We start from the raw sequence: 72,089 nt of genomic DNA, 5'->3' as shown, positions 1-72,089 counted from the left end.
CAGGTGTTGGCACACTGCTAGTGAAAATATCCATATCGTGAGAGCAGGTGGTTGAAATACGCCAACTGCTCCATTTACACTGAATGAACCATGATCTTGAAATACTGGTATGAGTAATTTGACAGACACTGCAGGTGAATGACTAGGTCTAATATTTTTAAACATATAAATGAGTCCATATGAACTGAATGGCCTTTTAAAATCCATTTGGTGGCCATGGGATACTGGGGAAGGACATTGATTGGCTGGTGCCCTGCTGTGATGCTACAGAGGTGGCTTTTTATTGGAGGGTTTTTTGGGGGGAAGCAGGAAGTCCCTTTGGACGCTATAAAGCTTGCTCATATAAAGGGGTAATCCCCAGATAATTACAGGTTGCTCTGTACACGGTCTCAGACTGAGGGGGAGGTACCACAGTCCAAGGTCAATCCCCCCACCCAAACTTCCCTACCTCGAAGCATGGATGATAAAACACTAATAGGCTAAGGCCAACACACACTATACCAAGTAGTTTATTTCCTTACCATGGTGGTAGAGACTGAACTATAACAGGTGGATTCAAAGTGTTTTCATGAACTGTTATGAATTAAACGTCATCCTAACAAAGCACAGATGAAGCACCAGCACCAGAACAGGCGATGGAGGTTGGACAAAACTCAACTTTTTTGATTTATTCAGCAGCTTTCAGGGATTTGAAAAGACTTCATCTGTCTGTTGGACATTGACTTGATGCTTGTGGTTTGACCCAGAGGCTGTAGATATAACTTCCACAGCTAGTGGTTTAACCTCTTCCACTAATGGTAGTGTTTCTCCCACACTCTCTCATTCCAGACATGTTGACATGGTCATGGCTAGAATTACAAACCATCCTGCATAAAACATCACAGTGATCTGATAATTAAAGGAAAAAATGTTACATTACTTAGTAAATTAATACAGAATGCGGTTTATTTTGATCAAAATGAGAGAGAACCCAGTTTCATTGTGGATTTTCTCAAGCAGATCACTAAAGAAAATAACTCAAGTGAGTGGAAGACAGAGATGAAAAACAGACATGCTCTCCTGTTTGAACACACATCCAGTATGCACATTGAGCACGCACATATACAGTTTATGTGTAGATGTTTTATGTAAGTGTGTCCCTCCAGTGCTGGCTGCAGAAAGAGACAAACAGCAAGTAAATGCTCTCTGCAGCTATTTCAGTGCCACTGTTTCCACAATTACTGAAGTAAAAAAATCCTTACTGGTTAATAGGTTAAAGGCGAAGTGTGCCTCAATATAGCAGCACTTTAATTCACTTGGTTGTTAAATAATGTCTTCAAAGATTTACAATGTGCAAAATAACTACTGGACAGGAAGTGCATATGATTTCAAGTCCTCCTCTAGAACTACAGTATGTTTCTATTGCTCATCTACAGCAAGCGTATTGGACTTTTGAAATATTGGCTTTGGAAAACTGGCTCACAGTGTTTATTACATTATAGTCCCCAGAGATGACTTTCAAACATAACTGTACTGTTTTCATCTTTGAATTTTCTGATGTTTAAGATTCACTTCCTGTAGGTGGCGCTCTTTCCTGTAAGTAAGATATCGCTGGAGAAGCTGACTACTGAGTTCTTCTGTTTATTCTGAGGAAATCTTGTTTGCAGCTGCCAAAACTATAGAAAACATCACTTTCTGGAAGAGGATTTTCCCTGGGAAAGACTTACCCAACACTGTTGTTTTAGAATAAGAAACATTAAAGCTTTCCTTAACTGGCCACAGACAGTTCAGCTACAGCTACATTGTCTGTACAGAGTGGCAAAAATGGCAAAAAATAGTTTATTTAATAGTCATTTCAAACATATTTTATAGATTATTACTCTAAAGGCTCCCGCAGGCCCAACATTGTGAAGTATTCTATAGTCATAGTAGTTGTTAACTTAAACAACTTAATACAACTTAATCCTATAAACTGTTTTGGTGTAGGGGAACTTCCCAACCACATACTGTACGGCAGGGCAGAAAACACCCTTAGCTTTGGCACTCTCTAGTTTTCCACTCTTTGAAATGCAACTATACTGTATAGCTATGATTTAAGTACACTGTAGATTGAACAGTTTGAATTAAACAAAAGTAACAGAGATATTACAGTTTGCTTTTGTACATGAGCTTATTGGGAAACATATCAATGATAATCAAATGATTCTCTATTGTTGCATGGAAGGGGTTATTGGAAATTATTATTTTGGGTGCAAATGCATGTGGCAGGAGCATTTCTTTATGTCTGAAACTCGTACTTTTTTTATGTCACACTTTCTTTGGATATTTTTGAATATGTGAATCTGTTGGTATGTTCATGTCATTCGATCCTCAGGCAGATTTAAGGAAGAACTTGTGTATAGCATTGCCAGTTTGAATGATGGTGCAAACAGGATTCTCTCTGTGTCTTCAAACTGATTTATAGACAACAGCAGTGTCTGCACCAACAACTGCAACAATTCCTCAAGACACTCTTGTATACACTAACACAGAATTTTAGACAAATATGTGGCTTTACTGCTCCCCTAAGTATGCAGGTTATGTTACATAAAACATTTCATATAGCAGTTGCTGTATTTGCTGCCTGCCAGGTGGAATGTCTGACTGTGTTATCAGACAACACCTGATTCATATTTCCAAGCAGGTTTTGCTTATAATCTGATAAAGAAGTCTTTGACATGTACCTTTTGGCAAGTTCAGATGAAAACCAGCACGATGAGTCCAAACAGAGTAACTGAATGTTCAACTGACTGCACAACAACTGCTGCAATGAAACCTTTCAGAAAAGCCAAAAAATGCAATCAATCAACTTACTTTTGGAATAACAATATACGATATCAGGGGAGATATAATATTCAGTGAGTAGTATGTTCCATATGCAAAAAAAAAAAAAAAAAAAAACTGATGGGGGAGGAAGGGGCAGTTGTGGGAGCATGGTATTCCCTAAAAACACTGGAGGCCAAGTGAAATTGAGCCTAATTCCCTGGAATGCCGCTTCCGTCTGGACATGTCGATAAAAATAAAGCTTATTGTGATAGTGGGGGTTCAGCCCCCAGGTAGAGTAATGAAAAGAAAACTGGCAGAGCTCCCAATGGGAAAAGCTCACCTTCCACCCTGCTGGCCATAAGATAGACATTCATATTGATGCATACCTACAAGAAGGAAGTGTGTGTGAGCCCTTTTGTGTACGTAAATGACTGCGGTAACAAATTGTGTGTTTGTATGCATGTTTATGTGAGTGTAGGTTGTTCAGAATGTTAAGCTGTGCAGAAACATACACTTATCCGGTGTCAGGGGAAGGCAGAGCTACAGAGGGAAAGTGAATGAGGGGTTTGAAACCACAACAGGTATTTAAGTGAGTGTGCAGGTGTGTGTGTGTTGGTGAAAGGGGAAAGGAGCTGATTCACCAATGGGAATTTCTAAAGTGAACGCACACAGGAAACTGACTCATCATATCCCTTATAGAGAGTACATACTAACATTAGTTGAAGGGAAAACACTGCACAAGGCCACTACCAAAAAGTCAGCCGTGATAAGTTAGTTATGAAAGTGAGGGAGGTGTAACAGGCAGGGAACAGCCAGTCGGCCAGCAAGACAGGCAGACAGCTGCACAGGTCACTCCGGCTGGAGGCTTTACGAGCCAGCTCAGGTGTGCTTCTCTAAAGGGCCTTTACAAGCCTGTGGATGCGTTTAATGAGACTGGCTGGGTCTGACATATGCACATGCACACACGCATTTGAAAAAAAAAATCATCACTTTTTTTTATGAGAGCTGTCAAATAATAGATTTTTAAGTCACAGCTGATCACACAAACAAAAGTCCTAGTAACCATAATCACATTATTCCTCACATATTAGGAAACGTTATTCATTAAATACCTAAATCAACATCACTCAACATCAGAATAAAAACAATCTACCAAAGTTGGTATGATGATTCTGACATGGCTTTAAATACAGTGAAATCAGGATATGAATTTGAATAGATGAAACTGCTTATCACAAGTTAAAGCAGGGATCAATGAGAACAATATTCTCAAAGGATAAATGACTAATTATTAAATTTACTACAAGACAATGGCCTATTTGTAGCGTTCCCTCATTTAAGGAATATAGGAGCATTTTAACACATGCAGCTGCTGCAAAACATGGAAACTATGTAAGATAGGCTTGTGATTTCAATGTGTGAAAATACAAGATTATTTGAACAAAAACACATTCTGGATACTAGTTTACTCAGTCACAAATCCAAGAAAAAGAGTAGTTATGATAGTGATATAAAATCCAACCCAATCCATCAACATTATGATTTGAAAAATTTTGAAAGCATTACAAATCCCTAGTGTCCACATAACAAGTGAATAAGATCCTTCCCTGTTGATTTCAGTTTAGGCAAATGAAGGATTCCATGGAGAGCTTTGTTTGTTAAATGGGTCCAACATTCACTCAAGACTTAATTGAATGAAATTAAGTTTACAGTTTGAGCCAGAAAAAGCTCTGAGAAAAGCTGCAAGAAATGTTATTACTGGTGGGAATATAGTCGCATGGCAATGAACTCCTTTGTCAGTTTGTGTTTTTAGAGAGAGAGAGAGGTGTATGTGTATGTGTGGATTATACTAGTCTTGTTTAAGCACAGCAATCAAAACCAACACTGAAACCTTTAAAAAAAACGTTAAGACCAAAGTTACGAGAACTTTATGAGTACTCAGGTATTGTGGATGAGACTGAAAGTTCATTGTTGATGTTGGAACAGTGGCTGACAGAAAAATGTCACTACAAGGTCCATTTAGCAACAATTCAAGAGCTTTTAATCATATCACATGATCAACTTCACCAAATGAGTTAGCTCTTTACTGCGTGGTCTACACCTGTACTATCTTCTCACTTTCAACTTCATCTAACATTATGCTAACCTTACCACAATATTATATTAGCAATTCAACTGTCGGCAACTGATGCTAAGCAGACGGGCAGGCACATGGTTTGTATAGGAATGTGGACTTTCTGTGTGTTTGTACTACTGCAGCTGGGCTTGGCCGCAGGTATGTATGGGGCTGTGAGGTGGAATACTCAGTATGGGTGGAGGTCCATACCATCTGCAGCCTGACTGTGCACTCTACTGTGGGAGAAGAACTGAAGGGTAGAAACAGCAGCTAGCGCAATGGTGAAAAGATGTCAAGACAAATAGACAGAGGGACAGAATGAGGGGAATCCTCGTGATGGACCAAGGCTGGAAGGATGGAGGTGAAGAAGCAGCAGCCAATAGAAGAATTACATAAACTTGCTTCTCCATTTACACGAAAAGCTTAGTTCTTTGTTCATCTTGATAGGCACAAAAGGGATTTCTGGATCCTGAGTTCAGTGGTTCTTATTTAACAAAGTCACATGCCTTACATTAAGGATAAAAGATAGAATTTGCAAATAGTATTCTTCATTCATTTTGATAAATCCACATACTGTAAGTATGCAGGTGCAAACAGATAAAACCAGCCCAAAAAGAAGCTCTCTTCCTCACTGTCTATCAGCCATTATCCTTCTTTGAAAGAGCTCACCTCTCAGGTATAAAAGTGAGCACACACGCATGTAACTTTCCATCTTTTGAGGGGGTGGGGCGTGAAAAGAGGGTATCCAGGTGGCCCCTTAATTAAAACCACATGGCGGCAGTTAAAAATAGAATGAGAAAAATGAGAGGATGCATATATTATACTGAGAAATATGAAGAGAGTCAGCTTGACAATGGCACATGACTATATTGTATATTTAGATGATTATAATCTTTTGTTTTTGGGGAATCACAAGTGCACACCATTAAAAATGTGGAGAAGTCAATACAAAGAGCATGTTAAATCAAGGAGACTTAGCTTTTTAGCTAGGACAGGTCATTAGAAAAGAGAATAAGAAGAGCATGAAAGTCATTTCAAGATTAGTTTTAAATTCTAGTATTCCACTATTTAACACCAAGGGTTCCTAACGTGAATTTTGCCGTAAAACAAAGATGAATGTCAGATTGTCACTTTCTCAAATACTTCTCTAAATGTTCTCAACTCTTATTTCAGTTAGACCTTACAGCAAAACAAACACCCCTGTCAAAAAGATTTTTTTTTGACACATGCCACAAATCTGTTTCAAATTATCTTGCTACAAATAACCAATTGGGTACATATATTTCTGAGGTAAAAAGTGAATTGCTACAAGTCAGCATTAATTCACTCCAAAAAACTTGAGTCGATCAAACTCCACAGTAGGCTGTGCTAACCACCGCTGAAAAGTCATAACCACAGTGGTTATTGTAGGACTGGTGTTAGCCATATTGTAGCTCAACACCTTCTAATGACCGTCAGCCGATTGCAGCTCACTTTAGATGTGTAATGTGATACTGCTGTTCACACCACAAATCAACAGGTCTTTAGGGACTTTTGAAAATGTGTCTTGTAATTGACTCCCACTGAATGTTGGCCTTAACTCACTGACTGATTTGTTGAAAGATAAATAAGGAGGAAAGAGGAGTTCTGGTTGGAGAGTAAAGCAGGCAAGTACTGCCAGAGACCTATGGTGTTTTTGGCATAAAACAAACAAATTTTGCATTATGAAAGCAAGTTTGGCTTTGTGCTGTGTGCACTTAACTCTATTATGATTGCAAGCTTGGCAATTTGTGAAGGTCAAGTATGCTGTTTTAAACAGAGAGAACATAAACAAAATCCTTTTTTCGCTCGTTTGTGTTTTCATTCAATTCTCTTCTCCCATTTTAATTCCTAGTTTTTATTTTTATAATCAAATCGAGCTTCAGGAGTCTGTCACATTCCGGCAAGCTTACGAAGCCCTCTCACCTGGATGTTATTATGCATGCTTTTTGTGTGGTACGGCCACACTACTCCCTTTTCCCCAATAACCCTCTCCTCACCTCAGCCTTGAAATAATAAACATAACTTTGTCATGGCACCCTGGCACACATAGCCCCCTGCCCTCGCCTTGGCCAAGAGGCCCCAGAGCTCGCACCCCTAAAGATAACTGTCATTTGTAGGTTTCTTGCACTGCAGCATAAAGGGATAAAGCTGGATTCAGGAGTTAAGTGCTTCTTCATGATGCTACATTCAGGTCTGCTGTGGTTTTGATTATGCGCAAAGCTGCTTTATCTCTCTGAGAAATAGCCTGCTTGTCTCAGTGGGCTATGTAAACACCTGAGCTTTCATATATGAACATCAGTGTTGACTTTTGAAAGCATAGGCATGAGAGCAAATATATATAGATACGCAAGGTCACGTGAGAGTGCATGCTGGTTCAAGGAAATAGGAGAATTACTGAGTACAAAAAGAAGCTTCATTTTATAACAGTAATGTGATGTGGAGAAAGATGTATACTGATGTCCAACAATCTTTTGCAAAATAAGTGTACTAGGAAGGCCTCCAATCACATTACAGAAGAACCCAAAACACTAAGTAGCACATCTGTCGGTGTCTCAATCTGCCTTTTCCCCCAATCTGGAATAGCAGGGACAGGTGCACATTCAGGTGATCCTTGCTATTGCTCATTTCGGACAGTCTCATTTATCAGATAGGAACATCATTGCTTTTGTATTGTGCTGCATTCCATCTTTTTTCACCTAACTGTGAGGTGTAGGTGGTCCTCTGGCCAGTTACTTCAAAGCAAACATTTCAGATGTGTCACATTTCATAAAAAACATGAGCGAGGCTTCATGTTCCAAGTTTAACTTCCCCAGGACAAAATTCATCAGCAGCACAGTTTGGTAAAATTATCAAATATTAAACAATGTAAACTAAAGTAAAGACTCACTAACCATATTCAGGACTAAACACTTTAGTTCCTTTGTAATAAAGTGATTTAAACAGGTTCACTGGACACTTTGATGGAAATAATTGGTGTAAGGCAGTGCAGTCAGGCTTCCCGGATGTGAGGCTGAAGCCTCCCATATTTAAAAGAGGAAAGGTTTTAGGTGTCCTCATGCAGCCAGCAGTTATGAATGCTGGCCTATGGAGCTGGTATGGATCGTTTTTCCAGTCACTCATGTTTGCACGATGAGGTAGCCTACCTTTTCCTCCCCTGCAACGAGTGCTCGAAAATAACGATTTACCAACAAGCCGCACCATTCCAAAGCCCATCAACATTTTGCCAAGCATGACGCTTTCATTATGTCTTACATTGGGGGAAAAGGAAACAGCAGGGGATAATGCCAGGATGATTCTTGCCTGTGTCTGGAAAACCGTCTAGCATGTCATATGTGTTTTTGAGCAACTGGTCTCAGTCCGCATTGGTAATGCTTGCCTGAGGTTAGGGTGCCAAAGTAAATTGTGACGGCTCTCTTATTTTGTGGCCTAGTGCTACCACATGCAGCCACTGGTTGTGTTGCCCTGGTCGTAGCTTGGCTTCAGCCTTTACTGCTCAAGAAACAGAAGTAGAGGGCAGGAAGTATGGTTTCCTCTGGCTTTACTGCACTGTGGCAGGCCTTGGGTCCTCCATGGCCCTGCTCGACACTGAACTGTGACGATACTCAGAGGAATGTGCTTTTATGAAAAATGACTGATTATAGCCTCAAGTATATATTGTATGACTGTTTTGGTGACTGCTTATGTTGTTATTGCTGAATTATGTCATAAATGGCAATGCATGTTCTTCTACAGTCCAAAACACTTCATACCATTTAACGGTAATTTTTTTGCAAAAAGAATCTGAATACAGACACAATTTCACAAACAGACCCTCTATACCCGATCTAGCCTGACCATCTCACTAGTGAGGTGTTTTATTGGTCCGTGGGCGCGGCTGCCGAGTGGCATCTGTCATCAGAGCATGCCCTTGCTCTAAGCCAAGGTGAGTTTATTTAGTTTGATACGTGGTGTGCTGCCCATATTTTCACAGGTGCCTGTGTTGTTGAACCAAGAGCCTGATTCCTGCTTTCCCTGGCAAACACAAGGCCCTGGTTGTCCAGAACTTCCTCTGGTGTAGATGGGGAGGAAAGGTGCCCCTCTGCTCCCTTAGGAAGCATTCCCCTTCAAAATGTCCTCCCTCAAAATCTTACCAGCCCACCTACTCTAATTGATTATATGGACATGAGTTTATGGAACGTGATTTGTGTTCAAGAAGATCGTTATTTGGGTTCAGTGATACCACCTCTACAGTGTTGTTCTGGTGCCACAGTGCTTCATTCTGCCAGATACAGAAGTGCAGTTTGACACTGGTTTTTAATAGTTACAAAGTCTGTAAATGACTTTATTGGTCCTGTGAGTGATTGAATGTCTAGACTATTAAAAAGCAATAGACCCTTTGCTCTCTGGCTATTTTTACATATTATATGAACACATTTGAGATTGTGATGTGTCTCTGTATAACTGTCATTCTAGCAGAACCATTATCTTGGTGAACAGCCAACCTAGTATTTCATGAAATAGACACGAAAATTGAATCTATAGATTCATGGAGGAATTTTCCATTTTCTTTCATGATATTCAGCACAACTTTCAAGCTAATGTATTTCAGTTGGAAGTATACACTACATACGACGCCGTGAGCATCAGTCTGGTGGGTGGACTGGAGAACCTGCTGCCAGGAAGTATTTCCCTTTCTGTAAGTTCCCATTTTCAGGTTTTCTTTTAATGATATCTTCAACATTTCTTCATTCCTTAATAACTCAGTGATATGATAGGTTAATGTTATGGCCATCCATTTAAGTTATCTCTCCTTCAGTTCTGAGATATAAAGCTTTTTGGGGGTAATTTTTGGATAGCAGAAGGCTACATTACCCATGATCCTCAGTCAGTGTTGCTACGGAGATGAAAACAGTCCAATCTGTTACCCATTACAAAACTTGTATTTACTAAGATATCTACTATTTACTTTTAATTACTGAATTTATTCCGCAGAATTGGGTGTGTTCATGGAGTCCCCCCCCCCCTTCACGCATGACAGAGATAGTGGAGTTAAGATTTGGGTTGCAACCAACCAGCAGCAATGTGAAATGGAATGTAGCCCACCCACAGCAAATGACCCAAAACAGTAGTCAAACACAGCAAGCTTCCCACAACACAATGCCTTTCCCTAACCCTAAACTGCCTTTGAACCAAATTGTATCAAATCTTGTACCATGGCCTTATAAATGGGATAAAGACGGCATTATCAAACTGAACTTAACATTTACATTCTTCATTTAATTCGTACACTTGTCATTTTCATATATTTAATCAAATTGGACTTTGGACTACATTGTGCATTGCATTCAAGCTCCACTGTTACACAAATTAAATATTTATGCACATCACATCACATTTCATTTTTGCTCATCACCTTCATATATTTCATACACCTTATTCTTTTTTCTATAACACAGTCCATATTTCCTTTCTACAGTAACGTTGGCTGAGGATCATGGGTAATGTAGCCTTATGCTATACAAAACTGACAGAATCATAGGACATAGGGAAATAATTAAAATGGATGGCCTTAATATTAATATGTATATCACATTATTAAAAGCATCAGTTGGGTCTACCCTCTGGACTGATGCTCACAGCGTCATATGAAGTGCAGGTATGAACGATATTTCCAATTGAAATATATTTGTTTGAAACTCAAGTTGAGTGTCATGAAAAAAAGATTCCTTTCCATGTACATAAATCTATAGATCAAATTTCATGACTATATCACAAACTGGCGTGCTATTGGTTTGGAACAGCTCGGACCAAGTCACGCCAGGTGTCCTGCTAAAGTTGGGCTGAGGCTTTACGGGGGGCTGCTTGAGGGGAGATAAAAGTCCATCAAATGTATGATTTGCTGCGTTTCTATGGAAAAAGGCTCTTTGTCTCACCTTCTAGCATGGTCATTTGGAACAAGTATAAATACCTTTGCTATTAAATCTGGCTGGACGACACACATACCTCCCTTGAAAATCAAAAGGTAGCAGTAGAAGTAGAGGTGGTTGAAGCCAATATACTGTTCTTCTTTATTAATCAAAGTACAACTGCACAGCGCCAGTTCTCCACTTGTCCGACAGTCACAAACATAAAGATCACAATTCCCTCTGCCATGGAAAAACCTCAAGGTCTTTTTTCTTGAGAAGTGGACACAGAGAAAAAGACAAAAGTGGATTTAAAAACTCCAGCTAAACAGGACGTCTTTTTCACTGGGTGGTTGTCTTGGCCCTCAGACATCGAAGCGTGACAGGAAAGGTCCTGGGTGGGCAAGTGGAGCCAGATGACATCTCAGTCTGGACTCATCACTGTCTTCGTTATCCCTGGGGGGAAAGAGCCTTTCTCACCACCAAAACCACATAGGTCACTTTATTCTTACACATTTTATGAGCTGTCTTAACTGTTGCCCCTTTCTTACCATCTCGTCACCATGCTGTCATGTGTTCTCTATTCTTTATGTCATTCTCAAATCACTTTCTTTTCTCCTCTCAACCCTTTTTTTCTCCTTCTGACCCTGCTTGCCCTCGCTTGTGTTGACCTCTCCCCCTGCTCCGTCTCTCTGTGTCCGTCTTCACAGATAAGTAGACATCCCTCACCTTTCACATAACATCACATGGTAACAATCAGAGTGGGCTTTGGCAGACAAATTAGGGCAGTTAATGTAGACCGGAGATCAGTGCAGAGGCGGGGAAGTTGGTGCTAAATGCCAACAGATGGGGCCTGAAGTGGATCGGCCCAGCAAAGCGCAGTATGGTACAGTATGGCCTGGGGTGTAAAGCTGAAAGAGGGCCTGAGCCTAGAGGAAAGAGGAACATTCCTACTTAAACCTCATTTTTTATTAGTGAGAAATGAGAGAAAACTGTAAATAGAAAAGTTGACAAATTCAGACCAAAATTAAGTGCAAAAGAGATGGAAAACTAGTTTATATTTGTTTGAAAGAAGAGATGCATGCATTAGATTAAACTCTGCACAGGATCCAATTTTATTTTAGCCATATCATCAACATCATTCCTCCCTGGCGCTATAGGAGTCAGAGGCTAAACATGTTCCTCTCTCTCAATTTAGACAGGATCTATGTTTATGTATTCCAAAAACTGAGTCAGATTAATTTTAAACACGGCTTACTTCACTGAATTATGCATATTTCATCAAATGTTTGGCAGAGACAACCGATGTAACTCAATGCCAATCCAGCACATTTTCACCAATCTGTCTGTCGTCACTTGTAAAATATGAATGAATAATGCTCTATGAAATCTATTAATTCTGAATACACTTCTCCTATGAAATGTGGGACCCATCATATTCTGATCTGTGAGTATTTTTCCATGATTATTTCCAGTTAATCCAGCTTGATGAAGTGCATGTCCTGTATATGTGATTATTTAACACTTTACACCGGATCTAACCAATGAGTATAATGTCTTCTCCTTCTGTCCTCCAGTTCAACTACTTTATCTTTTGAAAAGTGTGAGGAGAAGAGATCTTTTTACCTTTCGCCTCTCCCAGGGTCTTGGCAATATCAAGCCAAGACTCCCTCTGATTTCTGCATCTAATCATTATCCCAAACCAAAATGCCTGCCCCGGGCTTGATACTGATGTAGCCCACCACACAATCCGATGGAACATTCTCAGCCAAACACAACACTGCAGCATATTGAAAGTGTTTTGATACATCATTAAAAGTATGTGAACACAATGAAGTGAAATTGCTCTATCCTGAAGGAAATACTTGAAGCATTTCTGTTAAAACGCATCGTAATAATAAGCAAGGTATCTGAAACAGGGTTTATGCAAAATTGATCTGTGTAATTTCTATTTGTCCATCTGCACACAATCCGCTTTTTGTGATCACCTTAATACACGGGCAGCACACACACACATGAACACAGAAATTCCTCTTATGTTACAGGCTTTGAAGAGGCAGACTCATCCCCATTTTCAACAGTACCCAATCAAACACAAAGCTGAGGGGCGGATTAGGAGAAGGCTTGTGCTGCACAATGCTCCTATCAGGGACCACACTGGTTTTAAATTACCCCCAATTCCTCACTCATTTTCAATCACTCACTGGCCCAATAAACTTTGTTTCTCCAATAAAAAAGGGCAACAAAGGAACACTGAATCGCAGTTTTGTGCAACAGCAGTCCCACATAATTCCTGACACTGTGTGTTTGTGTCTGGAAAATTGTCCTTGAGTATCATCAGTGTGACTTGTCCATTTGTGAGGATAAAATATTGGATGCATTGAAAGTGAGAAAAAGACATTTCCTTTGGAGGGGTGAAATGTGGTTTTCTTTTGTTAAACGGAAAAACAGAAAGATGGAAAGATGGAGAGATTGAAGGATGGCAGATGTGCGAGTGGAGGTGTGGTCATTGTCACGCATGTTGTCAGTTCCAGATGGAGTGGTGTCTCTTCAGACGACAGCTGGTTTCACTCAGAGAAAAGACAGAAAGAAAGAGATCAGACCTTCACCACTGAATATTTATGATCTTGGTCCATACAGATTTCTCGCCACATTTTTTGCGGTTTTCAGGGGAGTTAGTATGTGGTGACCCACACACTCACAGACAAGCATGAGTGTTCACAGATACATTTGAATGTTCACACATGCACCCACTGAAAAAAAGAAATTAAAAAAGGAAAGAAGAGAAAAAAAGGAACATCATTAGAATGGAAAGTTGTGAATGTGGAGAAAAGTAAAAGAAGAAGTACATTAGGTAAAAGAGAGGATTTAGGAAACAGACCTACACACACAGAGAGAGACCCCATGCTGGAAAATGCCGTTGTTGAGCTTTGAAGCACAGTGGTAATGAGGCTCCATTTAAAGCCAATGAAGCCGCTTTGGCAGCTTATGAAAGCACGATTGGTAAGCCCCCCTTGTCTGCCGCTGTGTGGTGTGTGTTTGTGTGGGTGAGTGCGTGTGTGTCAGTAGGGGGGAGGAGGGGGATGGGGGGTGGGGGAGACAGTATTTGGCCGGATCCGCTTTGCTCTTTTCCAGCAGTCAAAGATGCAGCTTTCTCCCAGAGCAGTCACTCTCCAGAGCTCAGATTTCTCTACAAACATCTGAAGTGCTTTCCCGAACACATTTGAATAATTGTAATGTTACACAGTTGTAGCAAAGGGATACAAATTAATGTATCTCATATAGTATCTTGATTAATGTCATTATATTTGACAATGACCCAAGGAGACGCCCTCAACTCTACAGTAAATACACATTCATCAAGATGGAGCCAGCTATTTTTTTGCTGGCAGGAACAGAAAGAGATCAAAAGAATACAAACAAATTAAATTATGAGAATGTTGGTGCAGGTCATGACATGGGAAGGGACAATAAGGTTGGTCATTGTGATATACTGTTGCAGAAAAATCCTCCCAACCATAGATTTTATCCAAAGATGGATGTAATGAAGTGTGACGTCACCCTTTGGTTTACTTTGGAGTTGGTTTGAGGCCCAGAATTCAGGGTGTTGCCTTTCACACTGTGGAAACATTTGGGCTAAGATTTGCTACTTTAAATAAATTGTGCTAATCAGGTCATATAATCAAGTAATAGTAAGCCTACCCAAATATTGCAGCAATATTCTGACCCGTTGTGAATTCGAGGTAGGACAGCAGGTGAGCACAACTGTCAATCAACACCCACACAGCAGACATCAAATCTGGTCTAAATCTTCAAATATTATTAAAAGGGCAATAATTTCCAAAGTGACCACCAACATACTTATTAGAGGGCTCAACTTTAGCGAATGAGACCATAATGACTGGATGAAAAAAAAAAGATGGTTTTATTATTTCTAGAGGGAGGTTTGCTGTTTTTGAATGGGAGTCAATTGGAGCATGAGGTTATTTGTAGCCAGTAGCAGGTGTTGTGGCATTGCACTTTAAGGTACTTCTGGATTGGCAGTTGTTGCTCTCTCTAATACATATGATAGAAGAAAACAATTGGTTTGAAAGGTTTTGAAGGAGGAAATAAAAAATTGCCTCAAGACTGTGCTGCAGAAGAGGACAGGTAAATGATGATGGCTCAATTGTTATTTGTAGGGTATCACTTACTAAACTATGGATACTCAGCCATGATAAGAGAGGCAACTGGCTTTATGCTACTTAAAAAAAGGCAAAGCTTCCAGTAAATCCTTGGTTACTTACCAATGTTTTACTCTTGTGACAAGCAGTAGCTGTGTCCTTAGGTAAGAGAGAAAGACAGATATACAGAGTGATGCAGTGAGTAGAGGGTCTCTGCTGATTTAAACAAAGGCAGATTTCAGTCAGTCTTGCTCTTCTGGTGTATCAAAACTATCAAGGGAAGTGGAGTCTCAATTAAACTCAGCCCTAGGGTTGGCTCTGTTCCTGTAGCTCAATCTCTCGTAGGACTATAAATCTGGATTTCCACTGTCCATTTGGTTGCAGGCCATTTAAACTGTTTTGGTGTAATGGGAACTGGATGGGAATGGCAAGTTGATGGGGGACAGGATGTCCAGAATGGATGTGCTTGATGCAGAGACATATGTCATGGTGTATGTGTGTGTATGTGTGTGTTCAGACAATCTCAGCAACCTTTATTCTCAAAGCCTTGATCGCCATGCCTGGGGAGAGTGATGATAAATGGTCGCTTTCCTGTAATTTACCTTTTGGAGGATGGATGGAGCTGGCCTGTTTGGTTAGAGGGTGGGGAGACGAGGAGAGAGGAGACTGTAGGTGCGAGAGAGGGGGAGAGGGGAAAAGAGAAAGAGTGTAAGGAGTTTCCTGCTTTGGACCAGACTATGAGTCGGGAGTTGGGTTTCCCCAGAGGTGAGGTATGCATTTGTGTGTATGTGCCTCAGTGTTTATTGACAGAGCTTTAGGTCTTGCTCTATTCATAGAGGAAGGGAGCTGCTCAGCTCGGTACGCTCCCCTTTCAAGCCTCAACCTATCCCCTGTGAGTGGAAACACACCAGAGCACTGCTCACTGTATATGAACATACTTTCTCATGGGAAACGGACACATATCAATTTGGTATAATTTCTGGAGCTTGGGCTAATGACTGCTATTAAAGAGACAGATGATCAACACAACACACAGCTCATTAACTAATAATTTATTTTTTATCATTTAGATTAAAAAGTCAGTGGTTCATTGCCTCCAAAGAAAATGTACAAGGAAGACTTTGATATAACAGAAGTGAAAAGCAGGGCTGAACTGAGGGAAAATTCCCTTTGTTCCCAATGAAGGGTAGGTGGACAATTTTATTGTGAGTGAACCATTATTTCCAGGATGTTAATGTAACAGCAATTGGTGATTGTTGTGTCAGTTCCCGTCTGTGCCTTTGTGGGAAAAGCAGAGGGTCCGATCAGCCCGTGTCACATTTTTACTCAATTCTCCTCAAAGTCATTAACATTTGAGCGCTTGTTGTCTGGAAACAACATAAAACCCGAAAGGAATACATTCTGAGTAATATCTGAACCACATCTTCTGGTCGTGATCACAAAAGCATATGTTTCTGGTTTCTACATCCATATAACATCATCTGGTTTGTACATCCATACACGTGAGTCATCCCAGGGCAAGTGACGCTTTACAAAAGACAACATAAATGGCAGTTCAGTACATATTTACAACATTAAAAACGTGTCAAGACTTATTAAAACAAGGCAAACGTGTAGATGGAAGTGAAACAAAAAGAAACAGGAATCAGACCAGGAAAATGTAAGTGATAATTCTTCATCATAGGCTGTTCAGACTCCTCTATGCAAACATTAAACAGTGGCAAAACTGAGAAGCTTTTTCCCCCCTCCTGAAAAGTCTGCCCTTCATATGAGAGCTCTCTTACCTCTCTGCACTTTCAGTTCATGTGCGTATCACTTGTTTACTCGGGTATACTTTTATTGAACACACACACACACACACACACACTCACACTCACTCACACACACACACCTGTGAATGCTATAAATGCTGCAAAAAGGGGGAAACAAAGCAAAGCAGTTATGGCCTCAGTTCCACTGCCAAGCTGCTGGGCTTGTTAACGTAAAACAACAGGACGGCTCTCCCTATGAGGCTCACTAAATAGCTTTCACAAGAGACTAAGGTCCCAACCCCTAACAACATCTGGCACACTTATTTCTTATCTTTATTTTAACATTCAGGGTGGGCACTTAAGAAAAAGAAAATGGAGAGCCGATAGTAAGTAAAGAAGAGTTTTTATGCAATTCAATGTGAAATCAAATTCCAGACCCAGACTGAACTGAGAAGGCGGCAGGGACACTGTTGCTCCTCGATGAGTGTGTTGGGCTCTTAAGGAGCTCAGCACCAGAGAGGCTCCATGGGCACGTAATTTGACCATCCATCATAATGTGTCGCGCCATACTCACATACCAGGGCAAGGAGACTAGTGCTACTGTAACACCACCTGTCTGACACACCACTGCAGCCAACAGCCATCACACAAATAATTGACTGTTTGGTTCTGCATTTTTGTGAAATTCCATCTGTAGGGATTGAGCACAGCGTATAGTGCTGTAAAGATTTCAATGCTTTTTCTTTTTGTCCTTTGCCTTTTTTTGACACACACACCAGAAATCATGGTGAGTGATTGCTAATTTTGGTTATGGGTTGTTTTTGGATTGGACAATTAAAATCTCATTATTACAGATGTCTGACTGTGAATATCCACAATCATTTGAACATCTAACCCAGTTTAGAGTTTATAATAGCATTGACCGTCATGCCGCCCACATTCTTAAGCTTGGTGACATATAGTTTCATAAACACTTACAATCAGACCATACACCTGTGTGAGTGTGTTCTTCACAGTTTGACATACATTCTTGGAAGAAGTGAAAACAAGATCTACAGTGCAGTACAGTACACCACTGAGGAGTTTTGGCAGCCTCGTTCTGTGCTGTCACTTATCTAAAGACACTGAATATACAACATGCAAAATGGGTTAAAAGGGAGTTTGGGCAGGGTGGTGGTTGACACACAGAAGAGAGCGGACACTTTTGGAGGAATGACAAACCAAACATACCGCCGCAGCCAGATGAGTGTAACCACTAGCTAGCATGACATGCCTGTCGGCACACTCACTGCTATGCTAACTTGATGTGCCCCTCAAAACTGTGTTTATCTTGTACTCTATTTAAATAAATTGTAATGTGCTTTACAAAATGAAATAACAGCAAATGGCAGATAAAAAGCTTGAGAGCAACCAGACAGGTCTCTCTGTGGTTTTCGTTGGTCCTGACTTCCATAGTCTCTTAATTGAATTTAAAAAATGACTATGCTTATTTGGCAAAGGATGACAGGGATTGTATTTGGGTAGGCAAGTAGGGGGAGATGACTTGGTAGGTTTTCCTTTGGATCTTGATGCTCATATTGGTTTAGTTCTTGCTCTGTTCACTGTAAGGTTTTGATGGACCAGCAAAAACCACAAACATGCAAACATAACAAAACACATGATGAATGAAATATGATACGCTCATGTCATAATACAATCAGTGAGCACTAAAAACTTTCCAGCCTCATTCAGTTTGTCAAAATATGCTAGAGAAAAACACAACTATGTTGTTTATCCAACTTTGTTTTCTTTTTACTGCATGAAAAGGAACTCTCGTTTCAATCTCTTATTTCGACAAACAAAAGCTTGCCAGTCAGCGAACACATCAGAAAAAAAAGAGTTCAGATATTTAAAGACAGATAAATGACATTGGCCACACAACATCTGGAAGGCCACTACCCAGCGGAAGACATTGTCCAAGTATCCTTGGAAATATTGGTATTGTCCTGAAATTCCAACCATTTGTCCACACTGCTTAATCTTTCTTCCAGAAAATGTGACAAGCAATGAGTCATGATGGTGATTCATGACTTTATAAACCACTCGAGAGGGACTGGTGGTGAAGAGGCACAGTCCCGGAGGCTTGGAATGTGACTCACACGCCAACAGGGTTTGTTCTGCTTAAAATAAAACAAAATGACACAAAAAAATATATGTTTAGGATATGAATGGATGAGATAACACCCCGCTAAGAATATAAACTCTATTATGATCAGTGGCATCAAATACTTGTAGATTTAAGAGCCTACATGAGTAGTTTATTCCATGAGGGCTGTCTAGTGGCAGCAGCAGTGTTGGTGAGACTGAGGTTTGCTGTGGAAAATGTCCCAACACAGGGAGCCCTTGGTTTCTCACGGGACAAGAGTGTTTATAGTTACAACGGATTGTGATCCGTAGAAGTTACTGCAGAGACCTGGAGAAAGTAGGCCCATTTTTGTGAACATTTTAACAGCAAATGTTGAAAGGTTGTCAGGTGGTCCAGCTTGTGCTGATCCAAGTTGAGTTTGTTTCGACAATGAAACATGAAGCACCCATGTTGAGGGTGTGCAGCTTGTCCTTAGACTGATTGTTGCTGTTGAATAAAATCCTCAGAGAAGAATGTGGTGGGAGCATTGGTAGTCTTATATGTGTGTACTGAAACAAAGTGGCAGAAGACAGTCAGTCTTGAAAGGAGGAGGTGGAGGAGGAGGAGGTGGCTGGGGGTCATACTGTAGTTGTGGGGGAAAAGTGGACATTTCCACTGTCGTTGTCGGGGGAGGGAATGGCGTCTGCTTTTGTCTACACTTCATACCCTTTTTAATGGTCCCTTTTTAAGGCAAACCAATTGGACAAAAAAGACAAGTGACATTACAAAGACACAACTTGAAAAATAAAAAGGAAAATAATTATACAATATACACAAAACGTGGTCCTTAAAACAGGTAGGGTACATGCAGTCTTTGTAATGTGCAGTGTTCCCGTGGTGGGGGGAGATAGAGGATTCAGGGAGAGGAGAGGGGGATCACCAGGTCAGGGTTCATAAAGGTGGGCCGTGGAGGGAGAGGTAGGGAATGATGCTGCTTTACCATCACGCTTTGCTGCACTTCCCCTTTTTCTCTTTGCGCTGGAACTTCCTCAGACGTCTCGTCCAAACGTCCCTCCACTGGATCACCAGGCTGTTCTTATCAGCCACCAGGCCCACGCGTTCTGCTCCTGGGTTGGTGGCTCCAGGCCCAGGTCCAACCCCCGGTCCCGTTCCTGTGCCTGTTCCCCCATCACTGCCACCCATCACCAGGAAGCGCTTGCTCATCTGAATCTTGGGACATTTGCAGGCTAGGTCCTTCATGTGCACCCATAGGATGTTGTCGCCACGCTTCAAGGGCTCGCCGCGGCTCTTGTACACGGACACCACACTAACCGAAAACTTGGCCCAGTCCCCCACCGTCTCCATGTCCAGCACGTTCACTTGGACCGCTGGAGACACATTCAGAAAAAACACAGTCAGGACAATACTTAAACCACCACACTTATTAATAATAGTAGATTTATATATGTCTACTCCTTACCATAATCCTTCTTGCAATATTTTTTCATGTTGATCTTCAGGTTGCCTTTCACTGGTTTGCAGTAGGACTCACAATCTATAAAATCAATGACAACCAACATTCAATGCTGTAATATAAACTGCAATTACACAGCACTCAAATTACACACATAATGGGACACTTACACACTTGAAATTTGAATTGTTACTATAAAGTTGCATTTTAGGATTATTTTCACACCGTTTTAGTCCATAAATATAGACTGGCACATCTGTAATGCAGAGTTAGTGGGACAAAGCATTGTAAACTGTTATGTACTGTGAAACCACCAATGAACAAACCCAAAAGCATAAACACATGAATCACTATGTTCCTACACACGCACACGAGACAAAGTTGTTATATAGTAACACATTGATATGCATGCATTGAGGTTATGTCTACCAAAGACTCAAAGGGAAACTGGAGCAGGTTGAATAATGTTGGGCTTGGTTTGGCTTTTGTGTGTGAAAATACAACTTCTGAAAATCGCACATCAAACCCCTGCAAAAACCGGTGCTGGGAGGCAAGTGAAACATACCAGAGGAGTAAAAGTGTTCAGTTTGACATGTTTTCTGGGTTCTTGAGAAAAGACAGAGCGTGGTGGAAGCAGGTCATGGTTGGATGGATGTGAGTAGGCCTTGGCTGCCAGCGTGACAACTGAGACCACACATTGGACAGATGACCTCTACTGACCATTCATAGGTGGAGCTACCAGTGATGATGTATCACAATTATGATTATGACAGTTAAAATGGAGCTCTTGGCTGTGTAGCCAGCCTTGAATCTTAAATCTGGGACTGTCTTGGTTTGGTTTAGTTGTCATGCTACATATCTATAAGCATCTTTTTCAATCCCTTTTTCAATTCTGCCCTGCAAGTCTCTATCTAAGACTTGAAACCTTCAGTAAGATGTATAATGCCATTTAGTTATAATGTGACATTTAAAATAGAACTGTATAACACTTATTATGGATTAAGAAAGTTGATGATTGAAATTCATTTTGATACAGAGGTATTCAAATGCATGAGCACACATGCATGTCATTATTTATCATGGTTTGTTTTCATCTGATCATGAAATATTAAAAGCAGAAGGAACTGGGAGCAAAGAAGATAAGCAAAATTACATGAACTATTAAAAACAGCTGAAAGTCCTCATGGCAAAGATTCTTGATAAAATTTAAAGCATTTTGCTGTATTTTTAAATCATGTCCATGGTAACTGGCACTGTGACAAGAAAAGAAAGAGACACTGTAGATCATTAGCAAGGCTCTACTGTACTTGACTGGATGCCACTGGATTTTATGAACCGTAGAATTTTGGATCCACTTATTTCAATTATGTAACTTTAGAAAAGGATACATAGTTAACAAAGATATAGGATAACGATGGACTGAAAAACAGAGAATGTCATAATAGCCAATTTTAAATATGGTCAGGCATCTTGAGGGGACATGAAAACCTGACCATGCTGCCCGCTTGGAATGTCAGTGCATGAAACTAAAAAAACACATGCTAACTGGACCGGTATCCGCGGTCAGGCCTCTCATTGCCTTCAAAAGGAAAACCATTCACTCACATTGCCTTCCAAAGCAAACCAAATAAAATTACTGGACATGAAATGTCCCAATTAGAAAAAAAAATGGTCGTGAGAGAGAGAAATTAAGCTTTCTGTGTTGCATGAGAGTGGGGGTGTTGCATCGTTCATTTTTGGGGGTAGAACGGATGGAGCAATGGAAGGAGTGCAGGAGGAGGAAGAAACAGGGGGCCAAGGAGCCCATAAAAATGTCCAGGAGGTTTGGCTGTATATCAGAGTGCTGGAGATTTTATTAGCCAGAGAGAGGAGAGAAAAAAGAGAGAAAGAGAGAGTAGACAGCAGCTTCCAATAACCTTGAGACAAGATGACGTTAAAAAAATGATGAACGTAAGTGTAGATTTGGATGGGTGTGTGTGTGTGTGTGTGTGTGGATGGATTTGTGTATTGTACATTATCCACAGACTTTAAATGAATGAAAATCATAGCTTGCTAAAGGTCTTTTTCATTACAAGCAAGCGTGCGGTTTCATGTGCAGATCATTATCATGTAAGTGTGCATGCAACTGTGACAGGCATGCATTTGTATGACATGTGCATGTATTTCATTAGATCGCTGGAATTGTCTGTGTGTGTATGTGTGTGTATGTGTGTGTGTGTGTGTCTGTGCTTGTGTGTTCGGTATACAGTGGCTGGCCTGGAGGTATCAGTGGTGAAACACTGGCTGGGGGACCCTGTGTGTTTTCCCATGAAGAGACACTTTCTTCTGGCTGTTCACCTGGAAAAGCTCTCTGTAAATCGCCCACTGACCCAGAAGACCGGCCCACTGAAAACCCACACAATTGGCTCCGGGGCTCTCGATGCCCTCATTCCCTTGAGTCCCTTTCACTGTGCCATGACAAGGACAAATTGCATCCACCGCCCCTTACACAAAAACATTTTGGGACTTTAAGTTTCTGATGGTGAAGCTTGTTCTATGGTAGTTTAGGAGGGAGAAAGATAGAGGAAAGACTAGAGTATTTCGTAGGGCCTGTGGTGAATTGGCAATTAACAACTCTTGTGTTAGGCACCGTAACATTTTCCCAGGGAAGTAGTAAACACAAAAAAAGGGTTGGACTTTGCTTTTTCTTCGAAAGTGCTCAAAGGCCTAAGCAATGGGAATTTCAGGGAGGAAACAGAATAAGAGGAACAAATGAGAAAAGAACCTGCAAATGTGGGAAAATTACAATCAATATGCATTTACCTTTAAAGCAATAGTCTGAGAGTGATGAGAGTAATGGGATGAGAAGATCATAATCTTGTCTGTGAGGTAAATATGAAGCTGGAGCCAGCAGCCACTTAGCTTATCTAAGCACAAAGACTGGAAATCAGCTTGCCTGGCTCCGTCCAAAAGATAACAAAATCCATCTACCAGCAACTCTGAAACTCACCAACACATACTCTATCTCCTTTGTTTAATCAATACAAAGCACAAAATGTAAGAACTACAATTTGCCATGGGTCATGTGAAAGAATACTTCTTGCTTATTTTCTGATTCCAGTATTTGTGCCAAAAATATATTATATATAGACATGAAACTGTTGTTGATCTTCTCCTCAAACCCACAAAATGTTAAACTAGTCCTTTGACTAAATCTTTAAAAATAATAATTTTATACCATTAGATTTAATAGAGTGCTTTTTCAAATATAGTTATGCAATGCTTATTGACTGTGTGACCTAGTTTGACCTTAAACATTACCTCAAACTTTTTAAACTGTGAAATATAAAAAGTCAAAAAGACAAAAGTGTGATTTGGAGTGAGTTTTCAAACAAAATATTTTATTTTAAAAGAAAAAGAAAATAGTGCAGTATCTGTGCCAAAGGAGGGGATGTGGTGGGGTGAGGGGTGTGCAGCCTGAGTGATGATACTGTTTAATAGTATAAACCCCCTAATGAATCAACATTTCCAAATCAATACCACTATTCAAATCAAACAGCTGCAGAATGAAAAATAAGGAGTAGGGTAATTGACCGGAGCCTAAATTGGAGGGTTAGAGGGAGAGACTGAACAAATTTCCCCCCAGTCAGTTGCCAAACACTCTTTTCACGCCTCAAAACTCTCCCTTCCACTACATCTCCCAGCTAAACTGTAACTAATCACCTCTGCTGCCTATCGGCTAGCCTTGGGGTTTAAGCTGTATTTTGAGCACAGCGAGACTCCACTAACTTGAGGCTAGTGGTTGGGAAAACCATGCCAAGGACACAGGTTTTTAAGACAATGGAAAAATTCTGCTGGCCCCAGTGCACTCGTTCTCTTTGCAGAACTTCAAAAGAGGAGACCCACCCTCTATTAATATTTATTCCACACCTTAAAACTCAAGCCCAGAAATATGAAAAAAGATGTTTTTGTTCTCATAAAGCAGTGGTTCTTAAGGGCGAGGTGCAGAGAGTGTACACTAACCTGCTGGTTCCTCTGTGCTGCTCACCACAGCCGTGGGATTGACCACTGGGATTTCTAAAAAGACACAAAAAAATACAGTCACTTCAAATGGTTAAATGTAAATCCTTACCTTTCAAGTATGGTGTAAGTGATTTGGCTGTGTGCCTGTTAATGCACATGTGTGGTCAAAGAAAAAAAGCATGTCTGAATTCATTTAAATTTGAGTGCGTGTGGGAAGGTTCTGAATACAAATTGAATATATTAATATACCCACAACAGAGCCTAATATGAAGGAGATGGGGGAGCCTCCCTGTTTGCCAACAGCAAGATTTCTCAATGACAGAAAATACCAGGGTTGTCATAAAGTAGGTTTTGGATTGTGACATATCTCAGCTATGGACATGAAAACACATGTGGCATTGCAGACAGACAAGCTAGATAAACACTGACAGACTGACAGGGATACTTATTGGTGGTGAGGGGGAAGACAGGCTCAAATAAACCATGCATTCCACGGACTAATGTGGTGGTTTTTCATGTTATGGAGTATAAGAGACAGTATAAGTGGAAGAAGTTGTTGAGGTCAGAAGATGAAATGTAAAGCTTCTAAACACTTGGATTAAAATCTCAACTTTTTATTGATAACATTAAATATGAATATCTAAACAAGCAATAATAATATTTGGACAAAACATCCTGTTATTTATTGGTTTAACCCTCAAAAACTGAGTTTGATCCAAATATCGATGTATTTAGATTGGTGGCCCAAAGCATGCAACATCACTTTTTTTCAACCGAGCCCTACAGACAAAAACACGAATCCTGAAGTAACAATAATTGTTTTAATTTTGTGTTGTAAAATCCCATTGTTTGTATTAAGAAGATAATTGAGTAAATAAGGTTTCAGGGCCTTTGGGGTTTGAGTCAAACTCAGTAGATGTGCCACAAATTCACACAGTAATCCACTTTGGAGAAGTCAGAAGTGCATTCAGAAGTCGGCACACTTGATACATCTAAGACCAAAGTTAATTCTTTGTGGCACACTGATTAAAAGGGAAAGGTGGCTACACTAGATTAGTGTTGTCCTCCCCTAACAGATGCAGGGTTAACACTGCTGTGTAATCTCCATGCAAGCATGTATAGACAGATGGACAGATGGCAAGGGGGCAATTTTAGTTGGATCGTCTTGAGACAGATGCAACCCTCCCTCATTGTGCCTGCTGGCTACACTAAAAAGTGCCTCATGGAATTCCTCCAGGACTTCTCATCTAATCGTATGCAACTTTCCAATACAAATGCTAATGCTAACAACAGGCCCTCTGCTTTTACCGTAAACAGAGTTACTGGAACACCGGCTTAGCATCCACCCAGAGGATCTGCTTTTGATTGGATTTGGAGGTTGAGGGTTTGAACCAAGTGAGTGGGAGTGTGTTGGCGGGGGATAGTGGGAGTTCTTGGAAAGCTGTTTTGAGGCAAAAGCAGCAGTTGTCTCTCTGAAATTATGGACACCCCGCCAACAAAAACAAACAAGGGCATTGAGCTTTGTCAAGGCAGGCGCAGCTGCTAGAAGCTACTTTGAGTCTGTGTGGCCTCATGGCCACATCTTGTGAAGACAGACAGATGATGAAAGGATCATTCAGATGAGGGTTGCTGCCATCATACTAATTGGCTGCTTAATGGTCTTGTCTTCTGTCTTGGGGTCTAGGAGCCTCAAAAGAGGTAAGATGCCCACCGTGACGCCATATTGACACACACACACACACACACACACACACACACGTTGTCATTCTCACTCTAATCGTAATGGTTCCAAATGTGCCTAAACACAGGCACAGACACACACAATTCCTCTTCTTCTCAATGGATGGTTCAGTGGCACTCCAATGAGTGGGGTCTGCCATCCATGACCACAGTTGTTTTCTCCTCCTCTCCCATTCGCCATCTGCTCTGAAGCTGCATGTGAGAGGAACAACACGGCACCATGTGGCACAGTGTGGCAGACTCAGTACGGCACTGGGCAGCACGGCACGGTTTGCTTTGGTGAGGGTTGTTTTGGCGAGTGTGTGCACGTACAGCCTGGTACACAGTATGGTGGAAAGCTGCCCTCTACTACACATGCCTACATGTGCTGGGCCACTGGCAAATTTCATAACCCACACACACACACGTGCACTTGTCACAAGAAATTAAAAACTAGATGTAGTCAACATGCAAAATACAGCAACTATAACTCACATAGACACTTATGGCTGACAGCAAGTAGAACAACAATAACCAAGTCTTTCACTCTCACACTATCAGCCCTCCACTGATTTGTACCAAAAATCAACACTCTTTAACTCTTCTACGTCCGTCCAACAGAGATCACATTTAAGTTTAACTTGACTTCACTTCTGGGCCCATGTTTGAACACATGTTTTGGGCTGTTCTCTATGAAAGTATCATTGCATTTTCAGTGGCCATGCAAAACCCACATAACACATGTACTGTATACACGCACAGCAGAGATCGGGTTGGGTATGCCTGTCAAAAGGCCAGAATTGCTTCAGGCTATGGAGAAGTGTGCTTTCAATTATGTTCTGTAATCTCCATGGTAAGAGTATGTGCTGCTTTTACTGTAGGTCACTACTATATTGTAACTATGATCCATTTTGTCACATTCAGTTCTTCACAATGGAGTTGTTTAGTTTTTGCAGTTTTATACACTGACTCACTGGAAAGCTGCTAAAATTACCAGGCTGAAGACAGTGTATGTGTTATAGCTGTGATATACAGTTACTTTGGGTGTGGGTGTGTGCATGTCTGTTTGAGTCACTCACTGATGCAGGGGGCCACAGGTGAGCGGCTCTGCTGGTAGCCCTTGGCACAACGGTTGCAGGTGATGCCGGTGACACCGTCCTTGCAGGGGCACTGGCCTGTGGTCTGGTTGCACGTCTTGCCTGCGGCGCCCACAGGGTGGCAGTCACAGGCTGAGGTGGGGGTCAGGGACAGGTGTGAAGGGGGGGGTTGTTGTATGAGATGAAAGAGAGAACATCCGTTAAATGATGATTCATTAAATTTGTTGCCAAGATAGTACAAGATACCAACTAAGTCCTTTTTACAGTGTCTAGACAGGGCACTGGGTCAAATCTAGTAAATTCTGTCTTTGCCAGCAAACAACATATATGCAGTAGTTTAAGTGTTCAACTCAGGATGGCAGGGAATGGCAGAGCTTTTCCTGTCCGCCTCTGTTTCCCTGTTGATTCCCTAATTACAGCAAGGTTGGTAAGCATGGCCTCCAAAAGCTGTATATGCATCTTTTTGTGTTAGAGAGAGATAGAATTTGTGTGTGAAAGTAGAAAACAGCAGGCGAAAGGTGAAACAATAGATGGCATGATAGTATGTAATGCATCACTGCCAAGAGAAATGAACACTGTGCCCTCCTATGCACTCTGCTGTGTAAAGTCTATTTCCTGCTTGGTGACACACGCACAGCTGTTTCATCACTTCCAGAAAGTTCAGTCAATGCCCAGCAAATGCCAACAGCAACTAGCATTGCTCCGGTCACCTCACTCGAACAAGACTTTTATGAGTTTTGCTGGTTCTAGGCAATTTCTTCGAGCCACCTAAAGCAACATGAGGCTTTTGTTGTTTTGGTTTAAAGAGCTGTTAAATACAGTACAATAGTTGGTGTGTCAATCCGAATCACCCAGGGAGAGCCTTACAAGATGTTAGTGGATCAGAAGGAGTTGGGGGAGACAACATACTAGAGAATAGGAAAGAGAGGATGGGAGTGAAAGAGGAGGAGTGTGAGAGAGACAGCGCTTCAGTATAGTCCAAACAGAGACTCTGGTGTGTTCAACAGCATAAACATCAGTGAATCTAACCAAACTGTGGTCACTTTGGCTTTGCTAAAAAAAACAGACATTTGTTATTTAAGTAATAAACACATACTTAACATTTCACGGCAATCCAGTCAGACAAACACATCATTCACATATAAAAACAAACATGTGCAGTGTTCAAGGGTGTGATTGATTAGTTTTGCTTCAAATTTTAAAATCTCTGTCCATAGAAAGTACAGACAAAAAAAGTTCCTATTTTATCTACTGACACATTGCCAAACGTACAACAAACAGACTCAAAATGGAAGGTAAATATTCTGCCTTTTCCACCTGATTTTCATTATGATTCTATGGAAAACAAGCGCAGGCTAGTGCAAAATTATTAACTTAGAGAGACTTGACTGTAACGCGATAGCTATAATTGTCCAAGCTTATCAAGAAAAGACAAGAAAGGCCAAAATTACACTTTGGGGAAAAACCCTGTAACCCAACAGTTTGTTACACTGTTTGCCAGAGAAAGGCAGCTGCTAACATGCCACGGTTTCTTTCCACCACTTGACAGAACTGTGAACGTGTTTATTTGCACCGGGCATTTTTTAGCTGCTACAACAGAAGAGAGACTGAGGGCCCACCTGTTGACTGGGGCGAAGGGAGGGTTTAAATGGCTGAAACTGACCCAAGAGTGATCATGTGTGTTTGGCAGCGGGGTGGGGAGGGATTAACTGCAGGCTCAGATCTTCAGAAATGTGTTTGCCTTTTCCGGCAAGGCCAACCGGTCCACAGGTGTCGAAGTGGCCGCGCTCTGTTTGAAGCTGTGCACGGAGATGTAAATTTGATGCTTCAGCGTCCGTGCAAAATCCCCACCATTTAGGTCATGCAGGCTCATAAGGGGAAACTCAAGCTTTGATAGCACTGAGTAAGAGTTTGTGACTAACCTAAGGGGGCGGGGGATTACATCAGCATATGGTGGGGCATGGCATGGAACTGAGCTGGATGTCAGAGGTCAAGTCAGTGACGGTTTCTGGACTGTCTGTCTGTCACTCTGTGCCAACCATATCCTCACTTCCATACCTTTACCCTCATTCATCAGCCAGAGCCAGAGCTTCTGCCAGCAATGCCAGGTGCTGCAGTGTCCACATACCATTTGGGAATTTCTGGCATTCCTGTTCTAGTTAATGTCAATGAGATCCAGCTGATTAATGCACTACTACAACAACATGGATCTAGATCAATAAAAGATAGAACAAATTATCAATGCCTGTTATGTTATGTCAGTATCTCTTGAAAATCTAAACTGATAATCACCTAGTAAACACATGGGTCATAAAATAATCCTAGACTGATTTGATTTGAGTTGTTTTTTTGTTTTGTTTTTTAAATCTGTCCGATGTCAAGTCACACGTGGCATAAACCCCCTGCTATCTGATCCGTCTGACACAAATCTGGTGTTAGTCTGTCGTGCCTGCCCGGACATGTGTCACAGCGGAGGGAACGAGGAGCCATTGTTTCCTGGCTGATCACTGAACAGCAAAAGCTAGCCACTCATCATTTGGTCAGGTCGGCATGATCGAGAATGTGAGTCACATTAGATGTTCTCACTTCCCTTCTAAACAATCATGGGCTGTTAAGATGTTAAGATGTCAGAGTTTATTGCAGATGTTGTTGTTGCTCAGTAAACAACCAGCAACATCCAGATCTGAATGGGCTATAAGGGGCAGGATGGTGATGGGGGGAGTGTTGTCAATCTACCCCCTCACCCTCCTCCAACCTCCCCCTAACCCAAGCTCTCCTCCTCTGTTTTTCTGAAGTTTTATGTGCATGGGCTCAGGCCAGTTAAGAAGCAGTAAAACGTCCTCAGATGTTGATGACTTTTCAAGCCTGTGCGACTACAGACGTGACAGGCACAGAGCTGGGATTTGTAGTCCTTTGACAGGCGTTTGCTTAGTTTAACTGATTAGTGTTGCTCTTTGCTCTTGTGTGTGTGTGTGTGTGTGTGTGTGTGTCAGAGAGTGTGTGTGAGAGTGTGTCTGTGCATAGGTACTTGCTTGATACTGTTCTTTCTGCTGTTATTGGCAGTTGGCACATTTGCAAAAGCTGGTGTTATTTGCACCATTAGTTATGTTCTTTAGCCTATTTGATGATGAAAATATAAAAATATTGAAATACATGCATTTCAAAAGGCAAGGTGGATTGCTTTTCAAAAGATATTCACATTATTTTGGTGTTTGAAGAGATACTGATTTATTGAAAGACTAATTAGCAGAAGCTGTCAATTGAACAGCTCCAACCTTCACATCTCAGTGTTACTTGGCTCATGCTCAAAGGTACTGATTAAAGTTCATTTTTCCACAAAAGAAACAAGATCTATGTTATTTATCTAATATAATGAATAAGAATGCACAACACTCTTTTCAACACTCTTTTCTGACAGCAAATATCTTCATGCCCTGTGTCAGTCATTATGATATTTGAGACACAAGGCCAATGCGGTTTATATTGGCCAGCGTTGCTTCGAATGCAGCATGGCCTCATTTTTAATGCCTTTTATCAATGTTCCTTGTGGTCAACGGACACCAGCTGTACGGCAAACGCTTGGATTCACATAAAAACCTTGCATTTTGAAGACCTCGTATACTGCAGCCAGGCCATGTGGTGACTGCCATGTTTCTTTCATTTTGCTGGCTGTTTTAATACTTGTGACACTGTTAAAGGGCTTGTGGAGAAACTGTTGCTTAGCATGCAAACGGGGAGAGCTGGAGTCCAACAGAATTCACTTTGGTGCTAAACGAGGAAGGCTGAGTGTGTGTATTGTGTACGTGGGAGGTAAGTGGTGGTGATGGAGGCAGGAGTGGGATGGTTGGGAGGTTAATACTCCTCCTCATACACTCCTCAGATTGTGTACAGACACCCAGTTACTGAGCAGGTCTGATTAGAAACAGATACGGCCTATTTGTCCTCTTGGAGCCTGCACTTCCCCCTAGCCCTCCCCACTCCTGTCTCCCCTTTAGAAAACACCTGTATTTTATTGCCGTAACTCCATTTCAGATGTGACGCCCCCCCCTCCCCTGCTTCAGCCATTCAGCACCTCTAACCTCTATGTTGACCCAGACACATGGAGATAAAGCATGGGAGGTGAGCTGAAATTAAAATCAGGGAAGCCACAGTAATAGGAAAAGAGAAAGACAGAGGTTTTAAAAAGCCTGTAGTGACTCATGGTGATTGAAGTCAGAAGTTGGGGAAATGCTGGAGATGGTGGTTATAAACAATCATGGGAGAAGGAAAAGACGGAGATGAAAAAAATGAGCAAGGGCTCCAGCAAAGGAAAATGACAGCCCCTAGAAAGCTGCGGAATTGCTCTGATCAATCATGGGGTCAGCCGTTCAGTAGAGGCTTTTTAGATGTTAACTTTAATTTCCGTTCCATCTGGGGCCTGTGTGAGAGAGGGTGATAAACTATTTACCATCTGATTACTTTGCTTTGATACAGACAAACTGTAGTGTCAGGGGGCCACTTGTGTGTGTGTTTGTGTGTATATGTGTGTGTGTGTGAGAGAGAGAGTGTCACTTAAAGCCAGGTATTGCAGGAAATGAAAGATGAGGGAACAATTTGCACAGAGGGACACATCTCAGAGCTGATCTCCTGTCAGGAATCAGGCAGATCTCTTTCTGTCAGTGTTTCGGTGCAGTAACAGGTCAAATGACTTAAGTTTCAAGATATGTGACCAAGTCGCTGTGGAATTTTTTTGTCATTATTTGATGAATGGCCCGACATCTCGGCGAAGCTAACATGGGCAACTGCGGCATGATATCACGCCATTTCAAACCTCTCAGTGTTCAGTTACAGCTTTGGTCAGCTGCAGAAGGAAAACTGAGCGGAAGCCAGTGAGAGATTCTCACCACAAAATTTTAACCAAAAGATCTTCATGACTATGAGCATTGGCAGCATTTATCAATGATGTTCTTTGGGATTTTTTTCTGGTAGTTATCCCTTGCCTTCATCAGAATCAACAGGATTAAAAAAATACTCCCTCCGTGCTATTGATTTGAATATTTTCCTGAGCAACAAGTACAGGAAACTGGTGTTATTTTTGCAAAGCGTCCAGCATAATATCAGGCTGAAAAATATTCACTGCAAATGTGAAATAATAAAGGGTTTAAAATACATTCTTCCATGAGAAATGCCTCGGTCAAGTGATAATATTACGTGGTGTGTGGTGGGGAAAAATTTGGCTGGATGGCCAGAAAAGCTTCAAGCATAGTATTAATTCATTTCTCTCTATGGCATGTGTGGCAAGTCAGACATGCCGATAGTTCTTTTTCAAAGTCACCATGACCATGTATATTTCCAATCAATATTGCTCCTTACACGTTTTCTCAGAAATGACATGATTGCACAAGTATTAGTAGGGTTAGAACATCTGAATCAGATTTTGTTTGAAAAGTTTGTAAACATTTAATGCAGCAAATTCCAAATGAAGTCAAACTGAGTTTAGACTAATAATCCCTGACATTTTCACTCATATAAATATTAATTTTGCTACTCTAGTACTGATTGATGTAAAATAAAAGTTTATGAAAATATTCTCATTAGCTGTTGTAAACAGAGTTGTCAGTATTTCTCATCACCACAGATGAATAGACAAAGAAATGAGTGCCGCAAAGAGACTTTGACGTTAACTCCATTAACATAAAACCCACGGAAAATAGATTAAGAGTCTCTTCTTTGAAAAATGAAAAGCATAAAGTATTACTAAACTTAGCTATGTGACTACTTGTTGGATTCATACCTTTGCAGGCTCGTCTGTGAGTGATAGGTCTGGCCATGTCCCTGTAAAAGCCCTCCTTGCAGTAGTGGCAGTGGCGGCCTGCGGTGTTGTGTCGACAGTTCATGCAGACTCCTCCGCTTTTCCTCCCCGACAGCTTGTACAACTCCATGTTGAATCGACAGCGACGGGCATGTAGGTTGCAGTTACATGCTACAGAGGGAAGAGAAGTTAGGAAAATTAGAACGATGCTGGTTGTGTGATTGCATCAGCATAGCTGAAGAGGATTCAAATGCATAAAAATGCATCTTCATAGCATTGCTCTGCTAGAGTCTAAATGTAAGCAAGCCTACCTGACATGAAGTATGCGCTGCAGTAGAACATAATGCTTACTCCCATGTACTGTATATCACAAGAGAGCTGGGAGAGATTTTCCAGTGAGGCGGTGTAATACTGAGTGGTTTATAATCCACACTGCGGCTGTGTGCTTGGCTGCTATTCCAGAATTCATCAATCAAAGTGATATTTGCAAAGCTCATTTTCTCCATTTCATAATTAATGAATTCAGCTTCTTTCAGCCCATTAGTTATTAATCGCTGGAAAGAGACACATTAATTTCATGAATCACTGATGAATAAAGACGCCTAAGATCTATTAAAAGAGAGACTGATTCAGATAAAGGCATGGGCTCAAGTTAGCTGTCTTCTAAATAGGTGAGCCAGAATATACGTGACATTCGAAGTAAGGCTATATCTCTAGACAGTCTTTCCCAGTTCTACTTAAAATCCTGGATCTTGGATGGCTCCTTGGCTCACAAGTCTTTCCATTGCTTCCTGCATACCAGACCACATTCACCAGCTCTGACATGTATTGATAAACTCCATGTTCATTCTCTACATGTGGGGCTCGCATTTGAGGAGTCTAATTAAAAACCTGCCCCTCTTATTTGTGTAGCAGAGTTTGATCCAGATCCTCTGCTGGCTAAATCAGAGTCAGACCTGAGACCTGAAGACTTGGCCATGGCTTCAAAGACAACAAAGTTGCCTAGCTTATTTCAAGTTCAAAAGGTATCCACAGATACATTAGCGAGAGTAAACAACAGCTAAGCTGTTTGACCAATAATATCAACAGTTATGGCAAAGTAGGATTATTAGCAGATCATAACAGAAGGTGATATGAATTAACTTTAATCTGATGGGAGTGTGTTAGAGAAAATAGACTTCACCAACAATAGATGTTTAGAGTAGAACAAGACCCAACATTGAGGAATAAGTAAAGACAGACTGGCTGAGGGATTGGGAGGTTTTATGTGTGTAGTTTTGTGTGCAATATAGAAAAGTTGACTTAGATAATGTTAATAAGAAAGATATCAAAACTACATTTTGAACATTGTTTCAATCAGATTTAGCCAAATCCATGTCTATGTTTGCTCTGTAACATTTTACATGACTTAAATCACTGTGTAGTGTTAACCAGCAATTCGGTGAATTTGTGTTGTATTTTATATATACACACATTATTCAATCAAAAATACAATTGTATTCAGATCTTTGGGATATTTGTGTTAATTTGTACTTCACAGAGAAAAGTGGCTTTGGAGCAATGTTTTTTACAAGTTGGTAGATGTTCAGGGCAGTAACATGCACAATAAAAAAGTGAGTAAGTCAGCAAGTGAGTAGAGACTGCAACCAGGTCAAGATGGATGTAAACAATACAAGACTTACATTTTTTCAAAAAATTGGCTTTACAAGTCTTTTATGAAGAAGGAAACTCAGTGCTCTCATTTCTCTGCCACAGCCTGCACTTACATGAAGCTCAATGATCTGTGCGATGTTAAATATGGGATTTTTCCAATTGATCAAAAAAAAAAAAAAAAAAAAAAAAAATTGTTGATGGCACTCTAAAGGCTCATTCACAAGATGAGAATCACTTGAATACAAATGTCAGGTAATACAGAGAGCAGTGAATGATATGCACTGCCATCCACACTGAAAAGGAAGCCTGGCACCAGGTTGGAAAAGAGGCCCGCTTTTCCCTGGTTGCAGACCCTGGAAAAAAAAAAAAAAAAAAAGAGGGGGAGCACATTCCCAGACTGTTTCCCAACTCCATCTGGTTATTATGCAGCCCAATTTGTACAGAATTCTGCAGTTAATGAAACACTGTATGTACAAATGTACAAATCAATATTGGGCAGCACTGTTTGTGTGGCGATGCTGGATTCCTTGGATGTTTTCTCATGGATTGGTGACCCTGAGATGACGATTGACCTTTGATCCTATGGAATTGTCCAAAGGAGATATGTAGGTAGTGTATAGCTGGCATGGCGATGTGGGACACTGAAAGTTTGCAAAGCTTTTTATCTTTAGTGTGGTCTTAGTGGTAGTAATAAGGTTTATCCATGCTTTAACTGGAAAAAAATAAATGCATGCACCAAATTGGTGACATATTGAGTGCGTAATTGGTTAATTCTCTGTGCATGTGTGTTTCTGTGCATGTGCGTGTGCGTGTGCGTGTGTATGTGTGTGTGTGTGTGTGTGTGTGTGTGTGTGTGTGTGTGTGCATGAGAACAGCCAAACAGCCTGTCCAACTTCTTCTAAGGGGAAATGTGACAAAGAACACACCCTCTCTGGTGAGTGGCCGGGGCTGCTGGGTCAGAATGAGGTGGGGGACTGTGATTATGATCAAGCGTCTCAAACACACACACAGCTGTGAGCACTTGTGTCCATTAACACCTTGTAGCAGAACATGAAAGCGATGGATCACATTTTCTCGGCAGCTGAAGTACCGACGGCCCTCTTATGGCATCTTCTCGATTTACTGCTGTGCAATAAGATCAGCCAACAAAGTCTGAAGTAAGAGAGGATATGTTCAAGTGTGGAGAATGTAAAGAAAGCTCCAGAATTTAACCTTTAAATGATTTAACATGTGTAGCAGTAATGGCCGGGAATGGCTTTAACAACAGCCAGACTTTTCGTGACAGACAGAGAATGAGAGAATTAGTGTTTGGCAGAAATAGGAGTTTAATATCAGATCAAACTTGAATGAATATGACTGCAGGAGAGCAGAGAGTGGGAGAAAAAATAAAAATGTGTAAGCTGGAATTGAGTTAGTAAAAAGTACCACTGGACTGTAGAAGGTGTTCACATGTGTACCTGTATGTGTTTTCTGTTGTGTGCAGTTAACATCAGCTCAGAGCTGCAGCTGCCCAAGGATCCTGGAATGTTTATGGGTTTGTTTTGAAGTGCTTGTGCGCACACACACTGACACCCCAACGCCCCCCAACCTGCCAACCCTTCTCCCCCTAACCCAAATTAGGCTCAGCGGGGATAACTGAACACTGATGAAGGCCATTTTTCAATTCATTAACACATCAAAGCCTCACTAGTGCTCCACAAAAAACACTCACTAATTCTTATCTGTTAGAAGAAAAACAGACATTTCGGCACAGAGAGAAGTTCTGTGGGTGGTGGGAAGGAAAAAAAAAAAATCAGATCCTCGAGTTAACGCTGGGTTTTATTTGTTAGTATCCAGTTCATGGATGCGTAAATATGGTGCCTCATGTTGTCGTGGAAATCAAACAACAAACAAAAGCTGCAGGCTTGGCAAACTGAAGGATGCTCACACAAAAATAAAACAGGAGACAGAGGGAGAGGAAGAAGAAAAATGCGCCTAGGAAAATTTTAGAGTAGAAAATAGTTGCACAACTTTGTCATGAAAATCAACAGCATTAAATTTTGGTGGAATAACTGCTTTAGTAAATGTTTTGCTGTTATCCTCCTCTATATCATCTGCACACATCTTCTGGTGCATACTTTTTTTTCAAATAAAGAATATTTCAGGTAACATTCATCATTTGAAGAACACCACACTGTTCTACTTTAGCTGTCATAACAGGTACCTCGACAAGTAAATGTGCTCTGAACAAGCTCACAGACTGGTCTGTCAAGCGTGCTATGACAAATTGGCCCGTAAAGACTGCTCTCAACAAATAAAATGTGAGTGTGTTTGTGGAGCGCACTGCCTCTCTGTTCTCCTCCATATGTCAGGGATAAATCTAACCTAATTTTTCCTTCAGCTCCACCAAAGCCAAGCCGGTAAGCACAGCCAATTGATTTTGGATGCCTGTGCAAAACCCAAATCCCATGGCTAAAATTGGTCCTTGAAAATTGGAGAGCCGCTCTCCCACTACCACCTTTCCCCTCTTGGCCCAGGCTGTGGTCCAGACCTGCTGCAGCCCCCCTTGGGTGCCCTCTCTTCCTGGCCAAACAGGCTCTGCTATATGGGTTCCTGCCATCTTTGTGTGTGTGTGTGTGTGTGTGTGTGTGTGTGTGTGTGTGTTTGGGCTGAGTTCCGCCTGGCTGCTCCAGCCACCTGCTCAGGGCACCAGGGGGAACACCCGGTTAATTAGCTCCTCATTAGAGCCAAGACAGTGTACAGTGTGGACAACACACACATATATACACACACACATGGAGTCTTGCGCACACACACACACACACACACACACACCACAGATGACTGCCTTTAGAAGTGGTAACCACTCAGAAAACTTCAAGGATCAAGTGACAAAGGATACGAAAAAAAGTCAAACAGAAGTGAGACTTAAACAGATGTAAACACTGCTGGGTCTGTATACTCTAATGAGCTGTGGACAACAAGCTGAGACAAAGATTTAAGAACTTAGAGCAGAGTACTAACAGGAAACTACAGCTCCTGTTGCCCCGCTGTGTGCATTATATGGCCAATGCCAAAATGTACTGTACACATCCCAGGAGCTTCTACCTCTTTATAAGAAACCACTTTAACCCCATTTGCTCCTTCTTTCTCTTCCACACAGACATATCTTTCACTTTTAGCTTTGACACCATGTCTCAACCCTCCCTCCACTGGTTTCTGCGGTTAGCCTCACGCCGTGGGCTTAAGAGCAGGCTCTTGGGAGCCCTTTTGAACTGAGAGTCCCCTTAATTCCTCTCCCACCCCTTCCCTAAGCCTCCTTCTCTCCCTCCCTATTCCCTCTTACTTTCATGAGACCCCATCTCAAATACTCTCACTGGTTGCCTTTCCCTCCTCATGCTTCCTTCCCTTGTCCTATCCATCCTTTCCTCCCACTCCTCTTTCTCTCTCTCTCTGGATGGCATCAGGCAGGGAAAGATTTTAACGAGATTAGGCTGGAGGGTTGCCAGGTTGGGGGGCCTGGTGTCAGTGGAGAGTTGAGTCCTTAGCTCTGTTCCCTCTCTCTGGTCCACTTCACTTCCCCACATCTAAACATTGTTATCTCTGTCCCGCCTTTGCCTTCACTTTCTGTCTGTCTCGATTACTGTTTTTTTTCCACAGACAATAACCTGGAGTCTTGAGCACAGCGGCCCAGGCAGACAACTGTTGTGCAATCAAATTATCATGGCGAATGAGTTATAAACCAAGGGAAAAAAAAAAAAAAAGATTTACTTTTGCCATGACACTTGGCATACACAACCATGAGGTCCTCTGTAGGGGATACAAGTGATGCCTGCACTGGTTTAGAAATAGAAAGTGACAGATGGAACATACTGAGTAGATTCACCACTGTGGCCAGAGATGACAGCAGAAATCATGAATGGACATCAAATGTTTTGTTGTTTTATGATTAGGTTATGATGCATAATTTTATGAGAATGCAAAAAAGTCTTGGTTTAATAAAGGGTGATCCAAAGTTGAGAAATAAAATTAAGACAAGAAGGCAGGGGTGGTTAAAAAACATTGACAGAAATCCACTTCACAGTTTAAAGTAGACATATTATGCACATTTAAAGGTTTATATTTTATTCTGTGGCTCAATTGGTATGTTTGCATGATTTACAATTCAACAAACTCATTTATCATTATCAAACTTATATACTGCTCCTTTATGCAGCCCCTCAGTTTTAGCCTCTGTCTGAAACAGGCCGTTTTAGCTCCTGACTCTTTAAGCTTCCCCCTCAAGGAGCCCACTCTGTTCTGATAGGCCAGCTCATGGAAGCTGCCTGTCGGTAGACATCTGCAGCTACATCAACAAACCATGAAACAGACAATAGTAGTAGGATTTCCCTTTTTTTCCTTTGTTTACTCAAAATGTCAACTTCTCAAATACATCTGTGCATATTCACGGAACGGATGGCCATTCATGGACATGCGCAGCGTTCAACTCATCAGCATGAGTGGAAAAAAGTTGCAAATGAAGTGTTCAAAGCAGGTTCAAGCCTGAGCAGTATTTCTACATACATTCATCTGAAATGTTTAGAACTTTGACCCTATTTAGATATGGCCATGTTTAGGTATCTAACATCATAACAGTCTCTAAATAACAGAGCCAAAAAAAGCATAACATGTCCTCTTTAAAAACCACATTTCAATTTGAAATGAGATCAAGGCTTCATTTTCAATTCTCAGGAGGAAATTTGCTCCCAATCATTTTATTTGGACTCATTCTGCCATTGATGATTGATCCCAATCATAACCTTATTTCTACAAAATCTCTATAATGGCCCTAAACTTTACAATCAAGACTATTCTTGTTCCTCTAACATGATTCGATTGCTTTGGAGTTGTAAAGGTGATGTAAAACCTGTGGATTTAAAATCAGAATTGGGTTGGGTGCTCCCTGTGGACCTGCTCCATAAGAAGATGATAATGGAATGAAGGACAGACTGCTCCACATTTGTACATTTGTTTATACTACAGACATGAGACCTGTCTGCAAGCAGACGGTAACACACAAAATCCAGACGCACAAATGTATGCAAGAACGTGAATTCAGGCAAAGTGACATCAAGAGATCAGATAGATAGACAAAACCACAGCTTCACCAGTTCAAAGGAGAAGGGATCAGCGTGATAGTCATGCACTCATCATCAACAGACAGACATATTTTCTTTTAACAGCCTCTGAATCTTGCTGCCACCAACAATACCGGCTGACAGCCAAAAACCACATAGTTTCTCAGACAATAGAGCACAGAGGCCTGCAACAACATTCAAAAGAGAAAACTGAATTCAATGACAGAGGAAAGGGCTGATATCAGCAAAAAGAGAAAAATATGAAAAAAAAGAGGAGGTAGCAGACGAAGAAGAAAAACTTCCCGGCAGTGAGTTAATCTTTGACAAGAGTCGGTTACACAAGGATAGAGAGGAAGAGAGCGCCGGCAGTGACAAGCACCTCGGGAGGTGATTGCTACCATCTGTGGGGGAGAGTTGATGAGGGCCTGGGAGAGCAGGGTGGGCACACTGCAGCACCGCCAGTTTGCTTTGGCACCGGGATGAAGCGCTACATCACACTACTAGATTACATGGGCCTCACACACATGCACAAATGCAAGGAGATGCATATGCACGCACACACTTGGCCTCAGGCATTTAACAAAGCCTTTCCCAGGGATCAAGCATTTTAACTCAGCTGACATTGACACTGGAATTTGACACTTTGCTGTCCTTAACATTGTTTCACCATGTTTCCTGCTTGCCAAAGAGCCTTTATGGATGGCTTCGAAGAATGACACATGCATCAAATTCTTTGCGGGCTGGCCATGGACCAACGCTGCAATCCTGACACACGGAGTAAAAGCAAAGAGCAAATCTACAGTACAAACCAATCAAACTGAACAAATCCTGTCTCAGCCAGATAAGGGAAGTTAGTCTTGCCTAAAATATTTGAAACACACAAACAAAACCAAAAAAAGAAGAAGAAGAAAAACCCTAATGTTTGTTGGTCTCACTGTGCCATAGCCCCTGCGTCTCACGCTAAACAGCCAAGCCCAGAGGCATCATTTCATAGGGCTGGAGATTTTAGAAACAACATTCCTCTGCTGTGTAATTATTCGAAAGCACAGGAGGTTTCTCTAAATTCACTTTCTTTCACTCAGCTACCCCCCCCCCCCTTTAAACACCCCCCCCCCCACACACACACACACACACACACACAACTCCTGCTCATTTGACTGTCGCGCTGTAAGTAATTGAAGTGTCGGGTCCCTGTTAGCCTCCAGCAACAGGCAGCAGAGGTGGGAGGGTTGGGAGGGTCTTTAAGTCAATTAGCGAAAGTAGGAACATGGCACATACATGCAGTAATATCAAGGCAGTTCTGGCTTTCTTTATACCTTACCTGTCCTTATTTGGAAACTCACTGAGCTTCAAATCATGTTGCCCTCTAGAGACAACTGACCGTGGCGGACAATTTTAGGTTGCTGAGTAGTTCAAAACTGGATTCTCCAGGCTGGTTATGGAAACCCAGAACAATCTGATGGTTAACTTTGTTCTACCCAAGACCAAACCTCATTGTGTTGCAACAACAAAAGCACACAGATCCAGCTTCTCTGCGTGATATGATTGAGAAACTATAAAAATGCAATTTTGTTCATGTTCTCCAAATCGTACAACTTCACAAACTGTGCTGTGGTTTCATGTGTGCAATGAGGTCATTTTCAATCAGGAGGCCGAAAAAGTGTCTTGATGAATCTGCTCTACACGTGGAACATGGGCCTGACCTCTGCTTGCCCTTACTAGGAGATGTGGAGCGAAAAAAATACTGTGAAAGGAGGGAGGCCTATTTTGAAATTCTAATCAGCATCAAATAACCATCTGCCCCTTGTCAGAGAGGGAAATGAAGAGAGAGAGAGAGAGAGAGAGAAAAGAAAAATGAAGTTTTTGCTTCTGTGGTCTTCAAAGTTTCCACAGCTCTGCACAGATCTGAGAGCTTATTCTGAGCCTTGTTCCTGAGCATGTGTTCCTGGCTGGCCTCTTACTCTCACACATACACACACCTTTGCTGGATCACACTGCTCTGCCTAAGAAACCCATCTGTCAATGTCTCCCTAATTCCAGCTAATAGTTTCCAAAAAACAGAGGCTGAACCCACCAAAAACCACAAGCCCCCACAAAAGATTTGAGGGGGTTTCAACATGGCTTGCAAATTTAAAATCTGTCTGTTCTGTTTCTTGTTCTTCCGCTGTAAAAGTCACATATTTGCAAGCACTGCTTCATTAGTGAGGCAGACATGATCTAATAACATCTATTATATAACAGGTAATAACTTTTTTAGAGGTAAAAACTAATTTGAGGGAATTTCCTTCAGGTGATGACATGTACTAATATATAATGTGTGTCTCAAGTGAATAGTTATTTAGTTGATTGATTTAATTTCAAAGGAAACTCCCCTTCTCGTGCAAAAACAGAGTACCGTATCACTCATTCCCCACTGGACTCAATATGTCAAATTTACTACTGAAAATATTCACCACCACACCCAAACACTGCACCAGAACAGGAACACCCAGCTCTGCTACCAACCGCAGCTCACCTGCAAGCTTGAAATCAGCCCAAATGGCCATTCAAACAGCCTTCACATGACCTCTGTACTTAATACTATGAATGCATACCGGTGTGCCTGGTGCAATACTGGGAGGAGACCTGGCTTGGAGGGTCCATTAGCAATGGATGGTGTCTGGCTCTGAGCTTGTAGCGTCCCAGAGCAGCACTCTGGACTTCCTGCAGCTCCAATGAGGGAGAGGAAGGACTGAAGAATAGAACAGCTTGGTGCCACAGCCAAACAGGGCCAGGATGGCTACGGACACAGCCAAAAGTAGAGAGCTACTACACCACCATAAATTATCATCTACTCATGTTGTCACATTGTCGTTGACTCCACAAGAGGCCTCTTCGTCTTATACAGTGATTTTGGCAGGCTCTATTGTAGCATGATATACTGTCTCACATTTTAAAGTCAACATACAATATTTACATTGTAGCATCGACTATGCCAACAGAAAAGCCAATACTCAATCACAACAGTAACCAAATAGATCTTATCCATCTGTTTCCTTATTCTGTCCTGTGGCTCAAACTCCGGGCAGATAAATCACAGCTTTTTCCATCATGTCTCCCTCAATACAAACAGACACACTCCTTTACGAGGTCGCCCTCTCTGACTACTAGAGCGGGGATTTGTAAACCAATGTCTTCAGGCAGGATTCATAGTGAGCGAGGCGGCAGATGGGCGTGTGTGTGCATGGCTTGTGTCTGGAGACAGTGTGTGAGCTTGCCAAGAGCGCAGACAGTAATCTTGGTGCGGTGCATGTCAAACATTTAGCAAGACCCACGAACAATCAAACCAGCTTGCAGGAGACAGTGTTCTTGTTATGCAAGGGTGAAAGGCAAAAAGTGAGAGCAAATTATTTTCAATCATCTGAACTTTAGTGTTTAAAGTAGTGCATTCTGGCTACCAGGCACATCATTTCTCAGGGCCTGAGACAGTGTGTGAAACAACTGTTGATTTGGCTCTAAATCTGCCTACTGCTACGAGTTCCTCATTATCCACAAACCATCTCCCCGTCAACTTAACCTTGTCACCACCCTGCAAAGGATCATGACCTCAGACCAGCCCCCTCAAACCCTCCCTCCAACCCAGACACCCCCAGGGCCCAGTAAAGGCTCTGGTGACACCTAAGGGACTCCTCGGCTCTGTAACTTGCCAGTTTTTACACACTTGCCCTGTCTTAATACATACACTTTGCTGCCACAGTGGCATGCCTCAGGGCTTACAGTGCAGCCCGCTGCCATTTGTGAACTGTCTCAGAAAGGAAAGTTAGCAAGGAAAGTCAACATGGGGCGGGTGCATTTTAAAATTTTAAGAATGGGCTTTAATATACACTGGAGAGGCTTTTTAAAGGCTCTGCTGCTACTTTGCGGATATTTTGGAACCAGTTCTACTGGAATAAGCTGTAAAGAGGCCTTGGAACTAGAAATTGGCGACATATGGGACTGACTTTTTGGCGTGTCCGGATGTGTGATCAGGTATAACGTGCGACATGCAATAGGTTTTAACTGCCCTATATCAACACTGGGATTAGGTCATCATAGTTGGCCAGTGCAGCCGGACTGTTTAGTCCAGAAATCGTGGATGGAAGTGACATATCAATCCCACAGAGAGATCTACGGGAAGCGGGTGTAACATTTCGGAAACAGCTATGGGACATCTGAAAGAGGGTGTGTGCAGAAGTACGAGGGAGAAAACATTGAGGGATTTACAGGATATTGTTGTAGACGGGAATAGGTGCATATGTGCGTGATTGTCTGCCTTTATCTGTGTTGAATAAGTGAGGGTGTCAAGGATACATCGAAAAAACCGAAGTAAGTTAGTGCTGGCATGGGAGGTTTCAAAGTACAGAGTGAAGGAAGGCTGGGTTTGCTGGCTGGTCTAATGCTAAAATGGCTTTGTTCCTCTGGCTCTGTCACACTCTGTCCCCCTTAAACAGATCTGGCACTGTTCAATGCTAAATATGATCTCAGGCCAGCTCACTGGGCAATTACAACATGTAAGAAAAATATAGACTGTTTTTCAATGTTCTGCTCCTGTTTTTTTCTCTCTGGCTGTAATTTTATTTCATTATGGGGAAAGGTTAAAATGGGGACAGTGGTTACTAATACGCTTTTACTTTCCTATGCTTACAAATTTTTATGACAAGCAAAATTGACCTGAATTAAGTTGCACCTATGTCTATTTATACTAACGGTGAAATGCTGTAAAATTCACCACCAAAGTAACTTCCACATATTAAAGAGCGAATTTATGTTAAAAACACATTACTTAGGGTGTTTCTAAAAACTTTTGGAGCCACGAAATTGATACATGGGCTAAATATCACATCAAAAACCTGTTATCGAGAAATGCCTAATCCAATACCAAGGTAATCCATTTACATTAACAAAAATTGCCTCAGAAATTACTATAATTTTACTTGGCAAGCTTTCATAGCATGTCTGAATGTCTTTTACTGAGCATGTCTTGAGGTAAAGGCAAACACTGCCAAATAACATTCCTGGATGACTTAGCTGTAGTGGTGTGCCAATGAATCGAGCTGTTGTCATCCACTGTTTAGACATGCTTGTGAAAAAGAGTTTTTTTTCATAGAAAAGTCCAAAAAACATGATTTTGTTGAGAACAGTGGGCCTGTTTCCCTGTAGAGGAACAGTAAATACAAGAGGCTGATGGGAAATGCAAGTGAAGGATGGGCCTGTGTTTTGAGAGACGTTGCCAAGTTTGCCAGCTCAACCAGCTGCTACCAGAACTCCTCACCTGTATAAACACAAACTCATCCGGCATGTTCTGGCAACACTATTAATTACAGTACCATTTTAACAGTCATACAAAGGTCATGGTAGTCAATTCTCTCCTTCTCTACCTCCCTCTCTCTTTTCCTGTGTAAATTCAAATTGATGGCCTGACTTAACGTTGCTGTCCAACACATTCCAAGGTCATGACTCTATCCAACAAAGCAATCCATCCATCACTATTTGTACTGAAATAGTTTTCATCTCCTTGAACTTAGGGTGAATTTGTATCAGGTAGATTGCAGTTTTATAGTTCAATTGGGCTCAATCCTCTGTCCCGATCCTATTCCCTGATTAGTATATTGAGAGAAGAACCAAGCAATGAAGAGCTGAGGAGGAAGAGTGTGGTTTAAAAACTGGAGTTTCCACAAATTACTTTTGCATGTTCCTTTTGGTGGCCAATAAATTAATGTCAAAATGGTTGAAAGATTTTTTTTTTTAAATAAAGAACAGATTGTGATCTGCAAAAATGAGCTGCATCCATAGTCTTGTTTTTCCAGAGATCACCACATGTTAGGTCCCTTTTTGTGCTAAATATAATTTCTCAGAAGTAAGAGTTGCAGCCTGTGATATATGCAGTACAGGATGGATATATACAGTATTTTCCACATCAAACTATTTGAAACATGTTTAAAAGCACATAGAAAAGAGAAAGAGACTTACGCAAACACTCATTGGCTTCGCGTGCACTGGCCCTTTGCCACGGTCGGTCATAGTGAAAGGGCTTGCAGCGGTCACATTCAGGCCCCTCTGTGTTGTGCTTGCAGTCACACACCAGTTTTCCTTCCTTGTCTTTCAGACAGCGTGAGGCATGTCCGTTGCATTTGCACCTCCCGCCCACCTGGAAGTCTCCCACTGCATAGAAATATGTTGGCAGTGTTGATGTCACTGCCATCGGGTCATCGTCCCTCCCTCCACTGTTGCTTCCAGCCCCCAGCTCCCGGGGTATCTGGGGTCGGCTAAAGACTACACGGATATCGGTGACTGTCACCCAGTCCTGAAGGACCGGGCTGTTGTCAAAGTCTTTGCCAGAGGGCCGTCCATCCAGAGTGCTGAAAGCAATGAGTCCTCCGGAGAGTGGATAGAGGTCAGTATGGCCATCTGTACATAGAGCCTCCTGTTCATTCTGCTTCGTTATCGTTGCTTTGTTGGGCCGATTGTACATACGCCGGCACTGTGAGGAGTAGAATTGGTAGGGCATCCATGTCTTGCCGTAGTCCATGCTCTTGTATATGGCCAGCGACTCGGGTCGTGGTGAACAGAACTGCAAGCTGACATAGGTGATCTCAAACTTTTTACCCAGTGAGAGTGTTAGAGTCACGTTGTATGGTGAGATGTTCAGATTCTCCGACTGCCAGCAGGTGAGGTTGTGAGCCGAGTTGAGGTCGGTGAGGTAGGAAGCAGGGTGGGAGCGCCGAGTATCCGCAGCATCACAGATTTGGCACGTACGCACAGAAGGTCGATCATCACCTCGCTCCACCACACTGCAGGAACGGGAGGGAGGCCGGCCGCAGACACTGGACACCATCACCTCCTTGCCAAAGGCAGCATTGATAAACTCTGGGATACAGCGGCGAGCTGCACCTGTGTCGTCATAGCAAGGGTCCGGAGGGGTCTGCTGCCCTGCAAAGGGATTGGCGGCGCTGTGGGTGGAGGCTGAGCATGCCAGGAGGCACAAGCACAGCAGGCACCTCCAGGGTTCCCTCATCCTGCTTAAAGAGCCTGTGAGTGAATGTGTGTGTGTGTGTGTTCGTGCACAGACGAATCTTTGTGTGTCTCTACCAAAGAGTCTGTGTGTATAAATGAGAGAGAGAGTGAGAGTGTGTATGTGGGAGTATGTGCAGAAGTGTCTGTATGTCAGTATTACTTTCTTTATGTGCTTAGTTGTGAGTCAGTGGAAGGAGAGTGTCTGAGCTCAGTGACCCTTCACTTCAGGCTGACCAGAGCCCTTCCTGCAAGTTAGAGAAATAAACAGAGAGGTCAATGTCGCAGACATATTTTTACCATAATAGGATATAAAATAGAAAGTAATGTTGATTGAATTTTACTGTATAAAAAACAACTCTGTGCATCTTAAAACCTAAATTATATTTTGCCTTATAAAGGAAATAAAATTTGTTGGCAGACCCTTTGTACAGTGTAATTACAAGTGAATGTTTTCATTGACTAAAAGCCTGTCAAAGCATAAAACAGACGGGAGGCCCTAGAGAGAGGATGTGACCATTTAAAGAGAGACATTAGTGGCTGCAAGTGACTGCATCCTGAATTTTAATGCTGGTCCCTTATTCAGTACTTCCATTCAGGTCAAAACTGGCCAAGCCTTCTGGTCATGCTTGAGCAGCATGGCAGAAGTCGCCCTATAATCCCTGGTGAGGCTGTGAAGCAGTGGACCGCATGTGGCTCAGCCAAACCTCTGTTTAAAGGCGAAACAACTGTGGTTCTGAAAAAACGGGCATTATTTTATATATGAGGACTTGCTTCAAGTTTTGAGCTATGATTTCTTCTTGCTATTGACTTGTGCAGGAGTTTGACAGGGAATCAGCAGTTGGAATACCATTGTTACATTATGATGACTGTGGAGAGGGCAGCATTATGTTCATTCACTCAATCAGAAAATTCACCAAAAGAGATAGCTATTTGGGGATTATACTCCACATTGTAAGAACTGGGGCAATGAGACTCCATTCAAGCCTTCCTAAATCTCTGGGTCAAGATATGTACCTGGATGACATCATTCATACCCTCACAGCTAGACGAGGGGCCTCTCGGTCTCAAAGAGAGAAAGATTGAGGGGCACAGGGAGAGAAAGCTGTGAGGCAAAGAAAGAGACAGAGAAAGAGATGTATATGGCCTGAGGCTTTTCCTTCCTAATCCCCTTTTACTACCCCGGGTGTCAAACCTAGAAGAGCCCCATTTCAAATCAGACAGCTGAGGGGGTTGAGAAGGCACCCCAGCCCTCTTTGCGAGGTATTTATTGAATTAAAATGAATCACACCCACCACCTCCTGCCCTCACTCTCCCTCTTACCACAGCATCCCTCTTCATTTTAGTAGAACAAAAGGCCGTCTCTGTATCCACTTCAGTCAAGCGGGGAGGGCAGACGGATGGATTTAAGGGGAGTCGGAAAAACAAAAGTTTCGTTCTTTTCTTGTGTGAGGGGTCCAAAGCTAGCAACCCTCAAAAAAGAGCCCAGTGGCCTGGTAAATAGGACCACTCATCTGCGCTCAAGGGCTAAAACCCATCCATTTGGCCTCTCCTCAAGCGGAGATTGGATGTTAAAGGAAAGGAAAAGAGTGTGCAGGAATTACACAGAGCAGAGAGACAGTGCAGAAGAAAATGTAGTACAGCTGGCAACAGGAAGTACAGCTGTTTCTTATGTCAATCATACAAATTGGTAGGTAACTATATTTCTTAACTGCTTCATTTCAAACTATAGACTTGGTTTATGATAAATGGTAATTTGGTAAGTGATAAATGTCTCTGCTGAGTTTTGAAGTAGCCACCCAAAATGCAAATACAATCTTCTTAAAGACATCTAAAGAGTATGAAAACATGCACAAAAAATGACCCCTGCTATTGCAATATTCAACATATGAAAAATGGATTGCAGGGAATGGGGCTGCTCATAAATGATTATAGTATGAGTGGGCCTTGCCAGGACGCATAAGGACATTGATCAATGACATGTGTCTGAGGACGAGGAGGTTAAAGTGGGCACGCAGGCGGGAGTTCATCAGCCAAGGCACTCCATCAAAAGGCTGGCTATGGTAAGGCTGGCGGGCCCGACACCCACTGGGGAGGGCATGGAGAGGCGGCTGATAGAATTAGCAACTCATTACCATCCAGGCCCTGCTTCCATCAGCAGCATGTTCATCCGAGAAAAGAGGCAGCGGGGAGGCTCTGAGGGAGAAAAAGGGGGTTAGGAAGGAGAAAAAAGATGGGGTGGAAATTATGACAGGTGAGGGAAGAAAGCAGAAGATGGAGAGGGGGAATTATTCAGACTTAAGATTTGATGGGCAAGTTGTTGAGGGACTGCGAAGAAACTAGAAAAGTTTTTAAAAGCAAAAACCAGGCAGGAAAAGACTTGGTAGACACAAGAGATTAGAAAAGAGGACAAACAGGCACAAGGAAGGAAAAAAAAGAGTTGCAGTAGTTAAGAGTGAAAAAAGAGGGACACACTGTATGAGGGGGAGAGAAACGGTGGAGGGGCACGACAGTGATAAAGCAGAAATGGCTCGAGGGAGGGTGAGCGAGGACAGAGATGAAGTAGCGGTAGGAGAGAGAGGGAAAGTGACAGAAATGGAGGGAGGGAGTGGAGGGAAGGACATAAAAAATGAGAAAGGGAGAGATGGAGGGAGAAACAGAGGGGAGACAGATTAAGGTGGAGGACTGCATTGGTCTGTGTCTGGACTTGGAATGACTAAATATGGTGCCGTCCGTGTGCTGCTGGGCCTGCTAGGAGATACTTCCAGGGTCTGGTGCTGTCAGGCGTGTCTGGGAGATGAGCGTGTAGGTTAAACAGAGAGAGAACAGTGACAAGGCTGTTTAATTCTACTCTGTACCCCGTCTGAAATGGATGCTAGTCTTGCAGTAAGTGTTAACAGCTCTCCAAGACAGTTCAACTACACTCTGGTGAAAATCTGGCCTTTATTAAAAAACCTATGACTTATTCTATATCACTATAAAAACTGCAAAATGTGAGCCAGCACCACAAAATCTTTCTGGATTTGTAAGCTTTGCCAGGATGTCAGCACAGTGGTGTAGCTGGCTGACCTTTGAAATACTAAGAATCTGTTTCAGCAAGAAAATTCTCTGCTTTCAGCTTTGACAGTGTGTTTAACAAGCCACAAGTTTGCCTCAGTGGGGGGAGACATTGTCTTTCATTAAATGTGGTTGAAGTAGCAGCAGCTGTGGGCCCATATCTCTTGTCTTTCTGAAGAGAACAATGAATACCACACACAAAAAAACATTTTCAGGAAACTAAAAGAAAGGGTTAAAGTGTTAGGGTGGGGGAAATACATGTCTTGCCGTAGTCCATGCTCTTGTATAGTCCATGCTCTTTTATATCTTATCCATGCTATCTATAACACATGTATTTACATAGGTGATGTGAACAAATACTTTCATAACACTATCACTTTTTGTAAAATATGCCTATTAGCTTTCTTGACAAGAGTTAAATGTGAAGCATCAGCAGCTGGTTAGCTTAGCATAGCACTTTTTCTTCACTTTGGATGAAGCCCCCCCCCCCATTTCAGGTATGGCTAAGCTAAGTTAAATTTCTGGTGGCGGTAGCTTGATATTGGGAATCGATCTTTTAAACTCCTTGCATTAAAGTGAACAAGTTTTAACGCAAAGGCTAGCATTCATACATTAAATGATCTGTTAATAAATCTACAGTTACAGCAGCGTCACATCTGAATTGGGATTTTTTTGGTATCTTGGCTACCATTTTGCTTACATTTGGATAACAGATTGTGCCTTTAAAGTTTGATGTGACCCTCCGGCACACAAACCTACCACCATCTGGTATGTTAAAAGACAAACGGTTCCTGTGGCAGCTAAGCCATTTCCAAGTGAATGGCTGCTTGGAGTGCGGTGACAAATACAAACTACATTGCCAATTCATCACTGCAACATTCCTCTGTGGATTAATGGCAAGGAAAATGTACTTGTGCCAGCGTGCTACAATCCCCAGTGGGTAAGCGAGTGCAGCGTTCGATAATTTTACCATTAGTATTACAGGCACAATATGTGAATGGATGAAAATATATGGGACTTTTTAAGTGGAGCACCCTGCATAAGAAGGTGTGTTTTGCCACATAGACCACTCAGGCCATTTAGCAATTGGAACAGATTCAATGGTTTTAATCAACCAGTGACAGCCCAATTAGAGAATGTCGATGATGGAGGGCAAAAGGAGCGGAAATGAGATTAAAAAAAAATGTGGGTGAGGAATAGTGGGAGGAAGCAAAAGAGAGAGGCAGAAAGAAAAAGACAGGAACAGGAAGATGGCAGGGTGGTCTAGAGGTTTCAGCAGAGACATTCCGGGAAACGTTTTTTCAGCTTCTCCCTGTCACCGGGAGATCATCCCATGTTGAGTTGTCTCTCTTTCAAGCATGGGCGCCTCTGTCAGAGTTCACAGATTAGGAAAACAGAAGTCGCTGAGAGGCTTTATTTGGCTTGGGTGTAGAGGAGGGCGCCGGGGGAGGTGAGGATAGGAGAGGGACAGCTGAGCCACTTTGTATCCCAAGTGGGAGCCTTTCACGCTGCTCTAGAGAGTTGGCGTGGCGGCCCCACTCAGACTGGGAGTGAATGGAGGTCTTCTGGGTTGCTTCTCACAGATGACAGCAAGCTGAGGCCCAAACTGGTGCCCTGCTGTCCCTCCAGCCTGCTGTACAGTAATCCCTGGTGGGGTTATTAGTGGCTGCCCAGAACCATGGCGGACTTTTTAATAGGCTAACAACAGGGCCACCTCCATTCTCATTATCACTATAAAAAGATGCATTGTAGGAAAATAAAAGAACAGTGAGAGCAGTAACATTAGAAATCCCCCTCTATAAAGATTGCACATGGTTTGAAGTTGTTTTTGAAGCTATTAACCCCCACTGCATTTTATTCTGGTTTCACATGTGGAATGCAAACCCAGATGTGTTCCAACCAATATATAATTTTCTTTTAATTCACATTTTACTTCTATTTGAAATGTTTTCTTGACAAATGATTATTTGTCAACTAATCAATTAATGAAATAATCAGTTCAGCACTAACACCATCTGTAAACACACACACCCGATAGATAAATAAACCTGTCCACATGAATCAACATGACTGACAGGCCTCAGTTAACAGGGGTCAGATATTAGTGACTTCATGATGGCCATCTCCACAGTGGTGATGACGATCCTTCTGTTAGTGTGCACATGTGTGTGTGTGTGGGTTGTGGGTGTGGGGGTGGAGGGTACTCAGAGTTCCTCACTGGCATTCATTAGGGATTGAGGAGGAGGAGGGGAGGAACAGGGCGGACTGAGGGCAGGAGGGGGTCAACTCTCACAGCTGAGGGCGTCATTAGCAGAGAGATCACTGACAAATTTTGAAAGCCTGCTTATGTCTGCTGAGGGGCTGTGTGTGTCTGTGTGCATGTGCGTGTGTATGTGTCTGGAAGGAAATTTGGACTAATTTCAACTCTTAAATTGTTCACCATCACCTCACTAACAATCAAGAGCAAACAGTACCTGAGTTTGTGACCACACCTCAATGAGTTGCAATCTGTTAAAAATCTGATAATAGAGGTCTATTATCAGATTTCTCATGTGCTGTTAAGCTGAAGACAAGGCAGGAAGATCCAAAGACTATCAGTTAAATAAGTCCTCCTGTCTATTCCTTTCCACCTACATCTGACAGAAAGAGACACTGCAGGGAAAAAGACAGAACGCCCAGCAGAGGAATGCGGCAGCTTCTGTGGCCTGGCCCACACGGCTGGCCCACAGTCCGACAGCAGCTCTTAAAATCAACAGAACCTGATCCAGAACTGAACAGGAGGAGAGAAGACAGACAGTGCGAGGTGAAATATGAGGTCAGGCTGGTTCTCACAGACTCTGACAGGAAGTTGTGCTAAGCTACCGCTTTCTGTATTTATGCACGTACAGTACACACTTCAGTACAAAAGCAGGCAAGAAACGCTGATAGGACAAGTTGTGGTGTATTTTTCTGTCAATGAAGTGTACTGTGAGGTCAGTTCTTTTGGTGAGAAAACGGGAGGCGTAGGGTGGGTAAAGGACATGAGCAGGCAAAATGTTTAATGCAGCCGTGACTCACCAGACTCAGGGTTTAACAGAATTAATTTGTAAGATACAGATCAGGCAGTGTAGATCACTTATTTTCACATGGATATTTTGTCCAGACATCCAACCACTGTTCTGTTTTATGCTGCAATAAGAAAGTGTAACTTGAGCATAGCTCTGAAAGGGCTTCCAGTAATAAAAAAAAATGAAATTGAGGCAAAGTACAAATATGATGCTGAGAAAATGCTTAAGTTCCACATAAAAAACAACTACAAATGGTTCATCTATGAATGTGTTTGGGCTGCAATGATAACTTTAGAAATCAGATTTTTATAATTGAGGGGTTTTTTTCCAGTTGTAACTAATTTTAATATGAAAAACTTGATAAAATCACATGTATTTTCTAATAAAGAGCAAAGATAATGAAAGACCAAATCATTAGCAAATGTGGATGTTAAACTTTAATAACACCACAAAGTAGAGAACAGGGTTTTGCAGCTGTATAATGGTGTATTTGTAAAACAAACCAGAACACAATATGCACCCGAGAATCCATTTGATTTGAATAACATCTGAGGATTAATAAATTATATTGAGGTGTTTTGGTACAACACTCTGGCAGCTTCTTCTAAAAATCAAAGAAGGGATTTGGAATAACTGAGGAGGTCCCACAAGGTTTTAGTACTGACTAACTGTTTCACAAGCTGAACATATACCTGTGATCTTGTAAGTGTCGGAGGGAAAACATGTTCTTTTTCTTTGATTTTTAACTGACAGAGTGATGGACTAACAGATGAGGGAGTGAATGGACAAGAGTTCAAACATTTATAGCCTCTTATATCAAGCTATGATCTGCTTTCAAATACAAGAAATATGTCCTCTACATGTGTTCTCAAGATGCGTCTGAGAGAGGGATGACACCCACAGCCCTGCCATTCCTTCCCAAAGTTTGTCACTGGATATAAGCTGTTGCACCAGGGTTACAGAGATGATATAATCAAGAAATACAAGGATGTTGAAGTTCTTAAAGTGTTCTGTTTTGAGTATATGTGGGTGGACTAAGGACTCCCTGATTGAACATTTCCCATGGACTTGGGCATAACCCTGACCGCAGCTCTGGAGCAGTGTGGTTGGACGGTGGTGGTCGGGGAAGGGCAGGTGAGGTGTTCCTGAATATGAGAGGAAGTAACTCATTTAGAGGGATGGAAGGGTTTAAGCAGAGGAGAGGTGAGCGCTCTTTCAAAGGCTTTTGAAGGCTGGCTGCGGTAGGCAGAGCCGCGGTTTTCCCAAAAAGCCCCCCTAACAGGAAAACAGTCTCTTTTTTTCCATTGCACAAGAGCAACCTCTACCCCACAGCCAAAAGCAAGGACCTGCTTTGAACTCACAGGGGGAAAAAGAAACCACAAATCATTTTATTAAGTGCTTGGAATACTCGCACAGTTGCGTACATTACACTTAAACACACATATTGTTGACAGACTAACACATGCTCTGTTGTCGTATTCACAATGTGTGCCTTCACTCGCACATGAGCACACATCGTAAAAAGGATGCCAAAGCTCATGACTCAGACACCACCCTTTCCCTCATCTCTTGCCCCTCTCCTTGCTATCTCCACCTCCGCTCATTCTCCCGCAACAATGTCACAGCGCTGTGGGTGATCTTTGCATAAAAAGGTCAGAGGTCAGCAGCCTCCCGGTTAACATGGGAAAGAACTTAAATGTCTGTCTTTTGGCTTGACTGACGTTATCACGCAAGCCAAGAGCTTATTCAACGTTATGTCAATGAGATGAGCAGAAGTGAGCCAGCAGCCAGCATACACCCAGTCCACTGTCAATGTGCAAACAAGTGGAAATAAATGAAGTTCCTTTGGAGAAATCTGCTTTCAGGTCATCACACAAAGAATGTGTCAAGTCAGATACTGATAGGTACTAGGTGGGCATGCAGACCTCACATATATACAGACACACACACACACACACACACACATATACATATATATATCCCCCTGCATCTGGAGGAAATGTGTGGCTGACACATGCAGGCCTAGCAGGGTGCAGGGAGCAGGGAGTGGCAGGATGAAGTATGTGAATCTTTGCCCTTGGATCCTCTTCCCACAGTGAGAGACATCTTGGGTGTCATGCTGACGAATGACAGGTATTTCAACAAGAAAGGTAAGCGCACACGCACACACACACACACACACACACACACACACTTTATCACTCAAAGAGAAAACACACAGCCACTTAGGTCAGTAGTAAGACTGCATTTTGATTTCATTCTCACCTCTTAAGAGGAGAGAATGATAAGTGACAGAGTAATGTGGGTAGTCGACCATCTACTGGTCTAAATATAAATTAATTCAACTTATCCAAGAAGGAAACATGGAATTTTTCTCCATGTGAAATTCAACTTGGAGTCAAATCACAATTTTAATCTGCCATCCAAGGAAGCTTAGACTGTTACATTCGCTATCAGTAATCAGGCACTGGAGATAAAACAGGAGCACAAACAGCTGTAAAATAAAAGATGATCTTCTAAATGAACCAGCATGGTCAGGATTGACCAGCTATAATTTTAAAATTGGCTCCTGTTGTTTTGGTAAAAATGACAAAAGCTTTACTCAAGAAGGGAACGGGTGGTTACACCCAGAACAAACAGAAACGGAGGGACTGACAGAAAGAGAGATCTAGCGTTACTTTGCCATGTCAAACTGTTGAAGCCATAAAAGAAAAATATATTGGATGTGTTGACTTTACTCGCTCAGGTGGAGGGAGCCAAGAGTCCTGAGGAATCCCACTTTTCAAAAGAAGCAAAAGAAAATGATATGCTTATGTTACTGCAGCTTTCTCCATCTCAATCCAACTGCCTTTCTCTGGGGTTCATAAATACCCCATACAAGCTCACACACACACACACACACACACACACACACACAGCAGTGAATAAAATCTGCACTATGTTGCTTTGGATTAGCTTCCACATCATGTGCCTTCAGCTGCTCCTGGCTCTACCCCTCTGCTCTGTTATTGATGGAACCATGGTGTGATGCAATTAAATAATGATGATTAATTTGCAAAAACAGGGAAGTAATGGCCGTTCTCCAGATGAGCAGCACTTCTTCAACTCAAACATTCCCCGGATTTAAACTTGATGTCTCACATTCTTTCTGACATCAGTAAGCTGTGAGGATCCAGAGGCCTTCTTAACAGACTGATCTCAGTCATTTGCGGTGAGAGTGAGAAGTAGGTCAAGTGGCTGACACTGTTTCAGTCTGCAATAGGGGCATACTTTAAGTCTATTGAAGCAGATAAGATAAGCAATCTGTATGGGACTCTCACTGTCAGTTCCAGGCTTGTTGCTGCTTGAGAGCAGACTAGGTGAGCTTGGGGAGGGTGGAGCTCATCATCATTGTGCAGGCTATTGTTTCCTGTCACACCTTGCCCACAATTGGCTTCCGTATCAAATCAAACTTCTCCTCACTTTATTCCTCCGGAAAAAAAACACAGAAAAGACATCAGTCGATGCTGCATGACTTTCTTTCAAGCAGAAGGATCTTAACCTTTAATAACAAAAGAGTTGGCTTGGACTTGTGTTCGAAAGTTATTGTGGCTCATTAATGGCAGACAAAAATATGCCATCCTGATTTTTTGCTCACAAACGTTTTTCAATATGCAAGCGGCGGCGTCAAAGCGAGCAGGGAAAATATTAGAAGTGACAAACGCATTGGGAGACTTGGCGAGGGCAGTGCCGAGGAAGACGGGAACCGAGAAGCGCGCTGCTTGCTTTGGCATCCGCTCTTGGCTCTGAGTCCAACTCGCTATTAAAGCTCACTGACTCCGTATAGCGCACCTCTTGTACCTCGTATTAAATCCTCTGCGCGGGCTGTTTTTCCTCACTTTTTTGCTGCGACCCACGGGCCAGTTGTAAACCGAGGAGGCTGACACCTGTCTGTGGCGTCCATCGCTCTGATCCAGCGCGCCCCGGCGATTCAGCGACCCAAACACCCACTTATAGTCACACGAGCTCAGCCTATAATAAAGTAATGACAGTCATTGCTTTCATTTAAAACAAATGACAGGTAATAGGCACCCCGTCACTGCGAGCCCCGTGAGTCACTCACTTCTTTAAGAAAATAAGTGGTGCGTAAAACTGAAATGTGCTCTCCACATAAACACGAACACGCTGGATGTGAAATGAACAAGCACAGTGACACGGCACATAATAAACTTACCCCGCAGTGTCAAGTCGTGACTGCCGCTGTTTTTAAATTTAGAAAGACGTCCACTGAGAGAGATCCACACAAATTAGCTTCTAGGTTCTCTTCCGTCAGAAAATGGTCCTCTCCGAACGCAAAAATGTCTCTTCTTTCTCACACTCGCCTCTTTAAAATATTAACAGGACAAGAGAAACGCATGCAACAAACTCAAAAGAGAGGAGGTGGACCCACTGCACTCATACGCGCCCAGAGCTCAAACCAACTGTAAACCGTCCAGTACATCCATAGGTTGTAAAGCGAGCACAGGGTAGGCTACTCCCCATTAAAATCAAACCCAGATTTTCCCAACCATGTGTGCGAGAGAGAGAGAGAGAGAGAGAGAGAGAGAGAGAGAGAGAGAGAGAGAGAGAGAGAGAGAGAGATTCCAATAGCACACTGTGTTTTGTTAACTTAAGTTTTATTTTACCTGTAATTTGGTGATGCGAATAATTTAGTTGCGTAGCCAAAATAACGCGCAAGAGAAAATAAACATTTAACCAAACTACCACTTGCCTCAAGATTTTTTTTCTCCTCAAACAACACAACTGGTCTCACTTTTACAGCAAATACCTCCGCCGCTTTACGGACTGATTGTTACTGTGCTGCTCGCTCTAAATGCCCCATGGCTCGCTGTGTTCACAGGCAGCCATATGGAGGTCGTAATGAGAACACAACGTTGAACCTGTTGAAACAGAGTGGCGGGGCTCCGGGGCCCACAGAAACAAGAATCAGATGCAGAATGTTATAACTTATTAATCCTAATAATAGTGCAACACATGTTGGATTTATTACCGAACGCCAGCGCTTCAAGGCACCAAAATGTTGACATTATGATGGTTTTATTCATATATTGTAACAAAAGTAGCATTAAATTAAATGTATTACTGCATTGGTCCGTCATTGCGTCATGACGACTGTCGTGTGTGCTTGTGTGTGTATGTGTGTGTGCGAGAGAGAGAGGGAAAGAGAGAGGGGCTCGTTTTGGCACAGAAAATGTGGCCCTTCGCCCTCGGCCATGACAGAACGTTAACTAATTAACTGCAGTCATATGGCTTGTTCCTCCCTTTTAGTGCTTAAAGCGCAACAGCTAATTAATATAGTTTTTCATGATCAGTCTGATGAGCACACTTGTATAGCCGATCGAGAGTGTGCGTAAAAGCGCACAGGAGAGATCACTGGTTCACTTTGACTTTGGAATTTTAGCAGTTCCAATTGTAGACAGTAGTCGTATTCATTGTATTAATACTGACATCTATCCCAATCACAAAGTGGTTAAAGAACAGAAGTAGCTAATGATTTATGTTTGGAGGCACTGATGTGTTATTGAGAGAGCAATTTGGTTTGGGTGTTACAAACTTTCAAATGGTCTCAGCCAATCACCCCCGAGCACCACTACTATTAATTTTTACTGTGCATAGAGAAACACATGTTACATTTGTTAAATCAGCCCAGCAGAACCGGAACCGACGTCCATGATCCGTTTTAAAATTCCTGTTAATTTATAGGCGACAGCAGCACGCATGTTGCTCTGTGTGTTATTGCAGGTGCAGCCTGCCTATCGGCGGCTCAGTATTCGAGCATCACGGCCGATCAAATCCCGAGCACCTCCTGGCTCCAGTGTAAGCTGATCAACATTCCTCCTGTATTTACTGTACCATCCTCTGGGGGGAACAGCCCGGCCCGACTCGGCCCGGCTCGGGACCGAGCTGCGCTTTAGTGCCTTTATTCCATCTATTCATCTAAAACAAAGACCATTTAAACGTGTTCAAAACCGCGGATAATTAACCGCAACCCTGTGTGTGTGCGTGCTCGCGCGAGTACAGATTACACCAGAATACACCTGCAGCCAATAGCCTGCTAATTAATGAGGGAAATGACACTTAATGGGTTCACACACGAAAGATCACGTTCATTAAAAAATGGTCCAAAAACCAATTAATTTTAATCAAACTCGAGGCAGGATAAATGATAATATAGCAAGTGCACACCTACATGGGCACTATGTCGTATGCAAGGAATTATATATATTTATATTTATATTTATTTTATTTGTTTTTTGTGAAAACTTAGGCCTACGTGTTTAGCCCATCAACTTCCACTCATAAAAGGTATCTGCCATCAGCGTGTATTTATTGTTATTATTCCTTTTTCTCCCCTGGCCTCATGTCCAATTACTTTATTCTCCTTAATCTTTGCCAAATTAATCATTTCAAGGAGTTTTTTCTCCTCCCGTTCTTGATGAATTTATAATGTGAGTCAAACCGTAAAATAACATTTTCATCGGCTTAACAGGAGTCTAAATTAGTTGTATAATGAATCTTCTGATGTCTTTATTTTTTCCAGTATTCCTTGATCTTTATTTCTAAAATCCCTCTGAGTGTGGGCATGACGACATCTTTTTATTACTTACTTTCCTGCAGCTTTCAATTTCACTTTTTTTTCTCATTTATTTTCAGAAAATAGGCCACTAAGTACAGAAATTGAAATTTTAAATACAATTTAGTCCAACGTAGTAAATATAATACCAGTAAATATTTTGTTCAGGGACAGGACAACACACTGACATATTGGACTATATCACCCACACTGTATGTTTCTAGCCTTGACACACTTTATCTATTTACAATAAAGTTCATGTTCATAGATTGTCCAACACAGGGCCAATTTTGACGCATTTCTGTGAAATAAAGGAGCTCCGCTGGACAGGCACTAATCTAGGTAGATTATCTCTCCAATTACAAGTGGGAGAGATTAGACTGCGTTAAAGACAGAATGAAAGAAAGCAAGACTAACAACAGGCAACACACTTACTCGCTGTCAGATGGGATTCAAGCGGGGAGCTCCTCGATTCCTTAGAGTTGTTGCACTTGGATCAGTCTTCTGATTTTGTCTGCACAACAAGCCTCAGTGGTCTGCCTGTTCAAAGCCTGGGGCTCTCAGCGCTGGGTTCCCTGCGGCGGACACCCTGGAGAAAATGTCAGCCTCCGGCTTTGTCCTCGCTTCATTTTTTGGCACCCCTGCTGTTGGGCGCAAGGGGAGATACTTACCTTGTTCAGAGGGAAACCCCCTACCTTGTTTTCAGTGGGAGAAGGATGCCCTCTTGTGGCGAAGTACTTGTATACCTCACTCAGACGACTGACCTTGGATCCACCCACCCGCTTTTGTAGAAATATTATACTTGACGGTCCAAATATCTTGACGTTGTCATTAAAAATAACGAGACACAATCAGGCAAAGTTATTTTAAAACATTTTAGACCATAAACTTTTCTCAAAGGAAACATTTTGGCTTGAGATTGCAGGAAAATCACAGGTGTAATTAATAACATTTATTATGCCCCTGTTCTATTTACTTGCTCTAATAATAAATGGAATCCAATTAGCACGCACAATACCAGAGCTCCAGCACTAAAACAGCTAAATGGAATGCAGCCACAATTGATGTGATTAGTTACACCTGTGTTTGATGAGTCAATGATCAAGCTGTGAGCTTTTTCTGACCCAAAAGTGCAAATCTTCCTCATGAGAATGTGAGTATGTAAAGGACTGTGGTTAACTGAAGAGATCATACACACCCAATGTGTCACTGTTTTGATGTCAAAGTTCACTTTAACCTCTTGAAACAAGATTTTTTCCTCTTGTGTCTCCTTTAATAGCTTCAAAAACATTAAAACAACTATAAAAACATTTCCACACTGTCAGTGCACCTTCTTGCTCCAATGCTTCATTGAAACTTTATTTTGCTTATAATGAGTGAAATATTAGACCCCAAGATGACATATTTTATGGCTGAAGTATGAGATCAAATGGATCATTTTATATACATTTCCCGCACATTTAACTTAACATATTGGTATCTTTGGAAACTTTAGGGCCTTAACTGAAAAGCTAGCTGTGTGGTTTTTAACCATGCACACCATGCAGTGGAAATCTGTGCACTGTCATGCTGTTCAACCAGCTTGTTACACCTCATATATTAGAACTAAATATCTGGTCCATATGGAGACAAATTCATCAGAACCTTAAACACACCATGCATTTCTCTGTATGTTCAGGGAATGTTATTATTCAGTAGTATGGAATAATTATTACTTGGCATTGAAATGGTATTCATCAATGACACTTGCTAATGCTTTCCATTTGATCTAAACTGTTTTTGTTAATTCAGCAAGTCAGTCAGTGCATGATCACATCTTGAGCTGACCCTCGTGGATAATCCATGTTATACATATTTAAACAAAAATGTATGGAAAAGTTTATCTGAAGATAACATGAGGCTTCAGCCATCAGAGTAATTCATACAATGTGAATATCTTCCACAGTTACAGTTTTACACAGTACAACAGTTACACAATAAAAAAGTTCCTTTATGTGTCTCAGCGGACAATGTTTTCCTGTTCAGCTGCAGTGGAAGGATTGTAACAAAAAGATGGAATTTGGCACTAAGAAGACGAAGTCACTTTGAATGGCATTGACTTGATTTGACTAATTTGGACAGCTGAAGCCTCATAATATATTATAGCTTCAAATAAACTTTTCAATACTTTTTTCTTGTTCTTTTTACAAGGAATGGCGGCTGTGGCTTTTGTCCCCCAAACACTCACAATGAAAGTGTAATATGAAAGGATCTCTTATGGTCAGTAACAGGGGAAATAAATATAGTAAGAAAAACATGTGTCAACTTTCATTTGGGCACCTTACTATTGTTTTAAGACAGATATGAAAAATTGTGAACATATCATTTAATAACAGTCCATACAGCCATTGGTTGTGAACATGAATACATTGTTATTATACAGTATGTGCATGGTGCTCCACACACTCTAGCAATCCTACAGGTATTTTTATTAATGGTTAATAACTGATGACAGTACATTCACTAGACTGCAGCCTCCTGCTGATGCCCTTCAAGTTCACCACTGAAACTGTGTGACTGTACAGAAACACACTTCACATCCAAATGCCGTTACAGTTAGTGATAGAGTAAGTGGGCCAAACACGGGGGCACGGTGGAACCCAACCGACTGATAATTAGCTGCTGCTGGCAAGAACCCCAGAGAGGATGGGTGGGTGGTTGTAGGGTTGGGGTTATACAGGAGAAGGTGATGGCGGGGTTAGGTGAGAATATGGAAAAGGAGGTCAAGTTAGAGAGAGAGAAAGGGAGAGAGCAGTGAGGGCACTTCAAACGACACTGAGGTCCCGTGTAAAAATAAACAGTCTGAACCCCTCTCAGCACATCCCCTGTTTATAATGACAGCCGCTTGGGGAACCCCGCCTGTTTACTTTCCCTCTGCCGACTCATCTTTGAGTCAAGACGGCATGTTGGCGTTATTGTATACATCTTCTCACACACTCACTTGCTCAGGGCTCAGCTGCCACTCCACTTCAAAGACCCGGGGCCTGAGTGGGAATGGAAGAGATATTAATGGGTATAATACCAGAATGTCCTTGTGCCGTGCATGTGTGTGTGTGTGTGTAGGCCTACAGTCTCTCTATACTTCTCTCACTGTCACACACACACTTTTTTCATTGCTTGGGGTGTGTGGTATCAACATGTCAACATTAAGGAAAGAGAGCTATCAATAGTTCTTCTGCCGGTATTATTGTCTCATCCATCATTTTGACATCACACCACTGAAGGTGGTCTCTTCCCAGCTCGCACTGATGACTCAACCACAGAGAGTTTTTAAATGAGGATACCTCGAGGCCGCAACTAGGAATCTGCAGTAACCCAATCTCCACTCAGACTCAGAGGATGTGTGCCGGCCTCAGTGTGTACGTGTGTGTGTGTGTGTGTGTGTGTGTGTGTGTGTGTGTGTGTGTGTTTTGGGGGGGGTGGGGGGGGCAGTACTGTTGACTTGCTGTGGGATTATTTTTGAGTTGGCTGCTTACATTTGACAGCAGTGACTGTCCAGGATGATGGTGGGAAATTGGCTTTCCCAATTTTTTTTGTGTTAGTGTATGCATGATTAACCCACTGAGAGAAAAAAAATACTTGAGTTTGAGTGTGTGTTTTTACATACATGTATGTAAATTGAGGAGGGGGTTCAGGTACCTCTCTGGTGGTATTTAGACCCTTCATTTGTGTGGAATCCAGCATCATTATCCCAAAGTGCTGCCAGCTGGAAGCGCTTGGGAGTTCCCATTTGAACTCTATGTGTGTTCTGAAGATGGAGCGAGAGCGAGAGAGCTGAAGCCCTCTAATGAAAGTTCTGGTTCTCATTCTGCCTTCATATTCATGAGCGGCAGAATCTGGCACTGTCTTGCCGATTAGCTAATAAATTGTGCAGCCACAACAATGCCACCCAAGGCTACAGAGCCGCTCCGTGAATTAGTTGTAATCCAGTGAGTTGGAAGTGAATGCTAGTGAAGGTTCAGTTCAAGCTCACTGATAGTAAATAATGGCCAAATGAATCTGTAATGAATTAGAGGAAAATATATTCCTCTATTGTCTGTCTAACTTCATCAACATCAAAAAATGGTAATAATATGTTGGGTGATCATTCAGTTGATTCCACAATGATACACATATGTCACAGCTGTACTTTTTTGTCATCTCTCTTCTGTTGGCTACTTTTATTAGATAATAGGTGACAACAGAGAGATGACAGAATGAGGGAAGAGAGATGGGAAGTGACATGCAACAACATGAAGTTCCTGGCTACCATTGCACTCCAGTGCTTCTGTTTTGATTGATCACATATCAGAGCAGATTCATAATGGCCATGAAGGTCTTTTCAAGGCTATCCAACCTTGAATGGTGGACTGATGCAGACCAAAACTGAGGATGGGTTAATTGACATATTTGGAAATGGGTAAGATAAGAGTCAGTTTATGTGATTATAAAGCACCATGTGGTCTCTGTCAGATTAATTATGTACAAATTAACAATCCTTTGAACTGGTGTTTTCCAAAAACATACAACCATGCCTACAATACACCCCCTAAGCCTGTAATACCTCAAAAGATCATCCTCTGAGATCACAGATAACAGAAGTGTAGCATACCCACATCTTTTCACCACTAGATAGCAGTATTGGTCTAGTTTGGTATGGTGCTCCACCTGTTACATGATTTGCTAAGCAGGTTAAATTGGGAGTGCTGAGGAGTGAACACATTCAGAAAGTAAGAAATTACCTAAATTGACCAATGACAAGGAGCTGTAGAAGTGATTCCAGGCCTACCTTAGCTGCTGCATTGAACAGCACTACACTGTACTTTAAGGCACCTTTTATTATTATTTTCTTTGGTTCAATCAGGGAAAAAAAACAAATTAAATTTATGTTAATGAAAAGTAATGGTATTCCATTAGAACTGTGTCAGATACACCTCAAATATAGTGTTCAATCAATGTGGTGTTGATGTTTTCTGTAAGGCTTAAGTCTCAAGTATCTATGGAGAAAAAGTATTCTTTGTCAGGCCCAGTGGTCAGCTTTCCCTAGTCATTTCCGTTCACAAAAGGGGTATTTACCTTCAATATGGTTTGCATAAGCTGTAAGGAGCTCAGGGTGGGTCAGTAATTACAATGCAATTCAAAACCAGCCCTCCCATTACTAAAGGATGTTTCTTCGGACCAATTGAATAATATTAAATGGGCATAATGGGTGGTGTGACTCATGCCTTTTCTGAGAAAATTACAAATGTTCTATTACGAGAAACGCAAATTGGCTTTCAATGTTCATGCAATATCTTTGCTGATGTTTAAAGTGACATAATAAATCAATTAATTTCAATTTTGCTCAATAGGAGAGTATGACCCATTTCTTAAGTACATGCAAAGGTTTGGGTAACACTATGGGAAATTCACTTGACAATTGTCCAGCCAATTACCAGAGTATTACATTGTCTTGCTCATTGTGGTCTCTTTCAGGGTAACATGAACCATTCCTAAATGAGACTAAATGCCCTCTGATTCAAACAAGTTCATAGCAGTGTTCCCATGGGCTCAACCCTTGTGCACTTTGAGCTGAAAAGCATCCCATTTGGCTCTCTCTTTACATTTCAGATCCTATTGACAAGTGCATGCAGGCAGGCTTGCAACAACACACACACATGCACACACAGAAACCTGCCTCCTTTGAGTCTAAACCTCTATAGCCGTATATGTCCATTCCCTAATTAGTGGTTCTTCTTTCAAAGGAGTTATTATGTGTGTATGTGTTTAGAGGCGTCCTCTCTGTGCAAGGCGTCTCGATTCAGTCCATCTCCAACGCCAGAGGGGACAAAAGAGGCACCCGTTCCTCCTCTCGGGGCGAGGGGCCGTTGACACCAATAAATCCCCCCTTCCACTTCCTCCCCGGTGTGTTGGGGTTATGTCAGGAATGTCCTCGGTCCCATTGTCCCCTGGTGCTCTGTTTTTGGTAACCCATCACCAAGCATTCTCTGCTGCTCACAGTGCCTCCTCCCTCCCCCCCCTATGCACCAACACACACATACATCAACACATACACACACACACACACACACACACACATGTCCACACCCCCTGGGCTGTGTGTCCCCTGGTCCCTCACTCTGAATAGACCACCTCGGCTGAATACGACAGACAGGCAGGCGTCAGGACATCAGGTTCAGCAGCCCAAGTCTTGCATGGCAGCCCAGGGGGAAAATACAGCCAGTTATTTTCACCTGTTTGGTTCCCTCGGGCTCTTTGTTTGATGGGAGAAAGAAAATAAAACAATGGCCCAAGTGTCTTCGACTCCACTCTTAATGCCTATTCTGTCCTTTCAGTGGGATCGAGTACACTGTCCCCTTCACCACTTTTACAGTGATCATTTTATACTCCTACACTGTTATATATCACTAATCTGTGTGAGTGTGTGTGTGTGTGTGTGTGTGTGTGTGTGTGTGTGTGTGTGTGTGTGTGATGATTTCTATTGTACCCAATCTGTTTCATGTAATGAGTGGTAGAAATAACTTAAGTAACCTAAACTACTATACTTTACTAAAGTGTCTCCATTTGATGCTACTTTATTCTTCCACGCCACGACTTCTCAGAGGGGAATATTGTACCTTCTTCTCCATTATGTGACAGCTTTAGTTACTTTTCTGATGAAGACACAATGGATGATATAACACACTTTTAAAACACATTGTTAAGGATAAAAAACAGTGGTTTCCAACCTTTTTGTCTTTGGGTATCTTATAAAAAGCAGTGTGTAATTGGGGTCACATTTCAGATGTCTATGAGTTGTTAACAGCTCTAAACTTTCACAGGGTTGATCCAATATTTCACTGAAAATCAAACATTAGAAAAAAAACTGAAAAAAAACTTCCAAAAACTGAACACAGATTTGTGTATCAGAACCTTTCATTTTCTGTCCTTTACCATTAATCATCTCATGGCCCCTCAGATTTATCCCCTTTCGAGGGGCTCCACATTTAGATTGGGAACCATTGGACAAAACTATCTCACTGTATATAAAGTATCTGCAACTAGTTCCTCCTCCAGCAGCTACAACAGTAACATGCTGCTATAACACTGATGCTTGAGTATCAATAATGTAATGATGTCATTTATATTAATGTATCAGTGAGAGGGACCAAACCACTACTTTTACTGCGCTACATAACTTAATGTATGTACTTTTAGTTTAAGAGGATTTTTACATTCAGGAATTTTTACATTGCTGCATTGGTATTAAGTAAAGGCTCTGAGTACTTCTTCCACCACTGCATGTCCTAATTCCTATGCTAGTGAATTCCTACAATTCCCATAATGCCTGTCAGCAGAGAAAGAGGCTGAAACTATTGCATTCCTCTGTGGATTATACTGTATGTATAGATATGCAGATAGCAGAAAGAGCACGATTTTAAAGCAAGTTTGAAGCAAAGACACTGTGAGTCAAATTTGAACCTACAAAGAATCTGACCATAAGACACTGAGTTTATTGTGCTGAAAGTAATACATACTGTAGCTACTCACATTTTCACCAGGATTGGTCTTTAAAAAAGTTCATCACTGCAGAGTAGACCCTGTAACATCACCAGAGTTTTACAGAGTGACTTTAAAGCTGCACTCATTATTCTCACACATAACGATGCACTGGCTGCACTGAAACCCCTTCTACAATATATCTCATACTGTGTGATGTGTGAACTCACTGTACTGAACTGAAAACATGTCAACATTTGGGTTTCTCATCACTCACAGTTTAAGGCCTGAACCTATGTGAATGATTTGTGACATCACAGCAATTGTAGGTCCACTCCTGGTCCAAAGTGCATCGTACATGAGTATCTTTATGTCTTCAAACATGTCGGTATAGGATCATACAGAAACAAGATAAAGAAAATGCACAAATACATAATAAGGTTGTAAGCAGACATACACACTAGCCAGGATTTTGAAAATATTACAATAAAATTGTTTAACATCCAGGTAAAATGTACTACATGTAGCTCTTTGGCAGCAGGCATTTCATCCATTGTTCAAACACCTTGCTCATTAAATAATGTTGTACCTCCGGGAACAAAAGATTAATTACATTTTAATAGATTTTAATTGCAGTGTCATGCCATTTTCTTCAGAACGCTGATTCGAAATCTGTTATGAAGTGACTTTTTAACAGAGGAGGAAGTCGCCTACTCAGATAGGTGGGTGTGCCGATACTTCAATGTAAAAGTACTCCATTACAAGTAAAATTAAGTAAAAGTATATAAATATGAACAGCAAAGTATTATTTTTATTGCAGTAAAAGTAGTGGTTTGGTCCCTCTGACTGATGTATTAATATGACATCATTAGATTACTGATACTAAAGCATCAGTGTTATAGCAGCATGCTACTGTTGTAGCTGCTGGAGGTGGACCTAGTTTCAACTACTTTATATACAGTGAGATAGTTTAGTCCAATGGTTCCCAGCCTATGGATTGGGCCTCTCCAAAGATACATTTGAGGGGTCGTGAGATGATTATTGGGAGAGGAAAAAACAAAGTTCTGATACACAAATTAGTTTTCCGTTTTTGGAAAAATTTCCCAATGTTTGATTTTCAGTGAAATATTAGATCATTTATTGAAATGAAACCATGTGAGAAGTTTAGAGGGTAAAAATATATTTGTTAGAGCTGTTAACAACTCGTATACTGTACATCTGAAATGTGATCCCAACTACACACTGCTTTTTGTAAGATGTCAAAAGCCAAGACGACTGGAAACCACTGGTTTCATCTTTAACAATGTGTTGTATTTTAAAATCTTGTTATCCATTGGGACACATTTCATCTGAAAAATGACTAAAGCTGTCACATAAATGTAGCGGAGTAGAAAATACAGTATTTCCCTCTGAAATGTAGTGGAGTGGAAGCATAAAGTAGCATCAAATAGAAATACTGCTTTCAATATCAAGGTTTTTACAGAGGTCAGCAACTCAAATGTAATCATGATCCATGACCCTGATTTCCATCACTATCATACACTGCAGTTATTTTTTGTTTTTACACAATCCAGAGAATAAACCCAAAGACAGGATTCTCTGTGAATGGAAAAGTCAAAGTCAGGAAAAAAAGTAAGATGTTCAGCTTGAATGTGTATAGAATGAATAATTCCTTAGATTTACTTTTAGAACCCTTGCAGGAACTGTTAAAGTGATCTTTCTTGCAAATGTGACCAGGAAGGAGGAGTTATTTGCCTTTAGGAATCCCACCTGAGTCATATTATCTGTCTAAGCTGTTTAATCCAAATACAAGATCTCATTCTCTTCCTTACTCTCTTTCACATTAACAAATCTCTGGGTGCCTTATGTCTCATACAACCATTCAAGACATCAGGCAGCATCCATTCATTTCAAACCCTTCATGCATTCATTCATCCTATCTTGCACACACACACACACACACACTCTCCTCTCAGGCCTCAACAATATTTATAGCCGGATCTGATCCATTCACTCCAATCACAGAGGAGGTAACATCTCATTCTCTCATTCTGATGTTGCTGCTTCCTAGTGTCACCTGGCTGCATCAGTGCTCTCACTAGTGCCAAACCCCAAATACCAGAGGTTTGATTTGTTGTTTGGTGGGGGCGATGTATGTTTTCTGTGTGTGTGTGTGTGTGTGTGTGTGTGTGTGTGTGTGTGTGTTTGTAAGGGAGTTAGAGGGGGAGTAGGTGGGTTGTACACATGTTACGAAGCAAGGCGCCATTGCGGCCTAAAAAACTATTAGGCTCTGTAAATACACACTGTGGCGAAAGTAAACATTCTCAGCATGCCATCTAGGCGCACAGAGGGGTACTGGGAGACAGCCGCCGGACAGGATGTGAGGGGGAGGTGTATATATGAGTGTGAGTGTGTGTGAGAGTGTGTGTGTGTGTGTGTGTGTGTGTGTGTATGAGAAGTACAGCAGCAATGAGCTGGAGTGAGAGGAGATTAATATGGAAAATATAGATTTTAATTGGTGGAAAACTCAAGTGTGTGTATATAATCAAGCCGACGCAGTCATGATCAAGTTGAGTAGTCGAGTAAACACTTTAAAGACAGTGTACCTGCATGGTTACCTGCATGTGTCATTATGATGACCAGGGTCCAATTATGTATCAAGAGTACTCTGGGTACACCTAGTGTTTGTGTGAGCTGGTGATGAGTGCTGGCCAATGCTAATATATATGATGTGTGTGTATGCGCGTGCGTGTGTGTGTGTGTCTGTCTGTGTGTGTCTGTGTGTGTGTGTACGCACGTGTGATCTGAGTTTGTTCCATGATGTGCTCACTTTGCAGGTTCTTTTTAAAACAGTGTCAATTTTGTGTCTAGTTTGACAGACATGCAAGGTTTCTGATTTTAGCTTGATGAGGTAAAAATGGAGAGGTCAGTAGTGGTTAGTGGCGTATTTGTGTCCATACATTTTTAGCCCTGGGCCTAACACGTTCACAATCCACAGTCTGTGACAGTGGCATGTACCAAACATGGGCTACATACTTGAACGCACATTTCTTGATTGGGGAGGAAAAACATGAAGAAAAAAAAAAAAGTAAAATTAGGCTCTTCTTAAAGGAATAAAAAAACACAGCCATTGATGCGAAGGGGACTGTTTTGTGAATTTGAGACCCATGCTGGCAAAGGGAGAAAGGACGAGTAACCATGGAAACAGAGCTCAGAATATGCACTATTCCCAGCCCTACGAGTGCCACGCCACCCACAGCTCTATTTTTAGGCCTTACTTTGGGCTTACAATATCTGTTACATCTAACAAGAGTTAAACTGAGTAATCAGCAAGCGTGACTACAGAAATGTGACTCTGACACTATGTGTCTGATTAAAAGGGTAGCACATAAGAGCATACAGGGTAACCAGGTTCTAACTGCAGACTTTTGACTGCTGTTGATTTAAAGGGCGCTCTCGCAACATAAACAGTATTAAATTGTGATGATAACCTTATTTTGCTGATTATCACTTTTCAAGTCACACCTATGAAGTGATTAAAAGAATAAAATAGTAGACAAGTGAGATTAATAGGAGAAATTGAGTTCAAACACATAAAAACAAGAAATGTTGTGCATGGAAAATGTGTGCAACTTTGGCTTGGAATCACAAGCTGCTCTTCACACTCTTCAGACGCTAGCACACTGAAGTTACCAGCCAGACTTTTCCACATGTGATAAATAATCACTTAAACTAACTGGCAATCACTGCTGAGAAACTAAAAATGGACGTAATGCAGTCCTGTGAATGATGCATGTACTCATGACTCTTTGTAGCATTACATGCATTTCCTACCAGTCTGCCTAATTGTCATAAGCGCCGCTCATTGGCGATGACTGGAGTTTGATTACAATCACCTGTTATTTGACTACAGTCACCTGTTGTTTGCAGGCCAAGATGGCTGCTGTGTTGATGTAACGGCATGTTATGAATTCTGTGCCCACTGCGGCTGATTCCAAGTCAGGTTTGTAAGCCCTTGAAGTGATGGATGGTTGAGTTTATGATGGGCGCATGATCTTGGATCTCTCTCAAAGCAATGGGGAGCGTGGTGAGGGGCATATGTGAACTCCTTGCAGAAGATGTCCCATCTTAAAGATTCACAATCATTTCAGGCATAACCTTGGTGAGAGGGGACTGTAATTAACCAATGTGGGCCCTTCGGTGGTTTAGAGAGTGACCAATCAAATGAAGACCACCAGGAAGACTGTAATGGATCTGTAAAAACACACTACACTATCATAGCACACATACTGTAGATCCACAGCTTCTGTCTCCCACACACACTAAGATGTGGATGCACACAGGCACACTCACTTACACACATCTCTCATGCTTCTTATACAACATGAACAAACGCTTGACGCCCATAAACACACACACACACACACACACACACACACACACACAAGCCTCCAGACACCACAAGCTGGGGTTGGTGGTCTGACGGAATGCTGGGTATCATCTGTGGTGACTCCATTTATGTGTGTGTGCGTGTGTGCTTGCGTGCATGTGTGTGTGTGTGTGTGTATGTGCCCTTCCTCCCTCCCCTCAGTGCTCCATCTAATACCCTGTCATCATCAATAACCTCAGCAGTGCTGACTCACTGGCTTTTACAACCATGGGGTTTGGGCCTTAGTTACAGCCACAGACCCTTGTCTCCGTCTCTGTCTGTCAGCCCGCTGCACACACGCCAGAGATGTGTGTGTGTTTGTGTGTGTGTGTGTGTGTATGTGTGTGTGTGTGTGTGTGCGTGTGTGAGTGTTTGCCTGTGGCTGATTGTGTGCATGGAGGCAATCAGAACGCACACTTACTTACACACTTCGGCATGTATGTGCCCTCGCAGGTATGAATCTGCGCCTTTCGCATATTTGCCCAAATGAAAGTCGACGCAGACCTTTTACCACCCACCCTCTGACACACCCCAATCATTCCCAATCGGACCACAATCCATCAGAATAATTGACTCTCATCAGGAGACAGAGCCTCATCATCACCACTAAGCATGTCACCCCCCCCCCCCCCTCTCCCCCCACCCCCACAACACCACCACCACCACCCCACAACGTGCCATCCTAATTGTCTCCAGGTCTTTTTTTAAATCCTCTATACAGGCAGCAAATGTGTGCTTTATTTTATACTCCCAAAGGGGTTGAA

The 72,089-nt window shown here is 41.9% G+C and overlaps 1 protein-coding gene across 1 annotated transcript; it reads right to left on the bottom strand.

The window, feature by feature from the left end:
- Positions 1 to 19,823: 19,823 nt before the first annotated feature.
- ntn2 (netrin 2) lies at positions 19,824 to 46,701 on the bottom strand. The gene is made up of 6 exons (XM_053341562.1): positions 45,642 to 46,701; positions 32,887 to 33,075; positions 27,096 to 27,245; positions 24,298 to 24,351; positions 20,302 to 20,376; positions 19,824 to 20,209 (listed from the first exon to the last, which is right to left on the bottom strand). The coding sequence occupies exons 1-6, from the start codon at positions 46,684 to 46,686 to the stop codon at positions 19,824 to 19,826; spliced, it is 1,899 nt and encodes a 632-aa protein (XP_053197537.1). The 5' UTR covers positions 46,687 to 46,701.
- Between the last annotated feature and the right edge of the window lie 25,388 nt (positions 46,702 to 72,089).

The sequence above is a fragment of the Scomber japonicus genome, chromosome 20 (genome assembly GCF_027409825.1).
Source record: "Scomber japonicus isolate fScoJap1 chromosome 20, fScoJap1.pri, whole genome shotgun sequence".
Lineage (NCBI taxonomy): Eukaryota > Metazoa > Chordata > Actinopteri > Scombriformes > Scombridae > Scomber > Scomber japonicus.
The sequence above is the reverse complement of the archived record's forward strand: the minus strand, read 5'-3'. Positions and strand labels throughout refer to the sequence as shown.

Coding starts and splice junctions, on each gene's coding strand:
- ntn2 (XM_053341562.1), bottom strand. CDS start 46,686: ATGAGGGAACCCTGGAGGTGCCTGCTGTGCTTGTGCCTCCTGGCATGC. Junction 27,246..32,886: donor TCACAGACGAGCCTGCAAAG/GTATGAATCCAA, acceptor CCCCCACCTCAG/CCTGTGACTGCCACCCTGTG. Junction 20,377..24,297: donor CAGCACAGAGGAACCAGCAG/GTTAGTGTACAC, acceptor TTGATTTTATAG/ATTGTGAGTCCTACTGCAAA.